The sequence below is a fragment of the Falco cherrug genome, chromosome 11 (assembly GCF_023634085.1).
Source record: "Falco cherrug isolate bFalChe1 chromosome 11, bFalChe1.pri, whole genome shotgun sequence".
Lineage (NCBI taxonomy): Eukaryota > Metazoa > Chordata > Aves > Falconiformes > Falconidae > Falco > Falco cherrug.
In genome coordinates this window covers 21,843,752-21,913,031 of record NC_073707.1, presented here as the reverse complement: position 1 = coordinate 21,913,031, position 69,280 = coordinate 21,843,752, and the positions used below count along the sequence as shown (strand labels likewise).

The 69,280-nt window shown below is 50.7% G+C and overlaps 3 protein-coding genes and 1 pseudogene across 6 annotated transcripts; 1 reads left to right on the top strand and 3 right to left on the bottom strand.

The window, feature by feature from the left end:
• Positions 1–13,469: 13,469 nt before the first annotated feature.
• On the bottom strand, positions 13,470–17,007 carry LOC102059082 (cytoskeleton-associated protein 5-like; annotated as a pseudogene).
• A 4,817-nt stretch (positions 17,008–21,824) lies between these two features.
• Positions 21,825–23,566, bottom strand: SST (somatostatin). Its single transcript, XM_005443692.2, has 2 exons — positions 23,366–23,566; positions 21,825–22,342 (listed from the first exon to the last, which is right to left on the bottom strand). Exons 1-2 carry the CDS (start codon positions 23,501–23,503, stop codon positions 22,130–22,132), a joined length of 351 nt encoding a protein of 116 aa, XP_005443749.2. The 5' UTR covers positions 23,504–23,566; the 3' UTR covers positions 21,825–22,129.
• Positions 23,567–32,127: 8,561 nt separating this feature from the next.
• On the bottom strand, positions 32,128–51,232 carry BCL6 (BCL6 transcription repressor). 4 transcript variants are annotated; one of them, XM_055723729.1, is made up of 10 exons: positions 51,119–51,232; positions 42,248–42,286; positions 41,069–41,236; positions 39,754–39,975; positions 38,632–39,615; positions 37,826–38,007; positions 36,578–36,745; positions 34,947–35,077; positions 34,405–34,542; positions 32,128–33,454 (listed from the first exon to the last, which is right to left on the bottom strand). In XM_055723729.1, exons 3-10 carry the CDS (start codon positions 41,227–41,229, stop codon positions 33,311–33,313), a joined length of 2,130 nt encoding a protein of 709 aa, XP_055579704.1. In that variant the 5' UTR covers positions 41,230–41,236; positions 42,248–42,286; positions 51,119–51,232; the 3' UTR covers positions 32,128–33,310. The 4 variants fall into 4 exon arrangements, with proteins under 4 accessions (XP_055579704.1, XP_055579706.1, XP_027667635.1 ...); XM_055723731.1 differs by lacking the exon at positions 51,119–51,232 and adding an exon at positions 44,966–45,019; XM_027811834.2 differs by lacking the exon at positions 51,119–51,232 and adding an exon at positions 44,325–44,587.
• A 271-nt stretch (positions 51,233–51,503) lies between these two features.
• On the top strand, positions 51,504–55,803 carry LOC106631459 (uncharacterized). Its single transcript, XM_014283631.3, has 2 exons — positions 51,504–52,839; positions 53,354–55,803. The coding sequence occupies exons 1-2, from the start codon at positions 52,383–52,385 to the stop codon at positions 53,833–53,835; spliced, it is 939 nt and encodes a 312-aa protein (XP_014139106.2). The 5' UTR covers positions 51,504–52,382; the 3' UTR covers positions 53,836–55,803.
• Positions 55,804–69,280: the final 13,477 nt, after the last annotated feature.

Genomic DNA, 69,280 nt, shown 5'->3' with positions numbered 1-69,280 from the left:
AGGCTTTACATGGTTCTGAGTCTGGACGAGGACCACTGCCTGCTCCACAGGGCTCAGCTCCTGCATGGGCAGCTCAGGTCACACCAAACACGCGTGACAGCAGTGTATAATGAGTGTGTTCTGCATGTGTCCACCCCGTTTGCTTGCCTCTGCAAGTAAATATGTTTGCAAGCACACGTGTGAGCCTGTGTGTCCAGACTCCTAACCCCATTTCTCTGGGAAGGAGCCACTCAAGAGCTCTTTCCAAGTAACGTTTCCAATAAATAAACCTGCGTAAATGGTGCGTAAAGCTTTTATGAATCAAACCCTTAATCAGAACTTTGGGTTTCCGAGCACATCCTTCAGGCCTAGCAGCCCTTTAATGCATTCATCACATTAAGAGTTAATTTACAACACGCGGTTTGAGACAAGCTCTCGGCCCTTCGGTAAGGATCCGCCTGAAGTGTGAGCCATGCGTTAACAACCCAAATGTATTCCACTCTCAGGAAAAAAAAATTACCCCTGATATTTTTGCCCTTCAAGGGAGACTGTGGGCTGTGGAGCAACATAGCAATGGTGTGACGGGACCACTGCCGCGTTCATGAATTTTAGATGCCTGCGAGAAATTATCTATTTTGCCGGACCCTTGCTGGGCTCAATCAGTTCCTCTGTGGCTGGTGACAATTAAAAGCCAGTATGATGCAAAGAGGATATTTTAGACACTGCTTGACACCAAGACTCCCATCCCACTAGCTTTGGTTTCTTCTCTACCTTCCAGGAGATGTGCCTTCTCTCTCTTTCCCCAAAACGGTTCAGTATGTTTGATGTGCTCCCGGTTTCCAGGAACTGGGCTTTCATGTCCAAGGGTTTTGTGTTTCTATACAGAAGTTATAATTGTATTGGAAGGAGAGGAGTTCATTGCCTAAAGCCATCTGCCCATGCAGGACATTGGGAAGTCTTGAGACGGGACTGTGGAGCACTGTGGTCCATACAGAGTGGGTATCAGAAGGGCAGATCTTCCTCAGCTTCTCACTTTTCTTCCTCTCTCTGTTTTCTAAGCAGATGACAATTTTCAGACCATTTTTCTCTTTTGAGACAGTACTATTCTGGAGCCAAGCCACAAATCTGCTAGTGAAATAAAAAGGCCATGCAAAGCACTTTGTTAAGCAGCATCTTTCCTGGGGAGATCTTGCAGAGCTTTGCAAAGCTTTGCAGATCCAGAAGGTTACAATAGTAACACGTAATGTATTGTTCTCCCCATGTCCTCTTTTGTCTTCTCATAGTAACAGATCAAAAACTGAGGTGCAGGGGACATGAAGGGAGATTACAAAGCCACACTGCCAGCTCTGCAATACTCTTCCCTCCTCCCCGACCCCACTGTCCCCCTTCGCTGCACCTGTAGCGCTGCATGGCACAGCTCCTCGTCTCAGCTGGTCACAGCCCAGCTGCAGGCGTGGGCTGCACTTTGTATTGGATAGAGTCATACCAGGAGAAGGGAGATGATAATCACCTGTAACCCTAAAAGAGGTGGCCAGAAAAGCTTTACAGTTTTTTATGAAAAAAAGAGGCTATTTTAATTTAAATGAAAATCTTTTTCAAAACACAACAATTTCAGCATAATATTGTCTAGGAAAAAAAGGCTCAAATTATCCTGTATTCATATGCTGGCATTGGATGACTTCCGTTTTTCATCTGTTTTAATTCAAAAACAAACCCAGAGTTTGTAAGAGAGAGAGATATATCTATCTCATATAGCATTAAAGGTCAAAGCAAAACAAAGCTTGAATTCACTGAAACTGAACATTTCAATTAAAACAGTTTTTACAAGTTAATAACATTGTACAAGTTTAAAACTTTGGTGTTTTCTACTAGAGAACTGGAGAAAAAGAGAAGGATTTGTCAAATTTTAATGAAAAAACCAAGGGGTTCCCACCCCACTCTGCTACTGAGAAACTGACATGAGGAATGCAGGAAACTTGGGTTCACATCCCTCATCTGCTTGATTTGGACTAGAGACTTGGATGTGACTTTTCTACAAAAAAAGCCTTACTTATCTCTCATGGGCTTCTGTCATTGCCTGCCGCTCAAATTGTTCCACTTTTCCACAAGGTAAATAGAATAGACCTGTTAGGCTTTGCCTGGATTAGGGCAGCATCTCTCCATCAGTTTGTTTGCCTTGGCCTGACTCACTTTAAATACTCTGTGATGAAGATAGCATTGCTTTTTCTAGGTGAAGTTTGCTTGATCTTCCTGAAAAACAAACCCATTCCTTGATAAGTGGTTTCCTTCTCAGCCTCTGATCATTCCTCCTGTTGTGCCTGCCTTGGTGCCCCTTGCTTAGCAGAAAGTCTCTGCTTCCCAGCATTGCAAAGCCTGGCTCACAACTGCAGGCATCTGCTCTTTTCTCTTTTGTACCAAGATCTCAGTTACCTTAATGCCAGCTACTGAGGTTTTCCTGTGTTTATAGAAGATGGTGAAAGCTGTATGGTGTTGTTGAGAAAGCTTCAATTTCTCAGCCCAGGCAAATGCCCCCTTGACTTTTGCAATGGAGCAGAGACAAGTTCTCTGCTGCACAATAAGCAGACAAATAATTCCCATGCAGTTTATTGCAGATCTCTTGATCCAGTCTTTGAGTTTGGGAGCCCTGTATCATGTAAATACATATGAAAGCCTATTAGCTCCTTTGATCATATTAACTTGCTGCTGTGCACAATTAGTTTGAAATCTTTGAAAAGCTCTGTATCAGTGTAAGAAGAGGTGCAGGGGAGGGATTCAGCATGTCAGAAGAAAACTATTGTTGAGAAGATGAAAATTGTGTACAGTTAGGTGATTCAAACATAGTTCTTTCTAGTCTAACATGAAAACCAAGTCCAGATTTATCATGAAGAGCTCTAGGATGCACTGATCCCTCTGCTAGGCTTGTGTTGGGGCAGACACCATCCCTGGCTGTAGGCGGACACAGCATATGAAATAGTGGGGTGACAAATGGTGACAGCACAGAAGAAAAGATGATATCAGAGCCTTGATATTAAAGAATTTATGATCTAAATAGACACAGTGTTTTGGGGAAACAAGCATAATGTTGTTCCTATTTCAAAGATCTTATCTGTGGCTGGTATATATATATATATGTAAAAAAAAAAAAATCCAGATTAAATGCTGAGTTTCCAGTCCAATATATTCTCTTACCCGTGGGGTGATCAGTCCCTCTCTGGAGGGACCCAGTTTTCTGTTCTTTGAAAATGTGTTGATCAGCTCATGAGACAGAAGATTTTGCATCCTGCAGTTTCACCTTGACTGTTGACCGTATCAGTTTCATTCTCTTGAATACTCTTGTCCAGAAGGGATGTCCATCCTGTTTTCTCCAAAAATTGCCTGACATCATCATCCATTGAGTAAGCTGTTCAGGAAACTCGCTATCCTTGTGAGATCAGTCTGGCCTCTGCTGGAACCCATCCATCTCCTCTCTCCTACATGGGCTGTTCACCTGACAATTTGTCATTTTTAGCCTCTCCAATTAGCTGAAAGGATGAAGACAATGACAGCTTTGTTTCTCCTATACAAGGCATGGGAATTACTGCTTCTATTCATAGATTTCTGCCCCTGCCTTGGTCTTACAGCTCAAGGTGGCTGGACCTGCAGCCTCCCAAATGAGATACAACCTCCCTAAAAGCCACTTCTCCACCTGTGCGATAGCAGCAGTGTCTCTTATCTGCAAAGATCACATAAGCAGTAAAACACTCCATCCGAGCCAGGCACAGCCAGGTTTCCAGTGTAATTAAATATAAGGATCAGTTATAGGGGGAAGGGAAGAAATCTAACCCTGTTCAATGAAGGTATTCCAGAGGGAGCTGGTTAAAGTAATCCATGAGGCTAATTAGCCACATTATTTTCTTGTTATTTCTGGGTCCCCTGCATGGTGTCAGATGCTTGATAGTGGCTATTCTCCAATCACCAGCAAAGGGAAACAAAGAGCATCCTCTAAACACTATGCTGGAAGAAAGTTCGCTATATCACGTCTTCATCTGTGCAAGACCCAGTGAGATCAGCATCTCTACCCAGCTCCTTGGTCTGTCAGTGCTACCAAAACACAGCGGTTCTCCTTGTTGCATGTGTCTGGCAGTGCTGGTATGCTCTGGTCTTCCTGGAAAAAGCCCACCCCACACTGCTTGAAAAATCTGCTAAGCTCCTTGCTTTGCAACTCACACTGCTGACATACTCTTTGCTGGAGTCACTCTACACAATTAGAGTTAAGTGCTTTGTTTTTCAAAAGGGAGACGGAGGCAGAGACGAAAGAGCTACACATGCCACATGTTTTATATTTGCACACATGCTGATTTAGCCTCTTGCAAAGGTTTAAGTGGAGCAGCAAAGAGGCTCTTCTGGCCACTGAAGGACCTTGTTGGTGAAGGGACCTGGGTCCTCCCGTTGCCTCACTGTGCCCTCTACGCATTTTGTGCGGCAGGAGTGCACCAAGTTGGTTAGAGGAGAATGTGAGTCCTCTTGCAAACCTAACTAGATTTTGGGAAATGTTCACCTGAATATGGCATCCTGGTTTGTGTCAGACAGCAAACTGTTGGCTTAAAATACCCCAGCCAAATGTTTTGGTGCGCAGAGCTAAACCTTCAGAAGAGGGAGGAACTGGGCATACAAAAGATGGTCATCAGTTACTTGGCACCTGCTCTTTCAGAGGATGTGAGACCTCACCTTAGTCAGAAAACATGCATATTACAGAATAAGCTCAATTTCAGACCTGTTATTGCCCTCCTAGACACAAATACAGTGTCACACCAGGCAGCGAGCAGCAGCGGGGAGACGGGGATTGCTCCTGTTCATAAAGGTACAGGAGGTGCTTCCCCAGTCGCACCCCCTTTCAACAAAATCATTGCAACTTTGGGTAGGCTGTAGGATAGCTGTATTCCTTGGGCAGTTTGAAGTGGGATGATACCAGGAATAATGATAACATCTAAGCATTGTCATGCTTGTCTTCTGATTGAGCTGGGTGACCCATATGCTTTTTGGCACTGTGGGGGAGTGTTTGCTAAATGAGATGACAGCTAGGCATTTCCAGGCTTGTGATAATTTGGGGAATTGTAAAGAAATAAATTGTTTACCAGTTGGATAGAGAAAAGAGAGGAAAATAGCAGGGAATGCAAATACTTGAGATATCTTTTCTCTGCTCCCCTCTTAGTAATGGTTCTCTGAGCAGTGATAATTCAGGAGCAGCCTTTTACCTCCACAGCCAGCTGAGATGATTTTCCAATTAGCCAAACTTTTAGGTTACCTCCCGTGAGCTCTGTGGAGAACTTGCTGATGCATTATGCAGCCCTGCTTGCCATTTCTACTCTTTCAGCTCACCTACCTACCTACCTAACTGTTCCTCCTTGCAAAAACCATGAAAGCCAGGCACAGGTTCGTACCTGTACATGTCCTTGTATCCAGGAAAATGCCAGAGAGCAGCTTTGCAACAGTTGTGGCAATGAAGAACAAACAAAGGGAGCTCTGCTTTTCTCCTCATCCCTCAGTGGGTTTTGGTTCAAGCCCTGCAGGTCACTTTGATGAAGAGACAGTGCTGCTCTGCAGACCCCAGAGAGTAAGTGGTTTCTCCAATGGACTATTTGCTGTGGTGGCATTTAGCCACATTTCTCACACTGGCAGAACGTTCAGCCTGACCTGATCAGGAACCTGTTTTGAAGAGTATCACTGCATACATACTGTAAATCACATTGTCCCCAGCAATGGGACTTGCATGGACAAGGATGGGTGTATGCTGTGGGAAGGCAGAGTTTGGGAGAAGCATTGGAAAGCCAGGCTGCAGGTACGCTGTAAGTCCCATTACTAAAGACTTTGCCTGAGTTTCTCGGCTGTAATGGCATGCTTCCCAGTCATGATGACTTCTTTCCATGGGTTCCCAGAGCTGTGAGCCATGCCAGGTACCTCAAATGCTCTCAGATCTGCATATTGAAGTTTCTCAGAGACGAATTACCATGTGTAATTGCCATGATGGATAACGCGACAAGGTATTGAACGGGGCCCTGGAGTTATTCGGGACCTACATTTGCCCATTTTGTTCAGATGGAAAATTAAATGATTCTTAAAATAATAAATGTGCACCCTGGAGAGAAGTACTCAGCTGCTCCCTCAAGAGGTGCTGTGCTGTTCTTGTGTTGAGCAAGGAATAATGAAGGTAATTGAAAAGTTATTACTTTGGGGGCAAATTTATCTTGGCTTGTATAGCCTTGCAAATACACTTGGCTGGTGAAGCAATGAATGCCCTGCAACAGGGAGAACAGCCGTGTTTCAGGAAACCAGGCCATCAGTTCTGGGGTCAGATTCTGCGCTGCCTTGTTCTTTGTGTGCTCACAAAGGTCTTGAACGAATCCCATGCTAACCGGCTGCATGGTGCTGCCTGATGTGACCCAGGTGGGAGTGTGCAAGTTAATGTGTGTCACCCGGGCTGGGCAGGCTGAGACCTCCACCAGCCAGGCTGTGGTGCAGAACTCCCTAAGCTGCAGGATGCTGGGCAGGGAAACTCTGTGCTTGGATATAAACGGCAGCGTAAGTGCTGTATGGGAGAGGTTGGCCCTAGCCCGCCCATCGGCATTACTGAGTCACATCACAGCAGACCGCCAGGATTTGGCCACGATTCCTCTTGCTGGTATCAGCCATTTGGTCTCTTCCATATAATCTTATCTTCTCCATAGCCACATGACGGAGGGGGGAAGTGGGATGGGAGAACCAGTGGGTGCAGGGAGGATTGGCTGGACCATCCAGCTTGAAGGACAGTTGGCTGGAGAAAGCCTGTGAGAAGCCACTGGGGTGGCGGGAGTGGATGTATGAGGTGAGGGGGAAGGGTTGGGTTTGTTTGAGCCTGAAGATGAGAAAGACAAGGAGGATCTCACTGCTGGCTTCATCTACTGGTGGGGGAACTGAGAGGCTGGAGCCAGACTGTCCTTAGAGATGCACAGCAAAAGGACAAGAGGCCACGGGCACAGGCTGCAGCAGGGGCAATGCCAACAAGGTGTAATAAGAATCACCTTTGTAACAAATGGTATGGTCCCAAGTCAGGGCAGTGGTGTGGGAATCTCTGTCCTTGGAGATACTAAAAAACCTCAGCAAGACAAGGCCTGGAACAACATGACCTAACTTTGAAGTTGCCCCCTTTGTGCTGGGGGAAGGACCAGAGACCTCCAGAGGTCCCATCCTGCCTCAGTTGTGCTGCTGCTTTGGTGCTGCTTTGAAAAAGAAGAGGAATTAAACCCTGTTAGTTCTGCAAAGGCAAGGGAGCTGTGGGAGCTGCACTGCCTCACCAGAGAGCTGCAGGTCAGATGAAGGAACAGCTGAGGGGGTTTTTGTATGTTTTAGACCAGGCAATGACAGTGTCCCCTGCAGCTCAGGGACGGGTGGCACGCTGCTACGAGGCAGTGCATTAATTCCTTGAGGTGTTTCCAGAGATGGTGTAGAGGAATGAAGGCAGGTTAACGAACATCGATAATATACAGCTGTGGGCTGGCTTCAGGGGCGGTGGGTTGGCTGATGTGGATAAGGTGCAGCTGTGGCTGGTTCCTGTTAAGTAGTTAAATAGCTCTAAGGGGAAGGGAAGAGAGGTACTGGATGAGGGAGGGCATAGGCTGAGGCAAGACCCAGAAGAAGCAGAGGGAGGAGAGAGAGAGTGCCCTGCATGTAAGAGAGGCCCTGGGGGAAGCAGGGGTCCTGGATGAAGAGGGGCTGGCTGGAGAAGGAAGAATCCAGACACAGTAGATGCAAGAAGCAGGGTGGACTGCTCTGAAGAGGATGAGGAACCATCATGGACAGTAGAATCTGACCAATGGTAAAAGCCTTGTTGCAGCCGTGCTAGTTTTGCTAGTGCTGTGACAGTGCAGGAGCATCCAGTGTGTGAGTGGTCCCCCCTGCCCCACACACGCTGAAGAGAGAAAAGCAAGAGGAAAACAAAAGGGAGAATTTGCTCCTCACTGCTTGCCTGGGACCTGGCCTGCCTGCCATAAATTTCAAAGCAACACTTCAAAAAAGGGGTTCTGTTTCTTTTTTCTTCTGTTTGTTTTTATAAAACAAACTTAAATGAAATGAAAGTTTTCACATGTTTTTTTTTTCTTTTTAAAAGCTCTCAAATAATTAGAGTACTCAAAGTAAACAGGCTTTTCATGCTTTATTACCTGATGTGTATTATGGCTCCATTAATGCACTGTGGCACTTCTGCCATTTTCCATATTTCAAAATGTTTTAAAGACGGGGCTCAAATCATCAACATTAATTGCCAGCAAAACAGAAATGAACCTTCTAAAAGGGAAATAATTTTACAGCTCTAATTTGATTAAGTAGTAAAGCTCATTGTTTCCATCTTAGGTGGACAGTAAAAACACAAGTAAAGTTAATATTTATTAATCTTAATGTGCAGGCCAGGTAATTACGTTGCCCATTGCGGCAGTGCGGACTGTGTGACTCTCACTTGCTCTCTCACTGTATGTTTGCACACCCTTCTGGTAAACAGAAAAGAAAGGAGGGTTTGGTGCTAATTAGATTAAATTCCCTTTCCGAAGGGCTCCTGATTTTAGTCATGTGCTCTGGACTATGGATGTAGGTAGATAACTGCGTGTGGTGACAGTGGCCAAAACCCATTTTTTTTGGGTGGTGAGCAGCTCCGTAAAGAGCCGTGACTTACGCACGCAGAAGTACGTGTGCAGGCACGCACACACACAGTCACACATATGCTCTTGCTGCATGGTGTTAATTTCCTACACAGAAATCTTTCTACTTCCAAAACTACTTTTCTTGCAGATTTTTTTTTCATCTTCTCTCTTTTCTTGCAGCCTAGAAGCAAATCCAGCTGAGATGTGGAGCATCCCAACGCTGTGAGCAGGACCCACACTGCTCTGTCACCAGTCTGAGCTGCAGAACTTGTGTCAGGGGCACCGCTGGAAGCAGAGTCTTGAGTTTAGAAACTTTTGGGGCAGTTTCTACCCAGCTGTGACTCTCCCTGTGTGGACTGTGACAAAGGGGCAGAGCAAAGGCAGGGGCAGGGCAGAGCTGAGCATGCTGGCTGGCAGGGAGGAGAGGGCTTCTGCAGCCAGTGAGGAATTGCCTCTCCTTGGCTGCTGGTTCAAACGCACCTCAGGAGAGCCATGTCTAGAAGGTTTTGCCTTCAACAGTTTTGCTTGCCATGTGTCTGTAAATCTGCTCGCTTCCGTCATTGCACTGAACACTTGTCAGCGTCTTGGCTGGTAGACGCTGGGCTCTTGTGTAGGAAAGATGCTTTTACAGGGCAGGTGTAGATACATATGTGGAAGAAAGATGACAGTTGCCCAGAGCGGATCAGACCCATCGCTTTGCTAAGTCAGACCCATGCCAGGTGCAGAGAGCTTTTGTGTCTCTGATTTGCCTGTGCCTGCGTCAAGCCCCCTCTAACCACGGGGGCTTCACATGGCAAGCTGAGCGCTGCCTTCAGCTACACCATGCCTGTTGGAGTGCCAAGCCTGGCTGGGACCTGCCCAGCCGAGGCAACATTGGCCCCACGGCTCTGCAGACGGCACTAGCTGGTGGTACTAAACCTGTAATATCTGGATCAGCACTGACCTGAATTAACATGAGCTACTTCTAAGGCCATTTGTGCTGGGCAGGAGCAGATGTAGAAATTTTCTAGCCTCGTCTCAATCAACCCAGTGAAGAAGAAAAGAGCCCCAGTGTATCACAAGTCTACCATTTGATTTCCCCACCAAGACTGCTCAGCATCTTGCAGGATTGGCCCTCCTGCATCCTGCCTTTTAATTGCTGACTGATTGTAATATAGGATTTTATTTTCCCTATAATGACTCTTGGGGCCCCCAGATGTTCTCCTCAAGTGTGGTTGCGTCAGCACTAGAGAGTGAATGACTGATACCAGCAATTTTTACAGCTTGAAAGAGGAGAAATATGTGAAGGGGATTTAATTTAGCTCCAATATTGTGTCTTCATCTTCAAGACTCTACAAGAAAATGACACCAAAAGGTTATTTTACAATGAGAGGAGGGAGAATTAGCCTGAGAGAGGAAGAGATCACCAAGCTGGCTTTCTAATATCAGTTCATTACAGATAACACGTTTGCACAGCCACTTTGCTGCTGCTGTTAATTTAAACCTGGATGATTAAAAGCTGTAATTGCACCATTTTAAATAAATGTCCGCTATCTAGATTATTATATTTTTAATTAGTGTGGCTCTGTCAAATGTTTTTATCCCTCTGATTGATCTGTTTATACTGTATTTATTTATAATTCATTGATCTCCCTGACCCTGCTATCTCCTGAGCATGCAGTTTGGTCATGATTCCGGCAAATGGAAGAGGACTGAACCAGAAAAGAGCAAAAGGTACCACCAGGTCAGCTCTCCCTTATGAGCTCTTCGCTGCTCGCCGCCTTCGCCTCGTGACCCAAGTGCTCTTTTGGTCTTTGCTTTTTCCCTCCTGTGAGGGAGAAAGAACAGCTTGGAGGACTGGCTGTCTGGGAGGCAGGATGGGGGAAAACTGAATTGCCATCCAGCAAACCTCAGGATGTGTTGCTGGTAGGAGCATCCCTGGACCCCAAAGTCTTATCATGTGTGTTAGGACCCATTTCTTAACCCTTGCTTCACAGGCAGGAACCTGCTCCTCTGTCTCTGGGGGACTCTCTAAAATTACAAAATGTCCCTGACGGAAGGCATGATTTCCTGGCAGGCTGGGTTACATGTGCTGGAAATGGGTCTTCCAGGACGCAGGCCTCCACCATCCAGATCTGAGTACAAAGCATATTTCTAAGCCTTGCTCTCTTTCTTAATACTACCCAAATGTAGCTGGTATTGGGAAAAATCCAGAACAAGCACCTAGATCCTTACTGGAGTATGATGCCCCATTGCATGCTGTTCTCTGCCAGGAGCAAGGAGATGCAAGCAAGAATAACTTGCAAATCATGATCTTCCTGTTCAGGGCACTCCTTATTGCTGCTCAGGGGCTGTGCTGAGTGGCACCTGTGAGAACACACTGAGAATATTCAAGAGGCCACTTGCTCCTGTAGGACTCCAGGACATCTCTGCTGATGCACTTACCTCCTATCACATGTAATATCTACAGGACAGGGACGATCACTTGCTCTGACTTTGTGCTGCACCCATTACAGGAGGTTTCTGCCTGCTGGCAAGGGCCCTGAGGCACTCTAAAAATGTGATGCATCATGATGAATAGTCTGCCTGCCTGGCAAATACCACAAGGCTTCCAAACACATAACTTTCCCCCATTTTCTATAGTCTCTGGAATCCTTAAGGAATGTATTAGGCCTTCAGCATTATAGGAGAGGCGTCTGCCTGTGTCCTCTGACTACAACATAATGTGTGGCCTCACCATATCAGTGCTGTCTGATGGTCGGTGGCTTTTCCTCTAGCAGTGTGTCAGATGCAGCACTGCAGCTGCTGCATGGGTCAGGAGAACAGACTGGTGATAGCACCTTGCCAGAGAGGCTTTTGCAAGGGGAACACTATTATTGGGCAAGTTTGAGTGTGAACTGAGTGACAGGGCAATAAATGGACAGCCCTCCTAGGTAGCTGTGCTGGAATGATGTTTGTGCATCTGTACAGAACATTTCCAGGACTCGGTGGAGAGGAAGCTATAAAAGCAGCTGCTCATGGGGCACTGGCTACCAGAAAAAAGGGAGCACAGCCCTGAAGGAAACCTCCTGGAACAGCGTGTCCGGTCACCTGATCTCAGAGCTCAACATGGATATGAATTTACTTTTGGAAGACCACACAAATGACACCCAATTGCATTGCATGTAAGCTACACAGCTCCACTCCAGCCTCAAAGCTTGTGTCTAGCAAAAAAAAAGGGAGGGTGTCCCAAGGACAGAGCAGGAAGGAGTTGAAGAAAAGAAACTGCAGAGGTGTCAGCCATGTTCTCATTGTGAATCCTCCAGCTACCCGGTCAGAAAAAAGGGCAGAAACTAGATATGGATGTACCAGAGCATAATTTCATGGGTACTGGGGCAGCCTCTGGGCAGGTGCAACACTGGAAGAAAGGGGTAGGTGAGGGGGTAGCTGTGGCTTTGTAAGCAGCATTAGAGAGAATTATAGTGTGCAGCAAACTAATAATTTTGGCCACTCAGAAAGGGTAATTACACTTTGAGATCTCTGGGGTGTATTTTTCTTGTTGTCCAGTAATCAGACTGTGTATTCCTTTTTTCTTATTTTAATTAAAAATACTGCTTTTCCATGTTCACCAGGCAGCTAGTCACCCTGCCTGAGTATGAATGCTTAATAGCATTTTGTAATTGGCTGAATTGTCTATTATCAAGTAAGCCTTGCAATTTTGTGATCATCCTTGAAGTGCTTACTGTCGTACCTGACACAAAGCTGAGGACTCCTACCTTCAGGAACTTGCAGACAAGAGGAGTGTTAAAGACAAATCAAGGTGGTTTTACATGAGAATAACAGCACGCTCCTATTTAAAACATGGGAGGGATGGGCTGGGATGAGGCACTGGCATTCTGCAGTTGTCCATAGCAACTCTGCTTTCCTGAACTCTTCCAGTTTGACAAGTGGAAATGGATTTGAAAGCCTATGTCTTACTGGTTTTACCTAACAGAAAACAGAAACTTCAGCCTTTGCCCTTGGTAGGCTCATTGGGCAGCTGATGGTCATTGTGCGGACAGGCAGAGATGCTGTTTGGAAGCCCAGATCTCTTCAGGCAGCTCCCAGCTGGGAACCTGGGCACTGGTGGTCTGATACCTTACTGACCATGAATGTTTTGACTGCTAGAAAATCCCACGTCAGAAGGACCCCTGTGGAGGTTGTCCAGGCAGGGTCAGCACCCTGGCTGGTTCTCTGCCCTGTGCACTGCCTGGATTTGTGTGCTCTGGGTTCAGTTTTCTCTTAAGGCATTGGTCTCACCCACTTACATTTTTTTAAAGACTAAAAAGGTGTACTGTGACATGGAAGCACGAAGACTGTGAGCTCTGGAAAAAAGCAAACCCTATAGCTGTTCCCTGAAATGCAGAGGGAACCTGGAAGACCCTCTTCCCTTTGCCTGGATTGCCCATCTCCTGGTCTTAAGACTTGTCTCCTCTTTGGAAAGAGCAACAATTTGCTCTTTTATTTACCTGCACCCCTGGGGAAGGGATCAGCCTCTGCAAGTGCACTCAAGGAGCCAGCCTGAGCTGGAGTGACATCTCCCTAGGTAAGCACATGCTTTTAACACGCTCCCCAGCTGAGTACCTGTGCCCCAGCACTACCTGCCCCACTCTCTTCTGAACAACAGCAACAGAGACATCAACCAGAAACCAGGACTGGCGCCGGGGGGCTGCAGCCCTGGGGTGCCAGCCCACAGATAACTCACCTGGTATTCATGCTGGAGATTTTTCTTTATTGATCCGTGGTTCGTGCCATCTGCCCATTGATGTGTGTGTGGAGGAGGGCTGGCTGGTTCTGAGGTCCCAGTGCTATTTCTGCTGGTGGTTCTTCATGTCCCTTGGGACATCACTGTTGTGCAGCCATGGAAAGAAGGGAGAAGCATGACATTGGCATCTTTCGAGGGGAGCTGGCTGGCGGGGAGCCTGCTGTGCGTTGCTTTTCTTTCAAGGCTGTGTTGCTGCTGCAGGTGAATGGCAGGTTTTCCAGCTGGCAGGATGGCATCACCTTCTTTCCCTTTATGGTCCCTCTTGGGATTCCTGTTGATCTAAGGGGAGATGCTTCCATTTCAGGGTACATCCCCAAGGGAGGAGGAAAACGCTCTCTGGTGTCCTGTTCTGCCTGGATGATGGCCAGGCTTTGCTTCACACAGCTCTGAAAGTAGAGTGAGAGGTTTTCTAGGAAAGATTCCAACTTCCCCTTGGGCTGTTTTTTCTTGCATTCATATAACTCCTCTAAACCCTCCCTCAAACTCTCCTTGGAGCAAATTTTCTAGAAGATGCTCTCTAAAACCTGCTTTGTCCTTTGCAACCCTGCAAGTTGCCTAGGGGACCTCCTCCCCTGCTCCTACTTCGGTTTTGTTTGCCACGTGCTTGGCAGTAGGACTAACTGTCTTTTGGAGGTAAGCTTCCACCTCAGAGCCAGCTGTGTCCTCAATCAGGGTGAAGCGGTCCAGGATCCTCACTCCTTTCAGCCTGCAAAACTTTTACAGCAGAGTTTTCAGGGTCCACAGTGGAGTTTGTTTGTGTGCTGCCTCAGTTTTTCCTTTGCGAGAGCCTTCATGAGTACGCGGGCATCCAGAGGATTTCATCCAGGCTGATGGTGCTGATGGTGCCTGGGAGAAGCCTGGTGGTCCTCCTCTACAGGCAGTTGGCCAACAGGTCAGAAAATTTATCTGGGCTGCCCTCAGCAGTCAGGCTGCCTTGGAGCAGCTTCAGCAAGGCACAAAAAAAATCTGTGTCTGGTCAGATTTTTCCATCACCCTCTTCACCAAGACATTAATGGTCTGCATTCAGGATATCTGGCTTTAAGGTAAAGAGATTGTTCGTTACATCCTTAAGCACTTCCACTGAGGCCTGCTGACCCAGTTCCTTCTCCTGGAAGACATAGTTACATCACAGAACAATTTGTTCCTTCCCCTATTTCTTATCTGCTTCCTGTTGCTGGTTGATAAATTTGAGTCATTGAAAGCTGGCTATAAGGAACTCATTAATGTGACCAGACATGGCTTCTACTTTGTTCTTCTGTCTCAGGATGTCCTCAGTTTCTGTCATTGCCTGGATGCTGGTGTCAGTATCACCACAGCTAATGTGACAAGTAAGGGAATTAATGGTGGAGGTGGTGTTATGACATGTGTCATCAGTGTCGGAGATAGGCAGGGTTTAGAATTCAGGGATCTTTTCTAACTGAATTATATCCCTCAGTCCAAAGTGATAGTATTTTCCGGAGACCAGGCTGTTCATTTTCTCACCTGCACGTGGGGGCAGCCTCTGGGGAGCCACATCCACCATGCTGAAGTTTCCTCCCGGAGAGCAGGTGGGCCCTAGCTTTGAGGGAGCATCTCCTGCACGCTGACAGGTGACTTCAGATCTTGTGTTTGAATCATGCTGAGGTTTCTTACTGAAACGCTTTCCTAAAGAAACTCTTGACCTGCCAGATTCCTGTTTTGTGATTTGTTTTGGGAGCAGTGAAGTTCCACTGCAGAACTTTGCTGCCTTTCTCATCCGTCATTCTCTGCTCTTTCCCCTTGGGGACAATGATGAAGATAGGTCCCAGTTTGCTGGCCCCATCCTCCAGAATGGAATTCATTTGTGCTTTTCCCTTGGCTGCACCTATGTCTTTCAGGACTGCTTCTCCTGACTTGAGTTCTCTGGGACGCTGCTTCTCATCTTCACTGGTTTTGGGTGCTGGCTCTTTAGCTGATGCTTGTGAAGACAAGGCTGTTGCTGCAAGTGGTGTGGTTAGAACAGAGGGGAAAGCAGCCATGGTGGTGACTCTAGGGTGTCTGGAAAGAGGTTTAGCAGCAGCAGTGGACTGGGCGGACAGATTGTCGTTGGCATTCTTTAGTATTGCAAGTACATGGTCCTTTGCAGCTGCCTTCAGCTCACTGGTGGCTTCTGTCATCCTCTCAAAGCCAAGGTGCATTATGAAGAAAGGCAGGGCTGCCTGCGAGGCTGGCTGCACGTCCCTGTTGCTGTCCTGTAGGGAAGAGCAGAGGCGAGGCACACACTGAAGCAGGTCTGAGGGAGCTGACTTGAGGGCTGGCAGCTGTTCAGCCAGCCACTGCATCAGTTCTTGCTTCTGTAATGGTATTTCTTCACCTAGATCTTCTGAAATGTCCTGCCTAGCCAGCTACTCCAATATGCTGATCTGTGCAGCCCAGGCGTTCACGGCAGCCGGGGCTGCAGCTCTCGTGCTACTCTTGCTTTCCCTAAACAGAGCAATGAGGGGAAAGCCCAAGTCCTTCATGTGTTGTTTGGTGTTTGAACCCATGGCTGTGGACAGCTGCTGGAGGATCCTCAGGGTCATCTCTAACAGGGTGGGGTTTGGGTTGTGGAGACAAACCCTCAGGGCTCTTGGGAGCTCTCCTATGTTTGGCTGGATGAATCTGGCTTCCTGAAGGATGCCTGCAACCTCTTTCAGGTCCTCCTTCTGGATGGTCCAGTTCTTCTCCTGCAGCTTTGGTACCAGCTCTGGTGTGATCCTGTCACCAGTGTCTATGGCTTCAGTCCTTCTGTGATCCCCTGGGTCCTCCTGGCACCTGTCATCTAGGCATGGCTTGGGGTTGGCGTGACTGGGAATTGGTGGGACCTGTCCATGCAGCTTCTCCAGTTCAGCATCTATCTGGGGAAGAAGGGGCAGCTCTTCACTCTCAATCAGTGCTCTCAGTCAGCCATGGAAGTTGCAGTCTCCTGCAGCCTGGAGCTCTCACTTCTGGGAAACAATGACTGCCACACATTGTGACAAAGTGCTGCCACCACGGGCCATCTGATCCCCTGTCTTTAACTGGACATAGCCCTTCCTCCCTCTGCCCCTGCCATTGCTGCTTAGACTGTGAAGTTTCAGAAGAGCTGAGCGAATAAGGAATTGTTTGGATGCTGAAAAACAACAAAGAATGCCAGGGGAAAGAAGATGTGCATGGAAGCAGTTTCTTACAGGTTTGCCATTAGAACAAACGTCACTGCATTTAACCTTAGACCAGTTCACTTAGTTTCACATTATTTAACTTTCTTCTAATCCATTAAAAATTGGCATCTCTGACATGAAAAATGCCCTTTAGAAATGGAAAGCAGGCACTTAGGTTGGGGGGCGGGGAATCTTGGTCAGTGCAGCAGCACTGCCTGCAGCCTCTCACACACAACCCTGGCTCCCCAAGAGTGCCGCTCCATGGGGAGCCCCCCTCTCTGCAGGACTCCTGTCTCCAGCCCATCTGCTTGTGGTGAGGTCGTAGCCAGAGCCCAGGCAGCCCCCTTGCACAGGGGACACCCACCCTAAGCACCTGCTCACAGATCCAGCCATCAAGAGGGCAATCTGCGCTCTTTGGCTCTCTCTGCTGGCTGCAGCGCACCCCGTCCCTGGGCTCGTGCTCAGCGATGTCCCCCCACATTGCACCCTTTGGGGAACAGGCTGGGGCACAGGGAAAGAAATACTGTATTTGAGCCTCTGGGAAGAATCACAAACCCTGACAGGCACAAGAAGTGAAACAGGGAAGAGAAGAGGTGGCAGCGAAGATTTACATAAAAGCCTTGCAAATGTGACAGCCAATTTCCAGGGGGTTCCTTTTTCTTCCTTAAACCTCAGTCCCGAGCAAGAGGAGAGATTTTCCTTGCAGGCAGAACACAGATCTGTGTAAGGGAGCAAACGCTCTGCCTCGGGGCATAGCAGCACCAGGCTTGTTGCCAGCCGGTGGGATTCAGTGCCTTCTGCTCTGTGCCCAGGGTGATCTAACAAGGGGTGAGGGACGAGCAAGGGAGGGCTCGGAGCGTCTCTCAGGTCCCCTCCTGGGAATGCTTTGCCAGGGCTGGAGGCCAGGAGCGCTTCCTTCCTCCGCACCACGGAGCACAGCAGGCTGCTGGCTGCAAGAGCCAGCTGCATGGGAGGGGGAGGCAAGCAGCAGAGAGCATCGGGAGGGATGCTCTGGCGTTGTGTGGAGGACCAAATCCCTCTCTCTCTGGTCCAACAGCCAACCCAGGTGATGAACACTGTCTGGGTTTGAGTGCATCATTTTATGCTTTCTCAGGGAACCTCTCCGTAGGAAATACTGGGGACCTTCATTAAACTGATGTTGTTAATTGAATGACCAGGTGGGTTTCGATGTCAGATGATGTTGGAAATACTAGTTCATGGCACAAACTGACATTTGTACTATACGTATGAGAAAAAAACTGAACGTGGTGATTTTTTGTGACCTTGTTAATTTTATATTTTTTTGTGTGTGTTCTACAAGTCGTTTATGGGGTAAATCTCCAAAGGCTGGGATCCAAAACAGTCTTCTGAGGTACTCACAGCATCTGGCCAAACAGCTATTCTCCGAAGTGCAATTAGGTGTTGACAAAAACTAACAAATAATTGCCTAATAGAACAAAGACAAAGGAGAAGAAAATGCTCAGTGTAAGTGAGTTTTATTGCATTATTCTGGTAAGAGGCTGTCAAAGAGTCAGGAGGTATTCAGAGAGCAGAGTACAGTCTGTTCCTTTATCATAATAACTTTTATTACCTAGGTATAGCTTTTCTCACCCTGGTCAATAAACAAGCTGCTGCTTTGCTTTCAGAGAATTAGGACTCAGTTGCAGTAGCAAGTGCTTCTTTCCAGACGCCTGGTGCAGACCCATATGGGGGCTGGGGTTGCTCTGATGCTCCCCAGAGATGCTTGGAGCTGTCAGCGTGAAAGGGATGAAGTTCCTGTGGTGAGAGCAGAGGTCTGAGAATCTGAGATGCTCCCGGTGGCTGTGGATCAGTGTGATGGTGTAATGCTTTTTAAGAGCCACAGAGGCAGAGTAAAGGCAAAGGCAGCACAGAGCATCTTACAGGCTGTTCTGGGTGAAGAGTAGTTGTGCCCATGGGTCCAGGCTCTTGATCTTTTCTGCAGAGCCGAAAGGAGTTCGCGGGTGCAAGAATAGACTCAGGCTATGAAATCTGGATCCCGCAGGTATTTCCTCTGCACCACAGGTAGGATTGCTTCAAGCTATCTGTCACCAACAAGCCTGCTGGCCCAAGGAAGACTTGCCTTTTTTTACCAATTTGGGCTGCACGTAAAAAAAATCCCGTCCTGCTTGCTAGAGTGAATGAGTCCCCCTGGAATCGTTAGTTGGAGAGTTTGCTGCTGGGGATGGCTGAAAAGCTTGCCACTGACTTCCCATCAGGAGATGTGTGTTTCCAGGCCTATACAACCTTTTCTAGTTTTCATTAAAAGCAACTCTTCAGACAGCAGTTTCAATCCCTTTTATGTGGTTCCTCACAGACATTTCTCTGGACTGCCTCAGATGAATCACCAGGTTGAAGGCACCTGCTAGAATAGGGATTGCTCTGGGTCTGCCCGTGACACTGAGTTTAAAAGGGGAGATGAATCAGCTGCGTGTGGATCATCACAGCCCCTAACCTCCCTCAGGCCCATGCCGAGGCTGCTCCTCCATGGAGACTCGGCTCTGAGCTGCAGAGAACATCACTTGCAAACCTCTCACAATAACTGCTCTCCCCTTTTGGCAGCTCTGGCCCATGGGAGCTGACCTGCGTGCACATCCCAAATTCAGCCTTGCCCAGGAAGAGTCTTCCCAGCCTGGAACACTGTTTTGTAGCTGCGTGGCCAAGGATTAAATATAGTCATTTAATCTCTTTACCCCACAATGTTCACCTGTCAAAGAGAAACAATAAATATTTCTTTGTGTTTCTAGTCTTTTTAGCTCAGCAGGGCAAGATCGCCTCTTGCATTGTGTTTGTGTGGCTCCTAGCACCTGGGATTGCTGGCGCCGCTGCAGTGCAATTACATGTGGTGATGCTGTATTTAATGCCCTGGGACCCATCTTCCCAAACTCCAGGCGCTGCTGAGTTGATGGAAGGAGCAGGTTTGTCTTTCTGCCTCTGAACCGAGGATGTTCGCACATGCCTCCACCAGTATATCTTCATTAAGCTTTGCAGAAGCTGCCGTGCCGTGTCGCCAGCTGTATTGCTGAAACAGCCTGGTGTAGCAAGTGAATCACTCTGTCTTTAATTCCTGCTTGTGCTTGAGGATCATCTACATCCTTATTTGTGATGGCTTTCACTCCTGCAATTGGCAGGATTAAATGCCTTTCAGAAGCACTGGCTGAGCATAGTGACCAAGAGGAAAAACCTCAGGTGAGTAGTGATCTATTTATATCCCATGAAAGACAGACTCTGTGCATAAGAATATTCAAGCCCCTGGCACCTCCACCCCCTTTCTGTTCTTAGTTGCTGCCTTGAGACTGTCTCTGCACTGAAGAATTAGCTGCTTTTGGAAAGCTAAGTGGAAGCTCAGTCAAGACAGGAACGAGGAGCCAGGGGTAGGGAGGTCTTTGCTTTACTGAATTGCCTAAAACCTGGCTCCCTTGATGATGCATGGCACCAAAGGAATCAGATGTGAGCTAGGACTGTTGCTCTCTCTTCAGGGAGTTTGTCTCCACACTTTCAAATGGGGTCCCATTCTCACTCTGCTTTTAGGGCTGAGAAATGATCTACCTTACCTGTGTTTCTCAAAGGTCTTTTTGTTGGAGGCTCCCCCCCCCCCCAGCAGTGCCAGGCCTGCTCCTCTCCCAGGGGTGAGTTAGTCCTGCACCTTCCACAGCTGCACCAGTCACAGAAAACCAGGGAATGAAAAAGGGTGCCCTGTGTGCCAGGGCCCCCCCGTCCCCCGAAGCACCAGGAGGATCACCGTTCCCTGCCCAGTCTGCAATGCAGCCAGCTCGGGTAAGGAGGACAGAGCCCCTAACCCCACCGCACCACGTGGGGGACAGTAGGGGCCAGGGACCCCACATTTCCCCGGGTCACACCACGAAACCTATCCCTCTTACAAGGGAGAAGGAGGAGAGGCTCCCAGGGGCTGGGGACATGCAGCATCATGCCACTGCAAGGCTTCTGCAGTGGGTGCAGGATTCAGCTCCCTCGGCAGCAGCAGGCAGGGATCAGGCAGCACCCAGTCCTGCCTCTGGGATCGGAGGGGGTGATGCCAGCATCTCCCCTCCCCGTGCATGTCCCCGCTGCCCTTGCCTGTTGCCAGTTAGCTGTGGAGCAGCCCAGCCAAGCTCAGTGGTGAGGAGCGTGGCAGGGCTTGGATTTCACATGGGCACTGTCATAGCTCCCAGTGACAAGGAATTCACGTGCCCCCCATCGGAATCTAACAAACCCCTGCCCACAGGGAAAGCAGGGCAGGCACAGACCAAGAATAAAGGCAACGGCTCATGAGCCATCAAGGGTGATGTCTCACAGAGAGCTACACTCAGCGCAGACCAGAGGCAACTTAACATGCCCTCAGTTAGGGAATCCTCCTCCACTGGGGTCGTGCTCAGTCCTCCACCTATGAACATCTCTAAGATCCCCCATTTTTCACCTTTCCTCCACTTATGATGGCTACAAAATGTTGGTTAACCTTTAACCCTGAATAATGAATTTCGCATCAGTGATACCCACCCCCTATGCAGGATCCATACTCTTCGGCTCCAGCTCACCCACAACCGCATGTCACAAATCAGCACAGCCAGAAAAGGAAGAGACTCTGCAAAAGCATGAAGAATTTCCCTGCCATTGGGAGAAGCATGCCTTTTCCCCAATGCTGTCTCCTGCCCTACTGAACCTTTTAACATTGCCTTTAATGGTGATGTAGTGGGTAGAAAACCTGCTGTAACCAGTTTATTGGGTGGAGAGGGGCTGATGGCACGGGGTTAACGTCTCAGCTCTACAGGGATACAAACCTCCCCCTGCACAGCAAAACAAAGGAAAACTTCCAGAAGGAATCCCTGAAGCAGTGTTTGCCGGGGATGTTGCAAGAAGTAAAGTAAGACAGGTAAGAAAACCTTTTAGTGTTTGTGGCTGAGGAGAGAATGAGGTATGTGTAGGGTAAATTTGTACTGCGAGCCACTTTTATTATCCCCATCGCTTGGAATACACAGCTGTGATTTATAGTGATGCCTCTGGTGATGGGTGTAAATCCCCTAGACTGACTGAAGTGCCAGTGCTGTCAATTTGACTCAGCCACAATTACAGGGATTTGATATCTAAAATACCACTGCGTTTCTTGGTCCCTTAGAAAGCCCACAGCAAAAAAAAAACCACACTTGAAGAGATGGTGTGTGTGTGTGCATATGTGTGCATGCGCATGCTGTTTGCTGCTGCTGCCCTGAGATGAGTTGCATTTCAAAAAGAAGCAGCCAGAGAGGTGACTTAGGTTTTTCCATTGACCACCAAGTCTTAGCATCACTGTTTGAAACAAACTTTATTGCAACAAAGAATTAAAAATAGTACATCTGAAAGAGTCGCAGAGTGCATGTCATTAAAGAACTAGTCAGAAATCACAACTCAAGCAAATTGTGTACAATTGGAACAGAAAGTTTTATTAAAACAATTGGAAATCAAACTCAATTTTTCCTTGTTTGTTTAATTTTACCATAATCGCGGATTGTGTATTTACAGTCTTCGCCTCTTGTGGTGAAGGTTCTGCTCAGGGCGGGGGGCTAGGAAGAAGGCAGGGATGGGCAGGGAGGAGAGATGGGTTTCAAAAGCTAACAAGATGTGAAAGTTTTCCAGAAGAAGTTCTTGCAGCCCGCTTTGCGTTCCCGGGGCGCCAGAGCGGGGTTTGAGTTAGCCGAGCGCTCCAGCTCCAGTCTCACTTCATCCTGCTCAGCCCCTCGGGACAAGTCCTCAGACTCCAGGGCTTCATTTTCTGTCTGGCTTGGCTCTGAGAGCAGTTCTGCCAAAAAGTACTTGGCCAGTTCCTTGGGGGACAAGGGAGAAAAAGAGAGAGAGAGAGACCACAATTACTCCTTGGCTTTTGGGGCTCACCACTCTGTTCCTCTAAGATACCTTTGTGCCCAGATTAGCGACATGCCAGGACTCTGGAGGAGAAGGGGAGCCCTGGCTTTCCAAAGAGCCCAGCCCAAGAGCTGCTGCGCAGCAGCTGTGCCTACGGCATAAAGCGGAGCAGAAGGGCACTGACATCTACCTGGTGTGGGGAAGAGATTGCTGTTGGCCGTGGCACGGAGCGAATTCACCCTAGCCCCGCACCGCCTTCCCTTCCCACTGCTCCAGCACACCGTGCCAGGCTCAGCAAGGCTGCTGCGAGGCTGCTGCTAAAGTGACACGGGAAAGGTCTTTGGGTGAGCTCACAGGGGAGGCTGAGGTGGGTCACCCTCTCACTGGGGGTCACTTTTTCTCTTGTCCCTCCAAGACCTGGCTGTCTCCTTGCATGGATGAGGACATCCTCCTGCTGCACCTGGGCAGCTGCCTTGGTTCAGTGCCCTGGATAAGCCCCAGAGAGCTTTGGTGGGGGCTCTGCCCTCTGCAGTGGCTGCTCCTCATCCCCTGCCAGCAAGCACCCAGCTGGGCTGGGCTGAGGGGTGTCTCCCCTTGCCACCCACAGCTGCCCAGCCTGTCACTGGTTCAGCCCTGGCAGGGAACTGGGGAATCCGTCAGGGAATCGGGGTCTGAAGCAAGCAACTGAGGGTCTGAAACAGGGACGCTGGGAAGGTCCAGTGAGAAACTGGTGCTCTATACTGAGGGTACTGGGGTGTCCAGCGGGGAACTGGAGTGATCTGCAGCAGGAAAGCTGGATGTATGCAGTAGGGGAGCCAGGGGCTCTTCTTGGCGAAATGGAGGGTCTGCAAGAGGAATTCAGGGGGATCTCTGGAGGAGGAAGGGGGGGTCTGCAGCAGAGAAGTGTGGGTCTGCAGCAGGATGGCCGGGGTACCCAGTGGGCTGCCCGAGGGGTGGCCGGGGCCGCCCCGTCGCGGGGCTCTCACCTGCTTCCCGGCGGCGGCAGCCAGAGACTTCTGCAGGAACTGCCGGAGCCGCGGGTCCGAGGGGGCGGCCGAGACGGTGCCGAGGGCCAGGGCGATGGAGAGCAGGGCCAGGGCGCACTGCAGGCGGCACGACAGCATCTCGCCGGCGGGTCGGGCACGGAGAAGCGGCGGCGGGGAGGCGCTGACGGCTCCGCTGCGGCTCGGCTCCGGCGTTGGGGATCTCCTCGCCGCCCTCCGCCTTTATAAACCCTTCTCCTGACGTCAAGGCGGGGGCGCCCCCCTCGCCCAGAGCCGCCGGGGGAGGGTCCCTGCCCGGGACCGGCGTGGGGGCCGGGACCGGGGATGCTCCGCTCTGCGCGGGGCCGGCCAAGCGTCTGCGGTGCCCCCCGAGTCCCCCCCTCCGGCCGCCCCCGGCCCCCGGCGCGTTTTGCCCCCAAATCCCCGCCCCTCCGGAGCTGCCCACCCTGCTCGTCGCTCTCTTCTCCGCAGCCGCAAGCCCCTCGGCGCGGCGATGGGGGGTCCCGGCTGTGCGCCGCCCGCCCCACGGGTCTGACCCACGCCGCAGGGCTAAGCCCCCCAGCAGTCCCGGTGCCTAAGCCCCTCGCCCTAGCGCGGCTTCCCGCCCCGTCGGGTAAGAGACGGCTGCAGAGTCCGGGGAGCTGGAAAGGGCCCTGTTAAGGGCGGATTCACCCCCGGCTCCTGCAGGGAGTGGGGAGCGGGGGATGCTGAATTGCCCCCGGGGGTCCTTTCTGCGTCCCCGGCCCCTGCGGGGCTCTCCGGCACTGGTCCTTGCCCAGACCCTCCCCACGGCCCCGGTCAGCTCCACCGGCCGTCGGGCCAGCTCCACCGGCAGCCGGGAGCCTCCGGGGAGAGCGGCCCCACTCTGTGATAGCTTGGCAGCTCGGGGACAAGGTGACAAATCGGTGGCTCGGTCAGGGCTCACAGGTCCCTGGCTGAGCCTGCAGGGACCCGTCTCCGTCCCAGGGTCACTGGACCTGCTGGTCCCACGGGGGATGCCCCTGTCCCACAGGCATGGTCAGTCTCTCCCACTCCTCCAGCCTGTCGCCATGAGCTGGCTGATGCCCACGCCAGGCGAAGCTGCTGCAAGCCTCTGGCCCCTTCAGCCATCTCCCCGCTGGCAGGAGCAGGGCAGGGTGTGCAAGGGCTCTGCCGCTGCCCAGAAAAGGGGTATCAGAGTCTCTCCCCCATCTTAATTTCCAGCTGAGGAAAGTCAAAGACTTGTGGGAACAAGGACCCAAGTACTGCTCAAAGGTCTCCAGAAATCTTAAAAAGGATGTTTTATGTCAAATTAATGTGCCTTCACCCTTTTTAACCCTGATGCTTATGGCTGGGTTCTCTGAGGCTGGGCTGGGACCATGGACCAAGGTGTGGCTGCTCTGCTTTACAGTCCAGCAAGAGGAATCTTGCTGGTCACTCATTCCAGTCCAGGCAGACCTCTGGTTGAACTGGGACTGCCCTCCCTTCGTGGTGCCTCCCTTCCTTTGTGCAGACATTCACAGCCACACATAGCCTTCAACCTCTGTGTCCTCCCCAAATTATGGTGCAAAATTAATTACATCCATGAGAGAAGAAATCTTCATTTGTAGCCCAGGAGACCCTGTGGGTTGGGTTGACTTGTGCTGCTTTCACAGCCAGCTTTTCCTCAGCTGCCTGACCTGAACGAGGCCCAGCCCTGCACTCCTGGGACTCTATCTGCCTTCTAGCACTGGTGTTGCTATGGGGGAACTGGTAGAGAGGAGTCAGCCCCTGCTCTGGTTTAGACACATTCCCTTGTTTCAGGCACAGAACACAGCCTCCTGCCAAGGCCAACAGGAGTCATTTAGACCCAAAAAGAGCAGATTGGCTCCTTGACCACGACCCCTAGAGCTTCTCTCTCCACCATCTCTCTGTGCTATCGTCTGAACCAGCATCCCTCCTTCAATCAAAGAAACAAAGCTAGTCCTGGGCATGGCAAATGGCCAAGGCAGCAGATGCCAGGACATCAGACCTATCCTGGCCCTCTTGCCTGCCTTTAAGCGAGATTTCCCAGGGAGGGTTTCTCCCAGCAACAGTGATTTCCCCACTTCTCTGAGCTATGCCAGTAGCAGCGAGCTGGGCTCCCCCAGTTTACTTGCATTGGGAATAGACAGCTTTTGTAGCCCCCAGGCTCTCATCCCTGGCACAGCACAACCCAAAAGCAAGCAGCCGTCCAGCCCAGCACCCTTCTGTCACTGAGCTTGTCATCCCAAAGGGAAGGGGATGCTGGGAGCCCCCATCGCTCCTGAGCAGGGAGGAATGGCTACCAGCTCCCTGAGCTGCCACAGCTATGGATCTGTACTGATGTGCCACAGCAATCAGTTCAGCATCTATATTTCCCAGCATATAGCAATGGGCTGGAGTGCAGCCTTGGACTGCTGCATGGGATGGAAAACTGCTACATTTCGGCACTGTTAGGACCCATCTGTACACCAACACAGAGATGGGAACTGTAGGACCTGGCACAGTGCAGGAACAACCTCCTTGTTGTTGTTCCCCATCTTTCTTGTTTCCTGCCAACTTTATGTGGGGTCAGCAGGACCAAGACACATTTGATGGGATTTTGCAGAGGTGCAGAGCCTGGTCTGAGGTGGATGAGTTCTGGTTGGGCCAGTGGGGCTGTTTTTAGGAAGCCGATATGGTCATGCTGGCATAAAATGGAGGAAGATATTAGATTTGAGTCCTGAAGCGGTTTTGAGAGGCCATTCTTGATGCCTTGCTCAAATCCACACTGTTCAGCACCCCACTCTTTCCCAGCTACCTGCAGCACCTCTGTGTGCATGAGCCTAGCCCTACTAAAGACTTTCAGCCCAGAGCCGTTCCTTGCTAGCCCCTGTCTTCACCCATCCTTCATTTTTCATTTTAAGATCTATCCACCTCAGCTCTGCCCTGTCAACCCTCCCTGGCCACCTAGCCGTGCAGGACATCCTGCTGCAGAGCAAAAATCCCCAGCTGGGCTTCAGTCTAGGAGCAACATTGCTGCAGTTGAAGACAGGCTCCCTACAGTCTAGTTCCAGGCAAGCACAGACCCCCAGTCACATTGGGAATCCCTGGTTTTGATGGTCACTTTGGCTACTGTTGCCCTTTCAGCCACATGGGGACAAGGTTTGGAAGACCAGGCTGGCTCTGACTCCATCTCTCTGTGCAGCACTGGAGCCGAGTGGCTGTCACCCTCTTCCCCTCTCTACCTGGTGGAGGCTGGAGGGAGTACACTGATGTCCTTTAGCAACAGAAAAAATCTTACTGCAGGGAAATGTCTTGGATCTGTTTCACTGAATTTCAGAAGCTTACCCGATGAAAGCAAGGGTGTGCTCATCTGCTCTCTGGTCTTGTGGCTCATCAGAACATGACTTGGCTCCTGAGGCAGAGTAGCCTCAGGAAGGCTCTGACGTCCACCTTGGCTGTTTTCCTCTCTTGGGATTTGGCTGAAATTGTGAGGCTAGTGGAGGCAGAACCAGAGCCAGGGCTTTGGTGAGAACATTCCCCTAAAACCATCTCAACCTGTTTAAAGGAAAGAAACTGAGTTCCCATCAGATCTGAGCTTTGTTGATAGATGGAGTGTTGAATAGACTGAAGTTCTTTGTAATCTCAGGTAGTATTTTGCAGAATCATTCTGGTGTTCTTAATCTGAAAAGTTTCGATATTTCATTTCAAGGAAAATCTAAAGGAAAAATACCATTTAAATGAAGATAAAAACATGTTCTTTGGCTCAGAAAACCATCTTGTGCTGACCTGAAGGAACCAGCAATAAGGGAGTCCATCTACTCTGTACATCTTCGAACTGTCTCCTACTGGGGGATCCTGGGGAAGGGATAATGGCAGACCTCCAGATGTCCTTATGACTCTGGCACAGGCGTGGAAAGGCAAATAACTTGCAGATTGATTTACCAGTTCCCTCTCCCCCAGCTCCTCTATGGGATCAGTGTGCTCTGAATTTTTTTACGCTCATTCCCCAGCCAGAGAAATCCATCATCCGCTTGGCTGCGGTGAAGGCAATTCTGTTCCTTTCTTTCTGCCGCAGCGCTGCGGGGCATGTGGCTTTGCAGACGATTGAATTGCATTGAATTCCTGTGACTGCTTCCTTACCCCCACGTTTCCAGCTTGCTCCACAGATCCAGAGCAGTCCAGCAATGCCTGGGACTGTGCACAGGCTTCATGCTCAGCGCTGTACCAGCAAAGCGTGCCCTCTGCTGTCACCACGGCCGCAAGCCCGGCTCTCACTGCACCTTGCTTCCCTGGCCATCACCTACAAAATTCTCTCCATACTCTCTCTTTCATGAGCGGGACAGGTTTGCTATGTATGACTGCCTTGCCAGCAGAGAAAACCCCTTTTTCTTATATTCTAGCACTCAACCCGGTAGGTCCAAGCTGTGATCTGGGAGCCAGGGCCATGAAATCCCTCATCCTGGCTCTGGATATGCAGCTGGTGTTGCAGGGCAGTGAGGAAGCCGCCACAGCCGAGCAGCTCTTGCAGGTTGCTGAAAAGCTAATAGAGCAGGACCCTGCTTGCGGAGGGGTGGTGCTGCCCCAGGAGATACAGATGAGCGGAGGAACAGCAGTTGCTTATGCTTGAGTGATAATGAAAAACAAGAGCTCAACAAGGGAGAGAAACTCCTGCCGAAGGGTACCATGCATCCCTGGGACAGGCCATGAAGAGAGCGGTGGTGTCAGGATTGCACGTGGACTTGCCACAGACCTGAAAGGTTTCTGAATTAAACGCTGTTTCTATAGCAAAACTTGGGCACAAATCCAAAAGAATTGGACTCTCCATTAATTACAGGCCTCTGGGATTTCTGCTTCAGGTAACAAAGTCAGAGGGGAGCCAGGCTGTGGAGGTTCACAGAGGAGGGATTCTGCTACCTAATTTTTGTAATGTCTTTGTCTAAAAGCCCAAGCTATGTTCAGGAATTCTGGTGCTGCTACCTGAGATTCTTTCCTAGTTTCAGCCTCCTAGGGTGCTGCCATATCATCTGTAGGGCTGAAAGGAGATGCCTTGGAGTCAAACAGGGGACAGATCAGCACAAACCTGTGCAGGAGCAAGGGGGAACAGGATGAGCTAAGAGAGTACTGGGGTATTTGCCTCTACTGCTACAATGACTACTAGGAACCACGGATGGGGCAGTGTTAGGGACTGCACAAGCAGATGCTGGCCTGTGCTGTAAGGAGTTACTAGCATAAGGCAAAAGGTGATGGATACAGATGGGTGAGCACATGGAATTATGAAATAATGCAGGGCTCTGCTTTCCACTCTGTGTAACTCCCCTCTATAAACACCAGCTCCACAGCAAGAGCTTGGGCCTCCCTTCCTTCCAGCTGTGACACTGGCCCCCTCTCAGAGAGGCCAGGCCAGGAGGCTCCAGGTGGCCACAGGCAGTTGGGTCCCACCCCATGAACAGGCACGGTGCATCCCAGTGGCACAGGATCCCGCCCGTGGGATCACAGTGGCTCTCAGGCTGCTCCTGGCCAGCTGGGGCTGCAGCTGGTCCTTCCCCACAGCAGATCCACACCGGTGGGGACGGGCTGGGCCTGGGGACAAGCTTCAGCCAAGCACCTGCCTCTGCCTGCAAATCTTATGGAATCACGGAATCGTTTATGTTGGAAAAGACCTTTGAGATCATCGAGTCCAGCCGCTAACCCAGGACTACCCAGTTGACCTAAACCGTGTCCCTCAGCATTTCATCGACGTGTTTTTTAAACACCTCCAGGGACGGTGATTTCCACCACCTCCCTGGGCAGCCTGTTCCAATGGGACCATCCTTTCAGTGCAGAATTTTTTCCTAATATCCCACCTAACCTGGATTAGCCGGCACAACTTGGGGCCGTTTCCTCTTGTCCTGCCGCTTGTTACCTGGGAGAGGAGACAGGCACCCACCCGGCTACAGCCTCCTTTCGCCCAGATGTTCTGAGCGACAGATGTTACGCGTCGGGCTGCAGCAGCTGGGTTCGGCGCGGAGCGATGTTGCTCGCGGACTCCTCGCCCAAACCCCGTCTTCGCTCGCCCCCTGCTGGAGGCCCGGCAGAAGGCAGCGGCGCCCTGAGCGCTCCGCGGCCCGCGGCGGGGGGGGGCTCGGCCCGGGGGCTGCTGCCGCCGAACCCTGCCTGGGCTGCCAGGACAAGCAAGAGCCGACCGTGCGGCTGAGCCCAGCCACGCACCCATCAAACCTCCACAACTTCGGGAAGTCACAGCCTCGGTGCCTGCATTTAAGCCTTCCACATTCCAGCGTCGTTTTCACTCCGCACAGGTTTGTCCGTACCAAAACCAGGCGCAAGGAGGATCGGAGGGTGCAGCAGAAGCTGGGTCCCGGTGGGTCACAGCATCACTGTGGGTATCCCCCATCTGCCCTCGTCCCGAGCCCTGCTCAGCCCCAGGAAACCTGAATCCCAGGCCGAGAAGTAAAATGGGGAAGGAGTGGGCACTGGGGCGAGGGTTGTTTTTTAGATTGCAGAAGAAATTTGAAGGACAGGAAAACTCGACAATATCCCCCATCATTGGGCAGGGTTTATGTGGGAGAAGGGGGAGATGGGTACCAAAAGAGCTGCTCAAACAAATTCGGGAAGCTTCCTGGGAACCAGCCAGTTTATCGGTTTGGTGGTGACCTTTCTTCTGAGTCTTGGCAAGAGTCAGACCCTGTACCTGGAGCCAGGTTTTCAAAGGGCAGATATCCCGGCGGTGCTGACACAGGCAGGCCTGGCCAGGTCAGGGTTTGTGGGCTCTGCAGCCATAAAACTCGGTAGGGCAGCTCTGTGTGTGCCTGCTCCCTTGCCTCTGCAAAGCACCATCCGTGCTGAGCAAAGCTCACTGGCAAGGGCTGGCTGTGCCAGATGCACGCAGACCTCTGCCCTGCCAACAGTAAGAGAGCGACTGCTAGTGCTTCAGCTGGATTGCCTGGAAAAGTTGTGACATCATTGTTTAAAAAAAAGTATCTGTCAGGAGGAGGAAACACAGCCATGATCCAGGAAAATACACTATTTATTTTGCAAATGCAGCTGAGCAAGTCAATGGGAAATAGAGGTCGTGGCTACGCAACCTGCTTGTCTGGGGCAAGCGGGGCTGTCAGCCCAGTCCACCCACTTCCAACAGTGACAACTGCAGTAATCAGAAAAGTAGCGAGCTCAAAGACAGGCAGCTCTGGTCAGAGAGGGGAGAGACCTATGTATGTGTGTCAAATGAGGACAGTATATATGTCAAAACACCATCATGAGTACAACCAGCTTTACTAAACATTAAAAACCCACCGGGGAGAGGTGGAGAGGGGAAGCAAGTGAGGCAGCAAAGTGGAAAAGCATGTTTTTGCTATTCCCAGTGCTCAGGCAATGCCCCAGTTGTTGTCATTTTTACCCTACCCTGTGCCCAACACGAGTAAGCTGGTGAGGGCTGGTGCTGGGTTCAGCCGGGCTGAGCAGTCAGTGGGATGCACCAGCTCTGCGGGGTAAGAAATCGGCTCCTGCCCCGGGAGGATGCAGGTGAGAGGACCTCACCCCACAGCCAGCCTGCCGGCTGCCAGGCAGCCCCCCCGGCTGCCTGAATCAAAGAGGAGGAGGAAGGGGAGACTAGCTCCAGCTCAGTGCTCAGCTCCTGCTTTTTGGGGGCTGCTTCATGTGCCAGGCGATCTGGTCCGCTGGGAGACAGGCCAGAGGAGCTGGGGGCCTGCAAAGCAGTACTGCAAATTGGCTCCCCCCTTCTTGGCGTTTCCCTCCCACGCAGGGCTGCTTTGGTTGTCCCGTGTCCACCTTTGTCCCGTGGTGCATTGAAAAGTCCATCCTCCTCTTCACCTTCAGCTCCTCCTTCCTGCAGCCTCTCCTGACCCTGCAAACAGCTAGGCTCTCCCCTTGCAGCTGGTGTTTCCTAGTCCCCTCACTGTGAATCACTCCCCAAGCTCTGCACCAAAATTATCCATGAGGTAATTTAACTAAAAATGAAACATACCCTGTACAGCTCAGACCCTACCTCCGGCCATGCTGAGCAGTGCCCGAGCTCCACACTGGTGCTGGTTGTAGCCAGTCCTGCCTGGGTAATTCAGAGCAGCTTTTTGAATGAGGCTCTTAGTTTTTTTGCAACCAGTGAGCCCTCACCAGCAATGAGCTGCTGGGTTGCTTGCACAGTTCACGAGGCCTGATCACCCTATGGCTTCACCCCCCAGCTCTGCACAGCCACCCAAATGGACCAAAGCATCTCCTCTCACTGCCGCAGGAGAGCAGGGGGACTCCTCAGCTTTAGCCTGCAGCAAGCGTGCAATGGCTGGGAGGCCAGAGATGATGTTGGTCAGCGAGTTCCTGGAGGGGGTTACAGACCCTGCTCCACCAAACCATTGCACAAAGTGGTGGAACTGGCAGCTTCTTGCAGCCCGAGGCTCTGGAAAGTGAGAGGAACAGCAGGCAGCCTTCTTCCCTGAGTGATCCTGGCAATTGCATTGAGTTTCCAGGAAATATAAATAATCACCCGGCCATCTGGAACCGGCCCTGGGCTGGTCAGCAAAAGGTCCCTCCCAGGCTCTGCCCTATTTCCGCAGTGCGAGTGCATGAAGTATCAAGGAGGTGGCACGTGGGAGAGTCCCCACTGGGCTGCAGAGCAGGGAGCTTGAGGCTTGCTCCCACCTCAGACCAGGGACCATCTTCACTTGACCCTGGAAGAAGCCCCTGCCCGGGTGCTCAGCCCCTTCCTAGGGCACCAACTGGCCTTCAAGGTGCTGAAGGACAGGCAAGAACAGACCCCTCTCACTCCATCATACTTCACTTTTCTTCATTTTATTCTTTTATTTGTACAGCTATATTTTACAGAACGCATTAATGCAGTTTAGACACAGCCCAAACCCTGTCTCCCGAGATTGTTTATAACACAAGCATGTAAAATAAGACAAAAAAAACCCCCAAAACCAAAAAAATAAAAAGAAACATTCCCCGATAGAGAATTCCACCAAAACTTCTTTCGCAACATCAGGCTGTACCTTGAAGAAACTGAGCTCAATATAGTCCATACATTGAAAACTTCCATTGAAAAGAAAGGCACCGTGCGAAACCACATGTTACATATATACAGACTGAGAACTAGAACAAAAAAAATTACACTTTATTATTATTTTAAATTCCTTCTGCAGCTTTGTTGGTTTAATACACACTTTTTTGTAAATTGTAAACCTTCACTTGCAAAAAAATACAAATACACTGATGCATTTAGACAAAATATTTTCTTACTTGTACAGATGCAATACTTTAAAATATCTCCTTAAGTGCTCTATCATAATAAAGATTCTCAGAGTGGCTTCTGCCTGCAGAGTCCAACTGAGCCTTTAATGCATTTTATATATTTTTAATATAGCTTTTTTAAAGGTCTATATATATTTATTTTATATATATATTTATATATTTATATCTATATATATTTACAACTCTGCCATAGATTCCTTCACCTTTGGTTAAAAAAGTTAAAGCCCTCTCTTTAATAGCATACTTTCTTTTTAAAAGAACACACATTTTGCATACAAAAGAAAAAATCTGTTCCCATAAATCAACATTACATTCCTCATCTTCAAACGGCAAAGGCTGTGAAGGTTAGACTCCAGAGTTTATCAACACTCCACTGCACAGACATTTAAAATGACTATTTTTATTTTTTTATGTTTTATATACAGTAAGATCTGAATAATTTTATTTTTCTTTTTGTTTCACATAACTGGGAAAAATAAAACCCGTGTATTTGTAATTTTTTTTTTTAGGTTTCTAATGTTTTTCCACCTATCTGTACTATGGGTTTAGAGGCACTCCATCATGTGATGAATTTTTCTTTTTTTTTTTTTCTTTTTTCTCTTTTTTCCCCCCCTCCTTTTTCTTTTAAAGTGTTGCAAGTATCCTTTGGACAGCTTCTCCCCTCTCCCGCCCCAAGGTGACCTCCTCCTGGGAAATCCTCTGCCTTCAGCAGGCCTTGGGGAGCTCCGGAGGCACCTCGCTCGCGGAGATACGGTACTGCACCTTGGTGTTGGTGATGGCCCCGTGCTTCTGCCGGAGGTGAAGCCGCAGCTGGCTTTTGTGGCGGAAATGCAGGTTGCACTTCTCACACTGTGGGGCGAGAGGCAAAGGCAGAGGGGGTGAAACACCATGGCAGGGGGCACATCCTTCCCTTCAGGGTGGGGGTCCTGCAGCAAATACCTGTCCTCTGCCCACTACCCCAGGATGCTGCGCCCATTGTATCAGTAGATGAGGGAAAAGTGGGAACGTGGTGGGAGAAGCAGCACCTGGGGGCACCCCATCCCAGGCTTTCAGCAGCACATTCCAGTTTATGGGATGCACAAAGGCTGAGGTCCCTTAGGAGAGGACCCTGGCTCCAATGGACATAGCACCAAGCTCCTTATCTAGATGCTCAAACCAGCTAAAGGGCTATTTTGGGAGCGGCTTTTGACCCCTGCCAAGCTGGATGGCTCCAGGGGGATGTTTGGATGAGAAGCTGTGCTCCAATTCCCTCTCTAGCAGACAGGGAAAGCCAGAAAACCCTCAGCAAGGAGCTGGGAGCCCCCAGGGCTGCAAGCAAGGCAGGGTAGGCTTCTTGCTGGGCACAGGTACCACTGACATGGAGAACCTCAGGCCAGGCTTTCTGCTCCTTTCTCCCATCCCTGCACACAGCGGGTGGCTGTAATTTAAGCCACAGCTATTTGGAGAAGTGTGACCTTCTTCCACATAGGGTGGAAGAAAAGAAGAGCAGCTAAGACGCACCCAGCCTGGGTTGCACGTCAGTGTTTCCAACGCAGCCGCTCATGACAAAATACATCAGCATCGGCTGATGCATGAGAGGGGGACCGGACACAAGGAGCAGGGATGTGACCTTGGTGTGGGGCATCACGAGGCTGGTGACAGGCACTGGGGTGCTGCAACCAGCCCATGAAAATGCCCCAGCGCCCTCCCAGCCGCCAGGTTTGGCAGCCTCTTCTTCCAGCCCTGGCTGAGAGCTCCCACCAAAAAAACCCCAAAAACCAACCAAACAAAAAAACCCCAAAAATCCCAGGGTCACTCACATGATACGGTTTCTCTCCTGTGTGGATTCGAAGGTGACTTTTGAGGGTCTGCAGGTGCCGGAAGCGTGTGCCACAGATCTCGCAGGGGTACGGCTTCTCACCAGTGTGAATGAGCACATGAGCACGGAGGTGGGCCACCTAGAGAGAGCAGCTCTGGGTGAGGACAGCCCCAGGGATGAGGGCATCCCACCGGGACCAAGGACATCCCAGCAGGAGTGGGGTTCTGTCCAGATGTCTTTTTTTGTCTACTGGGTTATAGCTGGGAGTCAGGCCCACATGTGTCTGAGGTCTGATACCTCCAACCCTTCACAGCAAATTGAGGAGAGGAGCTTAAACCAGCCATCAGGCTTTCTACTAAGCCAAACTGGCCCACACAGACCTTAAGGCCCCTATTTACCCACACCACCACAGCAACAGCTGCCCAAGGCAGCGAGCGTGGCCCATCAGCCTCCTCCCTGCCATGAGGCATCACCAGTCTTGAGCAGGAGGTCCGGCCATGTCCCACCTCCCCAGGCACTGCAGGTCCCAGAGGCCACATGCACCTGGACAAATCTGGCCCCGCAGGTCTCGCACTTGTAGGGTTTCTCTCCGGAGTGGATGCGCGTGTGGGTTTTCAGGTTGGCCGGCCGGTTGAACTGTGCCCCACAGATGTTGCAGCGGTACGGCTTTTCTCCTGCAGAGCCCAAAAGAAAGGGAGAAGGGTTAGGTACAGGTGTGCTCAGCCCCCATGATCCGTTACATATACATATACATATATACATATATATATATGGCACTCCCCAAAGCTAAGTCTTCAGGTGCCACACCCCATGGCATGGAGCACTAGCCCTGACTCCTGTCCCTTTTGGAGGTGGCTGCGGACATTGGTCAGGGCAGCTCAGGGTGTCCCCAAGAGCAGGGTGAGCTCAGGAGGGCCCTGGGCACTGTGGGTACCTTTGTCTTTCTTGGGTTGGGAGAGGCAGCCTTCAGGGCAAGAGAGAAATCTGGACATCTCTGCCAGTGAGGATTAACAGCAGCAGTCCTCCTGGTCCCAGGACAGCAGCTGGCACCTGCATCTCCCTAGAGCCGTCAGTGGGCCGTGCAGGGCCACACAGGTGCCTTCAGGCTCCTCACGGTCCCCAGCATGTCCTGCCTCAGCCATTTGTCACCTCTTTAGAGGAGTAAAAAGAGCTGATAGAGCGGAAAGCTCTTTTTGGAAGACACTCAGTTTTTGGAGGTCTCCTGGAAAACACCCAATAACCCAGCTCCCAGGTCAGCTACAATCACTGCTGCTGCTGGCTCCCGGTGATGTGGGGAGCTGCATAAAGGTTTCAACTAGTTTCTTCAGGCTTGTTGAAGATGGGCTCAATGGGGAGTGAGAAGCAGCCATACACCTTTCCCTTCTTGCCTTTTTCTTTTGTTTCCAGGCTTTGACCACATGCACCCTTGAACCCTGCCCTGGCACTTGTGTCATCTCGTTCACCTGTGCAGCCTTCCTGGAGCTCAGCTGAGAATGCAGGGAATTCATGTCTAATTCAGTGCAGCAGCACTGAGCTGTCAGCCCAGACTTCCCTTCCCCAGCTAGCGAACTGGCTGTTAACATGTTAAGCATCAATAAAAGCACGAAAAAAAAATCCCTAGGTTTGTCAGCAAATGGCTAAACCCTTAATATCCCCTTCCTTTCTCAGCTTTCATTGTGCTGATTCAGAGTCCATCCATTCACAGATTTTCCCATCAGCAGAGTTTCTGCCAGGCTAGATATGATCTGGATTTCTAGGATGCAGGGGAAAAAATATCCCAGACTTCTCCCTAAATGTTCTGGTTATTTTTTTAAGTTTTCTTTTTTTTTTTTTTTAAATCTATGACAAGGTAACCCGGAGGCCATGCACCTGCTCCCAGCTGTGCATTTTTCAAGATGTCTTTAGAAACAGTGATGCCCAGCACCTGACAGCAAAGGAGCTTGAGCTCCATCCCTGCTGTGAGGCCAGGCAGCATCTCTTGCCATTCCCAGGTTTGGTGCTCTGCCCAAGGGCTCCCTGGCAGTGCCAAGAAAAGCACCTTGCTCTTCCCACCAGGGACAGCTTGTGTCACAGAACAGGGGATGCTACACCTGCAACAAAGCCAGCCACAAATGCTCACATGCCCAGCAACCCACAGCCTCCCCAGTAAGCTGTCCCGGTGGCCAACACTGTACCTGTGTGGACGGTTTTGTGGCTAGCAAGGTTGCCCTTGTAGCGGAAGGAGGCCTGGCAGCGGTCACACTTGTAGGGCTTGTCACTGTGGACTTGCAGAGAGTGTCTTTTGAGAGAGGCTTCCTCAGAGAACCGGCAGTCACACTCATTGCAGAAGAAGGCTCCATTCTCTGGCAGGGCAGAGAAGAGAGCAATGAGATGGGCAGTGCATGGGCCAGCTCCCCGATAGGCCATGGGATGGGTCTGGGATGGTGGAGAGGGGCAGCCAGAGCAAGTGGTGGAACAACAAGCTGAGTGCAGGTATTCATGGTCAGAGCTCCTGACCTTCACCTTCTTGTGCACACAGCAACAACATGCATGATTTGAGAGTGCAGTCACCATGAGCCATCCCTCCTTCAGTGCAACACAAGCTGCTTCCAACAAGCCAGCATCTCGTCCGGACATCTTTCAGAGAGGTCCATAAAAGCACCCAAGTTATCAGGCATCCTCCGAAAAATGGATGCTCTGCTCTGGAGCACCTCCAGAACCTTTAGAGGTCTCAAACCTTTACATGTACAGATGTCTTCCCTGACCATGGGAAGACCATCATCATCTGAAGCGCAAGGTAGGTCCCCCCAGTAGGAGGGTGTGTAACTCTTAAACACTGTATGCAGCTTTGAGCATCACCAGTGGGGTTCCCTCTGTGGATCTCTGCCCATACCACAGGTGACAATTCTGCATTCCCTCTCCCTGAGCTACAGGCAGATGGGTGCACAGATACTTGTCTCTGGGCTTGTAGAGTTTTGCAACAAGATTGCAAGCCTCATTATCTGCATTTCTCCAGATGTGTGCACTGGGCTCCCTGATAATGAAGATGATATGACGGATGCATGAGACACACCATCTTGCCTAATCCCCATTAGGGTCATTACATCTGCCAAGCTTGTTCTCCTGTGGTTCTGGTGGGGTGGGGTGCACTTTGTTTCCTGTCTTCAGCTGCCAAGTTTGCAGCCGGTGACTACCTCCCTGCACAAGGTGTCTGGATGGTGCTGAGGAAGGGGAGGAAGGAAGCAATTCCCATGTGCGTGTGTCCCTCACATGCATGCACACAGCTGGTTAGCCAGTTAAGAGGGGACTGTAAAGCACCCTGGGATCCACCAGCATCAGGGACAAGTCTGAATTCCCGCTTGGACACTGGGTGGATGGGTGCCCAGACTGCAAAGCCCTCTTGCCTGCTATTTGAAAAAGGTGACCAGGGATGCAAGACTCACCGCAGCTGGAGTCAGAGTATTCAGACTGGGTTTCCCCCATCTCCTCTCCAAAGTTTGAGCCAGGGGTATGAAGGCACATCTCAGCATGTTGTGGGGACTGGCAGCCACAGGAGCTGCACTTCGACGAATGCATGTACAGCGGGGACTGCCCTTCGCTGCTCCGGGGGGACCCATCCCGGGACCTGTGGAAGGACAGCAACGCACACAGCCGTGAGAAGGCTCTTGCTGTGCTTGAGCTACTGAGCCCTTGGTTGCACCCTTCCAGACACGAGGGACAGCCATGTTTTATGGGGACACTTTTGTGGTGAGATGCACAGCATAGCCCTGATCAACAATAGGTCCCTGAGCCTCAATCCTTCAGGTGCCCATTCACCAAACAACCTCAAAGTTCTCTAGAAACATCCAGGTCCAGAGGCCAGCGTACTGTTCTCCGGTAGTTTGGCTGTTCCAGCGCTTACAGCCAAACAAAAGCCTGAAGCACAGGGAATCTGGTGAAAACCAGGGAGGGCAAATCCAGGCTCCAGAAACCTTCCAGAGCTGCCAAAGTGAGCCAGGGATTCCTGACTCAATGTTCCCAATTCCATTGCCAGTCCAGGCTGGAACCGCTACGGTGGGGACATCTGGCACCCAGTTGATGTCACTGGCAGTGCTCCACCAAATGCACAGGCTTCCATCTGCTCACGGCTGGAATCCCCAGCCCAACGCTACAGGTATTTCACACACTTCCAAACCCTCAGCAACAATGCAGGGAGTCCCGTCTCTCGGCGGGATGGGGGCGGGGGGTAGGGGGGTGCAGATCTTCTTACCTGTTAACGATATTGTTGAGCCTGCTGGCTTGCGGGATAGTAGAGTCTTCTCCATTCACGCTTATCTTGGTGGGGGATTGCACGTTGAGATGCTCCGGCTCCATGGACTGCTGGCAAGTGGACATGGGCACGTAGGTGCGAGGAGAGAGGGTTCCCATCTCATTCTGGTCAGCACTGTCTTGCTTGGTGTTCTGATTGAGAGAGTTGAGGACGATGAACTTGTACTTCTTCCAGTTGCAGGCTTTGGGGTCTGTGGGGCTCTTGGTGAAGAGGGAGCTGGAGTTCTGACTGATGCGGGCATTCTTGCTGCTGCTGGACTCGGTTGGTGAGTTGGGCTGACAGTCTGACTTCTGGGGGCTCTGGGGGCTGATGAGTCCCTTGCGGTCCAGGGGGGTGTTGGTAGGCTCAAAGTGCTGGCTGATCTCATCCTCTGAAGAGGTCCGCTCCTCCTCTTTGGCCACTTTGTCACAAGAGAAATAGGGATTGTTCCGGATCGAAGGGACAACAGGTTTGGGGCCAGAGGCTACGCTGTAGTGCATGTCGCTCCTGGCTTCTTCAGCAGCACCTTCTTTCGGAGCGTAGATGGTAGCATGGCACATGTTGGCCGAGATGTCGGTAATGGTTCTCATGTACTCGGTGGGGATTGTCCTGGAGCTGTCGCATGGCAGGATCCGCTCCTTGGGGAAGGAACCTGCCCTTGAGAGTTCAGAGAGAGGCATCCTCATCTCCCGCAACTCATCATCCACAAGGAAGCTATTTAGAGGGAGAGGGCTGTATCCATGGTAAGAAATGGGGGATCCAGACAAACTATTGATCAAACCGGGTGCAAAGGCCCTCCCATTGCAGAGGGACCCATTTTGGAGAGGCATGCCATTCTCCGAGACATCTCTGCTCCGATAAGCCATCACCTCTGGGTGGCTCAGCATCCGTCCAGCCAAAAACTCTTCCCTTGGGGTCTTCACAGCAGACACCATCTCCGCTTCACTGGAACCAGGCAAAAAGGAGGGAGATGCAGTCATTTTCAGCCCATAAGGATACATTTGCAGATACTTCGTCAGTTCTGCCCTCTCACCCCCCAAACACACCATCCCAGGCTCTCCAAAGTTCACTCACGGTGCTTACCTAGACTTGACAAACCTTCGGCAGGTATCAACCACATGCTCCATCTGCAGGTACAGTGCTGTGGCCATCACGGCCATGATATTGTTCTCCCTCAAGTTCAGGCGGGATGTATACATGAAATCCAGGAGGATGCAAAACCCCTCAGGGTTAATTTCAGGGTCCAGGTTGATGACATTCAAGTTGCACTTGAGCTGGTCAGTGAAGATGCTGTAGAAGAGGCCACTGAAGAGAGGAGACAGGAGAGAAGACAAGTGTTATGACAATTCAGAGGGAAAAAAGGAGAATTTGTCCAAAATCCCTTAGCGCAGAGGGGTTTGTGAACGGGAAGGGAGGAGGAGGCAATTAGAAAATTCCCGGAGCTTCCCCCTTATTATCAAGCTTGGTTTTGCAGCTTAGTAAGCGTCTTCTGCACTGCACTTTTCCCAACTGGAACAGCCTGCTTTTAGATGTCACCTGCTCAACAACTCCCCATTGCCTCCATTTAGAAATTCCCCTTCTTTTTTTTGTTGTTCTTACCACCACCCACCACCCCCTTCCCACTCTGATTCATGTCTTTCAGAAGCCTCTTGGTGCGTCCACGCTTACTCTGTAACTGGGGCCGGGGGGGAGGGGGGGGGCGGCAGGGAGAAAAAATGGAAATGTTGGCAAAACATTTTTCATATAGTCAAACCTCGGCTTTTTCAAATTTGTATATCTTGTCAGCAGGAGACTCTGGAAAGCATCTGCTGTAATTCAACTGGGCAATGGTGGGATGCTAATTAGTGTTCTCTAGGAAGCAATTCCAGCAATCCTAGGAGCTGGAAAGGGATTTTAGACCCCACCGTGTTTCGGAAAAAGAGCAACAAAGGTGGGTGCAGCCAGCAGCCTGGGAGCCAGGGAGGAATAGCTCTAAAAATAGCAGTGGCCAGGGACGCCGTGGTCACAGAGGGCTCACTCACCCTGGTGAGCACCCAGCCCTCCCTCCCCTGCCCTGTCCTGCCCCTGTGCAGCATTTGTGCTCTGCCTTCAGGGTGTGCCTCATGACTGCTGTGCTCCTGTTTGTCTCTGTGGGCCGTGCGTGGGCAACGTGGGCATGCAAGGAGGAGAAAGGCATGGGCATGCAAGGAGAGAGGTGTGGGCACCGCACTGAAGGCAAAAGTTCTCAGCTCTAATCCTATTACAGTTGCAAATTTCTTGGCAGCCCCTTTCAGTTCTGCTTCTCTTTCTGTCTCCCTGTCTGTAAACCTCAGGAGCCTCCCTGGGGCTGCAGCAGCATTCTGGTGGCCAAAGGCAGAGGGAGCAGGGAAGGGAGGCAGGGACAGGACCCTGCTCTCACCTGCAGGCCATCAGGACTGTTTTGTGGGCTCTGAACTGCTCCCGGTTCACAATGATGACAACATCGGTCAGGATATCCCGGCTCCTAAGGCGGTTGAGATTGAGGAGGACATCGCTCGCATGGCGGGTGAACTGGATGCAGCTATCTGCTGGCGAGGCCATCTTGAGTCTGCTCAAAACAGAAGGAGGAGGAGAATGGGAATGGGAGCTGCTGCCCTGGGACGTGCTCAGATGGCCAGCTGCCACTGGTAGAGACAGCACCAACTCCTTGGTGCCCAGGCAAACCGCCCTGCACCACACCAAGCGCCTGCCAGGCTGCTCAGTGAGGCGTCTTGGCTGACGGTGAGACCTGGCGTGTCTCAGTCCCACGTAACAAGCTGGCGGGCAAAGGCAACCAGACCCTCCTGAAGATTAGCTAACAGGCTCCTCTTTCTCCCTGCCTCACCCACGGTGGCTCCGCCCCAGCCCACTCCTCCCACCACCGCTTGGGTTCATCTCCATGAAGCTCCACACACAGCTTCCTAAGCCTTCTGATCTTCTTCAGGAGCCATCCCCTCACCCGCCGGCTGGCTGGCTGTAAATCCAGCCACGGGAATCAGAACAAGCCTTAAGGTCCCAACTGAGGCTGAAGGATTTCAACACCTGGAAAATCCAGCCCTCAGTGGAGCACCAACCTTCACCCACCAGCAAAATACCTTCCTGCTCCCGAGCGGTGGCCACTCTGGAGAAGACCTGTCCACAGTTTCCCAATAAATCGGTGGTGGCAATGAGGAGCAGAACTCATCTAACCTGCTGGGCTGCTACCCACACCACAGCCCAGTCTCTCCCCATGCGCAAGGCTTGGGTTAGTCGAAGAACATGAAGCCTTCCCCCAACACAACACCCGCTGACCCATCTCAGAGGTGTCCTCCCAACTAGCACCCAGGAGAGCCCACATCTCCCTGTGTCTGAAGTTTAGGCTGGAATGTGCATCCTCACTGTGAAATTCCTCCACAATCCACCCCCTCCCACAACCCTGACTCCTCCTTTTTCCCCAGCAGCATATGAACGTACGGTATTTTCTACAGAGCAGCTGCTCTCCTGAAAACAAATTCCAGCTGGGTCTAATGAAATATTTCATTCAATGTGGTAAAGGGAAGGGAGGGCTAGGAGGAAAAGCACAAAATTTAAATTTACATACCCAATGCCTCAATTCACAGTCCAAAAGTTTCTTTCAAACCTACAAATAAAGCACAAGAAAACAATCGCCACATTAGCTGGTAATTATGAATTGGCTGTGGCAGGACACAAGCCTGCTGTTTCACTCAAGTATCAGCTGGATAAAAGCTAAAGATAACAAACCTTCTACTCTCCAGTAAGGTTAACATTTGTTTCTTCCGGTACAGTACGTTCTTATCACAACCACAGGCTTTGAGAATCCAATCATAGCTTCTTCCACACCCTCTAGCCCAAACCATGGGCGGATGCCAAGGAGATTTTCATTTCCATGACTCAGGAACTTAAAGGCAGGTGGGGAAGGGAAGTCAAGCGAGAATTTTCTCACCACTTCTTTTGGAGGTAACTCTTCCCCTGCCAAGACTGAATTCCCGGCTGGTGCCACATTCAAGACCAATGCCATTATTCCCAGCACCTTGTTAACAGGTATGACTGACAGAAACATCTGCTGCTACTCTGCTCAGAAACCTGGAAAGAGCCTGAATCCAGTCCTCCAAAACAGTTACTGCCCTTCTATGAATATCTGTGCGCTCCAGACACCGGTGAAAACGCCCTGGGACGGGACCGCTGAACAGACTCGGGAGGATATGGGCGTCAAGCACCAAAGTGACTTGGCTAGGATTGCATAGGAAGCCAGTGCGGAGACGGATGAAGACCCAGAACAAATGCCTTCCTCTGCCTGCTGTAAAAGCCTTCCCCTAAACCACAAGCTTTGTCTCCGTCTGCTGGCTTCACAGGCAACACTGCTGGGGCAGCATGGCAAGGAAACCCAGGAGTTAACTGCCTTCCAGAACTCACACCATTACTCCCTAATTTACCTAAAACCAACAAAGACAACTGGCCCAGAACCAACGCAGGAAGAAGGTTCCCAGGCAGCCGCCCCAGCAGGGAGAAGTACAATAAATAAGTGAACCCACAAACCCCAAGACCATCATCACATTATTATGAGGATGTCCCCTAAAAACTGGATGGAGTCAGTAAGACTGCCAGAGCTTGTAAAGCCCATTCAGCCCCCTTGAGGACAAGTGTCCCCTTCCCTCTCGGATGCTCGGATCTGGAGCCCAAGTTCCCCTCACACTCCCAGAGACACTGGGATGGGATGAAGAGTGACGTTTAAGGCAAGGTATCACACACAAAACTCAGAAGGATGTCTTACAGCCCCTCCAGCCATCAAATGCAAATCTTCAGAGCCACTCTGAGCCTGGCTAGCTTAAAACTTTACGCACATACAAAAAGTGACTCATTTCCCAAATACTGCAGACTCTGACCTTTCTGTACGCACTTTCTGCCAGCTATCATCAATCGCCCAGCACACATCCGTGCGTCCAGATGAGCAAATATATGCATTTGGGGCAGCTGGGTGGCATCCCCACCTCGGCTGTGCCAGCAGACGCGCTGCACCGGGCTCCCGGGGCCTCACCCCGGTGTCACAGACACGGGGAGGTGACCCATCCATAAACCAACAAAGTTACAAACTGTGAGATGAACTCTGCGCCCATGAGCATCACGTGAGAAGCTGCTGCTGTCGCCAAATTCCCTTACTCACAGTGAGGCTGCAGCGCTGCCTGGGGAGACATCCAGCTCCTCTCCCACAGCTGGACCCCAGCACAGCACCCACCCCACCCCCCCCCCATCCCACTCCAAAATCACCCCTCCCCAGGCTGTGCTGCTGCAAAGCCCACAGCCCCAGAGCCCAGCAGGTGTATCCCCAACAGCTCCCAGCTGCAGGATGTGGGCATGCAAAAGGGAAAGGGACCTTCCTTCCCCTCACTCTGCAGAGCCAGGTTAACCCTGCCCTTCCCAGCCTCTGCACAGCACCAGCTCTGCACCCCAACATGGGAGGATGCTCTGACCAGAGAAGCAGACAACAAGGAGCAGAAACCAGCGATGGGGAGCAGAAAAGACCACCACAGCCGAGCATGGTCTTCACCATGCACACCCCCCTCCAAAGCCCATGAGGCTCCCCCAGGCTCAGCTGGGGCCAGAGCATCACCCCAAGCCCCTGTTCCCACCCACTGCGCCCCAGTTTTCCTGCCCAGTACCTCACTGGTGTGAGCTCTCCAGCAGCACTCAGGGCTGCGCACCAGGGCTTGCTGTGCCCAGAGATGAAGGTCTGGGTCAGACGCAGGGCACATTTCGGGGGTGGCCATACGGGACCGCCACTGCTGCTGCCTTCCAGGAAGGCAATGGGTCTGCCCCAGCGGTTCAGGGAATGGCCCTTCCCCGCCGGCACCTCCCCGAGAAAACCCATTCCTGGAAGGGAGCCCAGGGCTGGCTCTGCCCTCCCTGCAGCCGGCTCAGCAAGCACGGGGAGAGCGCACCTGCATGTGGGGACCCCCTCGCAGCTCCACCCCATGCAAAGGGAGGACCCCCACGGCTCCCCCACCGAAGGGCAGAGGGGAGAACCAGGGACTTGCCCACCCCCACCCTCCCAAATACATCTCTGCCACGCACAGGGAAACCCTGCCATCCATCCACTCCCCCATTTATAGGGAATCCCTTCTCATCCATCCTCCTCCCACTCTATGCACAGGGAGAACTCCTTGCTTCCCTGCCCCTCCATGCATGGGGGATACCCTGTGGTCTCTGCCCCCACCCATCCACAAATGCATAGTTTTGGGGAAGGCATCGATGACTCCCCCTCCCTGGGATCACTCCCCCTCCCTGTGCCCCCCTCTCCTACCCCTCCAGAGCCCGCAGCGCCGACTCCCTCACATCACCCTGGAGGGTTGGCTGGGTACAGTCTCCCTTCCCCACAGCCTCATCCCACACAGTGCTCTGAAACTGCCCGCCCAGGGGAAGCTCCATCCTCCCCTCCCTTTCCTCCCCACTCCCAGCACCCTGCAGGGTCCCAGCCCCACAGGAACATCCCATCTGCTGCCATGGCACACTGCCAGCTGCCTCCACCTTGCCAAGGGATGCCTGGTTTCTCCTGAACAGCGACCAGAGGGGACAACCAAGAAAATGGGGTGGTGTTGGGGTGGTGTTGGGGTGTCCCCCCCCCCCCAGCACAGTCATTGGTGCTACAAGCCATGGTGAAGAGGATGCTTTTGACTGGGGGTGTGCAAGCACCCAGCTCAGCTTTCCCGATGTCATGCAATCAGGGGGCACTAAGCGTCCTTTAGCTGTCACAGCAGAGTTTTATTAATTTAGTAGCTTCTGGTTGGTGTCTAGGCCAAAACGTGGCTGGGTTAATAATAACCCCAGAAGAGACCAAGACAAGTCCTAGCGCACAGTGTCAGCACAGATCAAAAGCAGCATCGCTAGTGCAAGCCCTGTCGTATTTTCTGTCGTACCCTTCCGTGAGCGGACTGCACTCGTTCTATCGAGCGGTCTCTGCTAACTTTCAGTCTGATCCAATTTCCTGCCAGCAAACAAATGTTTCTAGGAAATGCAATACATTATCTGGACGGGTTTATTATCAGCATTTGGAACCAGGAAAACTGCATATTTTCTCAAGCGCTGCAGGGAACTTTATAGTTTGTACTTCAAAAGAGGGTTTAAAAGGATTGCCCTTGAAAGCTGGCCCGGCTCAAGTCTCCACATTATTTTGGTCTTTGCAGAAGAAAACGCAGAGGCGGGGGGGGAAGCACACTGAAACCGCCTCCAATGTTTTCCACTAAAGAGGACTCCCCTGACTGCGAGGCAGAGGCAGTGTGCGCCCTTGGGAAGAGAGGAGTCAAGCCTTCTTCAGCATTTCAAACGACCCCAAGCAATTTGGCACATTAATTTTTTAAGGGAAGGCAGGAACCGCATCCCAGCTGAAGTCAAGGGAGCTACTCCAGAGAACAAGGGACAGACACCGTACCCTGCCAACACCGAGCCCTGCACCGAGCTGCCAGCCCAACGGCAGGGGTACAGCTGGAGCTGGATGTCCCCAGCAGCTGAGCCAGGTCCCGAGTCCAGCCGGGCCAGGAGGAGGTGCCCAGTCATACCCACCCCACACCGGGGTGGCACATCACCAGCCGGCACCGACCCTCCCCTCCCTGTCTCTGTCCTCCTGGGGCTGAGGGTGGCACAGCTCCTTCTGGCAGTAAGGAACCACTTAGGCATCCCACCTGGATGGGACGAGACACACGGGCAGCTTGGGGTCCCTTGGCCAGGAGAAAGACAGCCCCTCAGCCCTACATTTAGCCAAACAGATTTAAGGAGACCCATTTCAGAGAGTACTACAGGACACGTTCTTCAGGACTCACTGTCCTGCAGTGTGCTTGTCCCAAGCTGTCCCCTCTGTAAACCGGGGTCCCACGTCCCTCGTGGGTACCTTCCATGTAGTCCCTAGGCAGCACACTGACCAGGAGAAAGAGCGGGAGTAAAACAATATAGACCAAAATTTTCTCCCCTCTCCCAATGCCCTTAGTTCTCCCTGTGTTTCAGCTGTGAAGCTCTACTGAGATTACTGGAGTTTTAAAAACAGTCCTGAAGAATACACACTTGCTCTAATTTAGGGGTGTGTGTCTTTTGGCTGCCAGCATCCTGCAGCAATGAGAGCACACAAGATCTAGCATGGATTAAAAAAAAATAATTAAAAAAAAAGGAAAAAAAAAAGCAGGGAGGACTACATTTGCAGTCTAAATTTGCAGTCTGAAGTAGTTTACTGGTCAGATGCTGACTTTTGGATACTCATCTAACCAAACTGCAAACTGTGAACTCCTGAGGTTTGCCAATGCCTGCTGTAAACATGGAAACCAAGTGTCACTTTTTGCCAAACAGAAGAATGGTTTAAAAATAGATCTAGAAAAGAATACAGGCACTCAGCATACAGGGCTCCCGTTTATAGACTCCCATGCTACTATAAAATGGAACAAGAGCTTATGAGCACGCAGGCAATTTTTAACCAAATTTAGATTTTACAAACTTCTCAGAAACCTGCAAACAACATTTCAGGCTCCAACTGAATCAGTAAAAGCTCTCTGTGCAGAGTTCGCAGCCCAAATATTACAGCACATGGACTAAAACAGGCATGAAATGGTTCTTCAACCTCAGTGCCATAAATATGTGAATACCATACGCAAGCTGCACGCTGAGAAATGCACCTACGGGTTAGAGCCTCATTTTACTCCCCTATAGACTTTGTAACAAGATTTGATTTTCTTTTTAATGGAGTATTAATATAAAATGAGAGGACACCCACCCCTGCTCCTACAACACAGGACTGTCTCACAAAGTGTTACCATCTGTATTTGTAATGTGTTTTTGAGGACAACATCACTGTTTATTAAAAAAAGAAAAACACCATTCCTACAAATTAGTATTAAGTTGTTGCCATCTGGGGCTGAAAGCTGTCCCCCCCCCCCCCCCCCCAAAAAAAAGAAAAAACAAAAGAAAAAAGCATAGCTTTACAATACATCCTAAATTAGGCAGAAATTCAAGGGCAGATTAACACCACAACTTGGAAAGATTTTCACATGTGATTTCATGACCAGACCCGGAGAGAACTCCATATGGAAATGTCAGTGACTTTAGTAAGTGCTCGGTTGTTTCCAATTAGACTCCTTAAGCAAGTTCAGTGGCATCCAGAGTTTCCTCTGCCACCTTCCTCCTAGCTGGCAAGCAGTTTTGGTGTTGGGTTTTGTTGTTTTTGTTTTTGTTTTTTTTTTTTTTTTTTCTTCCCCCCCCCCCCCCCCTCTTTTTTGTTTTAATGAGCAGTTAATAAATACGTCCCTACTCTCCCGAGGTTCTGGGCTCCGCCAGCCCCTGCCCTGGCCGGGCGGAGGGAGCAGACGTGACACTAGATGGCACCAGTCAGCTTTGCTGCAGGAGCAAATTTTCCCCTTGGAAAATAAAACACCCCAACCAAACCTGGAAAACATATAATTTTGTCGATGTAATTCTGTTTCTTTTAAAACGCGTCTGAGCAACATTACTTTTACGAGCTTTTCCAGCCTTGTTTTGAAAAACTTAATGTTTCTGCTAGGTTTATTTTTGTCTCATCAGACAGCAGGCTGAAGTCCTCCCAGCGCTGCAAACAAGGATGTCTAAAAAGTATTATAAAGACTTTTGACGGATTTTTTTTTTTTTTGGGGGGTGTGATTTGTAAGAATCACTTCTCGTTCCGACTTCTTCCTTTGCAATAATAACTAACCAGTTAACCTCCACTTCCTCTCCCAATATTGACTCAGACAGTCAGAACTGAGGGGGATTGGAAATTGGAATTGAAATGCATCCCCAGAGATCTTTGATCTGTTTTGCCAGTCAAAATTGAACGTTTGGAGATGAAGTCTTTTCTTACTGGAACAATGTAATAATCCATTCTTCTGGAAAATTGCTAGACATCCTTTGAATATTTTAATGGCTTGGTGACTTGTTTCATGGAGCAAAAAATGTCGTCTCTAAGTTTTAAACCTGGGATCCTCTCGTTAGGAGAAAAGAACAGAACATCAGGTTCTGCCTCTCCATGTCTATATAAAGAGAGGTTTCCCCTAAAATATTTTTAAAGCAATTTTTGAACTGTAACCCAAGGGCTGCAGGAGGAAGCCTGTATTTGCTCTTAAAGCACTTATCCTTTAAACCTTTGAAAGAATACAGCAAATAATAATTTGTAGCGCATTTAAAAGCTCAGGAGAGGAATCAATAAGCATCCTCAGATCGAACAAGGGCCTGAGCCCATACCAGGCCCTGCTGACACTTCTGCTGGCACAGGTAGGAATGTGGCCCCAGACAAACGTCAGACCAATGCAGCGCTTCTTTGCTGAGCCTCACCCGCCCGGCCCCAGCCTCCCTTCGCACTGATCCTGCGCCTACTGAAGTCAGTGGAAAAAACTAACCAGGGTCCGGGTTTGTTTTTATTGTTTTTGACTCATGATTTTAAGCCCGGATTTGCTTCTTCCCTGGAAATGCAACAGGGGGGTCAAAGGCAGCTTTTTAGGCACATCTGAGAGGCCGCTGCAGATTTTTCTAAACAAACGCCTTGCTTTCTCTTTCCCTCCTTCCCAAGAGGCGATTTCATAACATTTCATACAGTGACTTTGCAAACTAAAGGCGGGGGGGCAGGATGGCGAGGCGGAGGGCCGGGGGGGGGGGGGGGGGGGGAGGGGGCAGCCGGGAGAGGTCGCTGCCGCCCGACCACTAAAGTTTTCATAACAAAGTTGGGCTTTTTCAGTTTTGTTTTGCCTTTTTTTTTTTTTCAGGGGGGGTTTAAAACAAATAATATAGCTACACACACAAAACCACACACCTAAGTAAAAGGGGAAAAAAAAAAAAAAAAAAAAAGAAAAAAAGAAGCCTTGTCCCCTTTCCCTACCCGGTTTTACTTTCCCGGGGAGAGGGGTGGGCCGGGGGGCGCGGTGCGCGGGGGTTGCGCGGCCGGCCGCGCCGCTCGCTCCAGGAATAGCGTGTGGCCGGGGGCCAGCCCCGCGGCTGCCGGCGGCAGATTTACGAGCGCCTGTCGCCGCGCCAAGTCCGCCGCGGTAGTAAACACAGGGGAAGGGCTGCGCTGGGGGCCACCGGGCGGCTCCCCCGCGCCGCGCCCGGCACCCCGTCCCCTGCCCGGCTGCGCCCCGCTTCCCCCGCCGGCCGCCCTCCTCCCGGCGCAGGGTCCCTGCTCCTCCCGGCGCGGGTTGCGATTATTATTATTTTGAGCCCTGCGCGTAACACTCGGAGTTGCTCCGCACACTTTCTTCCCCCTTCGCGGGCTTCGCCTGGCGTTTTATTTTCCAGCCGGCGAAAGGCGGTCGCTGCCGCCCCGGCACACCCCGTCGAGGCGAGCGCGGCTCCCCCCTGCCCCGGGCTCCGCGGGGCTCGGGGGCCGGCAGCCGGCGCCGGCCGAGCCTCCCCGCGGGCTCCCCCCTTCCCCGGGCAGAGAAATGCCGCAAGTCTTCTCCATCACCGCCCGCTCTTAGCCCGGGGCTTGACAGACCGCGGCGCAGCCCCGCCACAGGTTGCAAAACGCACCACCAGCCGTTCCGCAGTTGCATCGGAGACGGAATAACGATAATGATTTTATATTAAAATAATAATGAAAATGCGGGGGGGGGGGGGGGGTAATGATGCGGAAAGGCCGGAGCGGCGGTGCCCGGTGCCGCCGAGCCCCCGCGCTGCCGCCAGTCCTGCTCCGCGGCGGCTTTGTGCGCTGGCGGCACGACAACAGCGACATAAGACGCACACAGAAAAAAAAATAAAATAAAAGGGAGGAAAGAGAAGGGGGGGAGAAAAAAAAAAAAAAAAAAGGAGGGGGGTTAATAACACACCCCGACCGAGGGATCCAGCCATTGGGAGCCGACCCCGAGTCACGCAAAACGCCACCAGCCCGGCGGCCGCGCTCGCCGCCGTCCTGCGCCCGCGGGGCGGCTGCAGGTGCAGAGCGGAGCCGCCGCCGTCCTCCCCGTCCCCACCCGGCCGTCACGCGTGCGGGAAAGCCAATAATCCCAGATAACCGATAATCCCCGGGAGAGGACGGCGAGGGGAGACACCTCCCCCCCTCGCCGCCGCCGCCTCCCCTTATACACGGTCCAGCGTTAAGACATGCAGGCACCCCTATTTTTCTCGCCTGACAGCGGGCAAGGAAAGAGGCGGTGTGCGTGTGTGTGTCTGTAGAATTAAATAAATGAAGCGGGGGAGGGGGGGAATAGGAGAGAATAAAAAAAAATATAATAAAGGGCTGCCGGGGCACCTGCAGCGGGAAAGGGGGGGAAGGAAAGAGGGGGGGAAAAAATGGGTAGAAATATATAGAGGCGGCTCCGCGCCAGGCGTCGGAGCGGGGCAGGGAGGGAAAGAGGAGGGAAAAAAAAAATGGAGAGGAAAAAAAAAAAAAAAAAAAAAAAAAAAAAAGAGAGAGAGAGCGAGCGAGAGAGAATTAAAGGGTAAAATCGGCCGCGGCAATAGAAGCAGCAATCACCTGGTCTCCGGGCTTTCCTAGAAACTCCTTGCATCACCACTTCTAAGAACCCCAGTTCTAAGAATCAACAGAGCCCAATTCTCGGAATTTGAGCTGCAGACTCTACCATTGCGCCGAGCATGGGGAGGGCCGCGGACCTCCCCCTGCCGCTCCGCCGCCGCCGCCGCCGCCCTCCCGGGCCGCGGGCCCCCCCCCCGCGCCGCCCCCTGTGGGGGCGGCGCGGGGGGGGGCGCGCTGCCCGGGAGGGCGACGGCGGCGGCGGGGGTCCCATCGAGTCGCCCTCCCTCCTTCACTCCCCCCCTCTCCCCGTTCCCAGTGGTCTCGCCCGGGCGGCGGGTCACGTGGCGGCGGGTGCTGTGTGTGACGTGGGGGCGCGGCGGGGGTGGCGGCGCGCGGCCGCGGAGCAGCGCGCGCGGCGCGGAGCTGCAAGCGGCGGCGGCGGCGGCGGCGGCGACGAACGGGGGGGTCCCGGGTGCAACTCCGGGCGGTGCAAACACACATCCCACCCCCCCACCCCCCACGCCCCGTGCCTCTCCGAAAGAGAGGGAAAAGGAAGAGATCTGAAAAAAAAATTATTACGCCTTTTATTTTTTTTTTTATTTTTAATTATTTTTATATTTAATTTGGGGCGGGGGGTCACTTTCGCGTCTAAAAGCAACCCTCCCCCTGAAAAAAAAACAAAAAACAAACCAACCCAGCGAGCAAAGCCAGGATCCTGCTGCATTGCACTGGATTTTTACTTTCTTTTTTTTTTTTTTTTTTTTTTTGTAATTATTTTTCCCTCAATCAGCTTTTTTATAATTTTTGCAAACAGCCACGTTCAGCTCACGGCCTCCGACGGGATTTACTCTCGGGGAAAGAAGCTTTTTCCTTAAAGACACCCACCCCCCACCCCCACCCATGTACTCCCTTCCCTTCTTCCTTTTTGTTTTGAATTTTTCTTTTTTTTTTTTTAATGATTTTTGTATTTCTTTGCCAGGATTCTCCAGACAAAAAAAAAGATGATTTTTTTTTTTTTTGATCCGTTTTCTCTTTTCCTTTCCAGGACTCTGGAGTGGTGGGTTAATTCTTTGTAGCTGTTGTTACTATTGTTGCAATATAACCTGTAAGTCTGTAAATACTCTGCTTGTATGGAAATGTCGGACTGTGCTGGGGATGCAAAACCGCGCTGGCTTTGCTGGAAGGGGTTTGATTTCGGCACTTTTTGCCTCTGGCTGGGCAGAGGCCTCTTTGCCGGTGGGCTGGGGCGGCGGGAGGGGCAATAATGCAAAACCTTTGCAAGCCCTGGCTCGGCTGGGCTTTGCAAGGGGGTGCAGAGGGAGGGGGGCCCATCACCCCGGCCTTCCCCCGGACCTCTATGGAAATGTATGACCCTGTATGTAAATCCGTCGAGATTTCTACCTCTCTGTCCCCCAGCCTTGAGTATTTATTCCGAGCGGGCCTGCTGCGCGGTTGCTCTCCGGAGGGGTGGCTCAGCACATCCAAGGCTCATTTGTCTTCCCCCGTCGGGTTTGGGGGCTGTGGGGTGCGGTGGCGGGGAGCAGGGGGAAGGCACGCTCCGCGATGCCATTCCCGGGCCGTTGCAATTAATAGAAATTTGTTTACGAGAATAACCACCGCAGGTCACGGTGCCCTCGGTCCACTAATGCAATTGCTCAGAGCTACTGATTCAGCTACCGCCGAGCCCCGCGGAGCGGCCACCTTGAACGCAAAGTCCCCAGGTGCTGCTTTTATTTTGATTTCTTAGCTGAGCTCTTGAACCGAAATGCTTTGAAGCAAGGAAGGGTGGTAGTAGTGGGGGGGATGAAAAATTAGGAAGAAAGCCCATCTGCTAATCCGACTCATCATTAAAAATAGCCCGGTGGCAAGACAGGGATGGTGCTCCAGAGACACTTAAGATGGAACAGATATGCTGGAGACGGCTTTCCTGTAGTTAAAAAGCAATATTTAATTCCCAGCGAGCGAGCCCAGCCTGAGCTGTGCGACTCCGGTGTCGTCCCCGGGCAGGGAGAGGACCCCGGCCGTCCGCGAGCGGCCGGAGGAACAACGGGCACAATAATATAAATTCAGCTCCGGGATTTTTTTGAAGTTTGGGGTTTTTTGGGGGTTTGTTTTGGGTTTGTTTTTTTTTTTTCTTTTTTCTTTTTTTTTACAGCAATGAAATTAAAAGGAAGGAGGTTGCTGGTGGTGATGGTGGCGGGGGGAAGACCTTTTCTGTTTGTCATTTCTCTGCAGCTTGTGACGCTGTCGCTGCAGCCGGAGCGGGTGCCCAGCGGAGCCCGGTGCCCGCGGGACGGCCGGTAGCAGCGAGGGGGCTGCTGCTCGGGGTTGTGATTTGGCAGAGACCCGAGGTCGAGCACGGCTTCTGTTCAAGTAGCACTTTTATGGGGGAGATGTCTCGCTCTGCCCGGCCACCGCCAAGCCGGGCTTGCATCAGAGTTTCCATCCTCTCCCCCCTCCTTACAGGGACGCAGAGAGCAGCCACCAGCAGCCCCTCTGGGCTGGGAACTGGGCGGCCTGGGTGCCTCTGTGGCGTTTTTGGCCTTTCTGCTCTGGTTCTGTACCTTCTCTTCCCTGCTCTCCATCACCCAGGGCCCGGCCACAGCTCTCTGGTGGCTCCTGCCACCCACTCCCACCTCCCACTGCTTCCTGCTGTCCCCCAAAGCAGCCCAGGTCCCCGCAGTGCCTCACAGGGGGCTTCGGGGTGCCGGGGATAGGGTTGTCTCCCTGGGACCCCTCTCCCCCCATTGGCCAGCAGGGTCAGGGCCAAGCGAGGCCTTGTCACCCTCTCCCCTCGCCTGTCCCATCTGGGTCGCAGCTCTGGGGACCAGCGTGGCAGGCGGTGGTGGTGGCTGCCAGGCGGGTAGGGTGGCGATGCCCCACGGGATGGCCTCCCTCGCCTCTGCTGGCCCGCAGCAAGCGGCTTGGCTGTGCAGGGGGAAGGTGGCCCCATGGTGGGGAGGGTGGGAAGCCACCAGCAGCCCCCGTGTTGGCTGCGGGACGCTCCCCACCGGCCTTGGGGCAGCTCCCGTGCACCCACGAGGTGCCTGTGCGGCACCAGGAGGGGCAGCAGCTCGGCCCCACCAGTGGGGAGCTGCAGTCACCCCGCTGTGGGGGGCCAGCCTCATGCATCCCCCTCTCGAAAACACCCTTCTCCCTGCAGAGACCCCCTCACCCAGGCAGGGGTTTGAACCCTGATGCGCTGCCTGGCGGTGCTGGGACAAGGACGATGCTGCTGGAGAACTCCCCTTGGAGTTGGCAGGGGTATTTCTGGACACACTCCGAGGAGTGGGAGCGGAGTCAGGAGCAGCACTGGGCATCGCTACAGGTGCCTCAAACCGCTCTGTGGGCATCCTGCTCCAGCCTCTCCATTGTCCCCCTGGCAAAGCTCCTCGGATGGAAAGCAGCCCCTCTGCCTGCATGTTGGCGTGTGGGGCACAAAACGGTGTGAAATTATTTAGCCCTCCCTGAGAGCTGCAGTTTGCTGGTGGAGGCCCTTGGAGCTGGAGGGGCACCTCTGCCGTGATGGGAGCCCCCGGGGCTGGGGTCGTCCCCCCCCAGGGGACACAGAGCGGGTTTTTAAGCAGCGTTGAGGCCAGTGCGTATTTTTCCCAGGTGAACTGCACTTCTGGAAAGAAGCGCTGCTGCTTCTACAAAATACTGCTTAAATAAACAGTGCCCCACTATAATTTTTCTTTCGAAATTAACTCCTTCAGGCCATGAGGCTTACCCATCACTGTACAAAATAGCTGCCAGGACTTTAAAAGAAAACAAAAATCGTGTCTGGGAGAGAAAAGTTTAGCCTGACAGAAGAGAGCCGGTAAATCTCTCCCCTTCCCCGTGGCAGTTGAGGATGGGTTGCGGGAGCAGCCTGACCATTTTGGAGCCGGGTGCCGCCGCACAAACGTTACTTAAAAGGAGTTTTGTGCATATTAATGTGCGTGCACTGAGGCCAGGCTGCACGCTGCGCAGGGACAGCCTATTCCCTGGCTGTATTGAACTATCTTGTTTTCTAATCTAACCTACTTTTTTTCTTTTTCTTTTTTTCTTTTTTTCTTTTTTTTTGTCAGAGGTTGGTGCTTTGCAGGAACCTGTTCTTAGTGCAATCTCAGAGCTTTTTGTGGGTGTCTGATTTCTGTAACACGTTTTGGTTTCCAGTATGAATGTAACGTACAGAGAATATCATGACACTGCTCTAGGTGTATGTGATCTTATCTACCTGACATTTAGGGGTTTTTTAACCGTCCAATTCTCCTGATTTGCATAAAAATCACATGATTTTTCTTTTTTCCTTCTTTTTTTCATGCATCATCATAACAAACTACTCAGGTTTACCAGGCTGTTTTCTGCCTGTCAGCATGAATGCAGGGCCCGTCTCTCTCCCCCTCCTTCCTCCCCAGTGAAGGCTGGGGATGTGGAAGGTGGCACTTGGAGGGGACCTGTGATCCCTGCCAGCCACTGAGATCCTTAATAAGTGAACGTGTACCGTTTAACTTCCAGGAAAACAAAGCAGCTCAGCACACATTCCATCCGGTTCTTGTTAATTTAAACAGATGAGACTCCTTTTTATTGATAAGGAAACTCCCCCGGAACAGCCCCCTGCATCCCAGAAGGCTCCCCCTGCCGTGGCCGTCCTCATTACAAAACAAGGCCGCAATTAAAATAAACTCCAAGAGCTAAACAAACTGCTGCCTCTCGCTGGTCATGTGTTAGCTTTAGCCTTTAATGCAGAACAAAATGTTTTCCTGGGTATCGGAAGAGGCATGGGCTCTGGCTGGGGAGAGAAGAGGGAGCAGCAGCCGGGCGTATGGAAATGTGGAAATGGCAGAGAGTGGAGTACTGTGATGCTCATCGGGGCTCCTTTTTCTTGCTTTCTCTTCCTTTTTTATTTTATTTTTTGTTTTGTTTTGTTTTAATTGGCGTGTTTGTGATCTGTCTCAGTCCTTACTGTGAGGGGAAGGACTGGAAGTGGAAAAACTTGAATGTCGTGGTAAAGCCTGGCTGTTCCAGCACGCCCTGGGTACACCTGACCGTCCCTCGCTGCCGCCCAGCCCAGCTCTGAGTCAGCCCACCGACCGCTTGCCCACCTGCAAGCCCCTGGCCCAGTTTGCTCCCATCACACCTCCTGCAGAGGCTTTAGACGGCCATAGGTACCACTTGGCATCTGCTGGCGTCTGGAGCCGGACTGGTATGTGGGGGGGTGGGGGTGGTGGTGCAGGCACGGGGCACCCCAGAGGACAGGACCAGAGGGATGGTGAGATGGGTGGAGGGAGCGATAGCCAAAGGCTGCGAAGGGGCATGCGGCTGGCCGGCCCGCAGTGCTTCCGTGACAAGACATGGCTCTCCCCACCACCTTGCTGCCTCTGTGCCATGTACAGACGCCCTGCTTGGGGTGACAAATTGTGCTCGGACCAGTACCCTGCAAGGAGAGCCGCTCTGATGATGGAGGGCTGTGTGCCCGTGCTGCGCTCAAATAAAACCCCAGGATAATATTCCTGCAAAATTGCCGAAATAACTGGCATATCTGCTTGGCTGTTGCTGCCAGGAGACAGTGCAGACTTGCCTGTCAAAAATTACTTTCCTCCCACATAAGCAAAGGAGTGAGATATCTGCCCGTCTGCCTGCCTAATCTCCCAAACACTGAGTATGAGTAAACATCAGTTACCAGGAGGTGTGTAAGGAGTGTCCCCGTCCCACTGAGCACCTACAGCCCCGTGCCATCTCTGCCCCATCTTCGATTTAAAAAGGAAACTTCATCCAGAGGTTTTCCAGCCACAGATAATTATCTCCCACCCCTCCCCGGTCCCAATCAATTTTTAACCAGTTACGGACCAAAGCCTGGCAATGCCTTGGTGGGTCTGTGCTCAGAGAGGACCCTCCGGGCAGGGCACGTGGTGGGCGAGCCTTTGCCCGGCCAGCATCCCCAGCAATGCCTTGCTTGTCCCCAAATCTTGTCACCCATGAAAATATGAAGTGTGTGACCTGTGGAAACTGAAAATGCCTGGCCCGTGGCTGAGTGGCACCGCTGACCTCTTTCCTTTTCAGCAGATCTGTCAGCTCTCAGCTGTCAAGATTAAGAAATCCTCACTAATCCCTACAGATACTTTCCTGATAAGGAGTTATGCTGAGGTGGTTCAAGCTGAATGCAAAAGTGGTTGCTTTGTTGGGGAAAAAAAAATAATGAAAAGAATAAAGGCAGTGCTTACTTTGGATGGTTAGTAGTATTATTTATTACTCTTATGCCTCGGACAATCTTGCAGATCCCTGATGTTAAAAAGCAGAAGACAGGCTAAGAAGAAGGATGATGCCTCCAAGTTTTGCAGGCACAAACACATTGAAATTAAAAAAGGGGTTTGCATTGATCCTGGACATTTTGAAACAGGCCTCTCAAGTTCAGGCTAAACCAGCCTGTTGTTTTTATTTTGTTTTTGTTTTTGTTTTTTAATAAATCCTCGGACATCTCGGCCAGTAGAGTGCTACATGAATTTCAATTTCTCTCTTCAAATAAAACATAGACGTAATTTTTTTATTCTTTGAAATTATCTGTACAATTTTGTTCACTGAAACCCTCTGATTTAGACTTAAAGGATTTAGTGACTGGATGGCAGGGTATCTGGAAGTAATGGTGAAAATGGTAATTATTTGTTTTACTGCCTCCTGAAATTCTTTTATTTCTCTGTGCTATCTGTAAAAGCATGCCTGGCAATAGCAAACTGTCTCTGAAAAGAATTCAATTAAATGTATTGCCAACAGAATATTTTAAAATTTTTTATACCAGTAGTTAGAGTGTTAAATAATATATTAGTAGATTTATAGACTACATTTAGGTACAACTATGAATAGCTACAGTAAAACCCCAGAATATTCATGTAAAAAGGGAGGGGGGAAAGTTTGGTTTCTGGGTTTTAAGATTTTTTTCTCCTCGTCCTTCTTATTTGAGTTTCAGTTTTAAGACTTAAAAAAAAATTAGATTTTCTCGTATTTTTCTGTTATTCTCAAATGACAAGAATAAGCCAGCTATTTTTTGAGACGAAATTCCCCGTGGGATTTCTCCTTGTTTTAAATAATTAAATATTAAAGGAATAAGAAAGAAGCAGGCAGATTCTACGATATGGACATGAATCGAATGGGATATTTATTTGCATAGGTACATGGCAAACAGGGAAGGATTGATCCCGAAGCTGTATGAAATTGCCAGTTACTCCATTACAGTGTTAGAAATAGATTATTACCCATAAGATCGTAACTCTTAATGTCCTAAAAATAATTTAACTCTAGGATTATTTTTATTTGATCTGGTAAATGACAAATATTTTTTTAATTCCTATAAAGCAGAAATAAAATGTCTCCCAGGAGCTGAAAACTAAATCCAGCTGCTCCCCCCTACCCCTCCTATTTTTTTATGGACATTTATTTCCTTTTTTTTTTCTCCCCCCTTCTTTTTCTTTTTGAAGTCTCCTCAGGTCTTCTGAATTTTGCAATTCATTTCTCTTTCCTTCTCCCCCAAGAAAAACACTTTTCATCAGAAAACATGATACATTTTTTCTTCTTAGCCTCCCTGCAAATTGCCTCGCTCTCTCCAGACAAGTTTCTAGGATCAACAAGTTAACCTTCAGAAAGATTACAAAGGTACAAGTGGGCTGCTTAAGAGGTGAATCATTAAACATAAGGTGAAGTATACGACTGCAGAAGGTTTCAATTAAAGTGACAGTTCAGGCAGCCTTTGCCTGCCCGGGAAAGGTATGCTTTTATTGTCGGTGCCGCGTTGGGAGCTGCATCCATCCCAGGCAGGGAGGGTTTGTTCTCCCCGGCCGTGTTCTGCACTGCCAGGGCTGCTGCTGCTGCTGCGGTCCTCGCTTCTGCAAACAGCTCCGCCGGTATCAGCGTGATAAATTCAGCTGTGACAGCATTAAATACGGGAAAGGGGCCAGATCTCCTTTCTGACCCACTCAGGCTGGAATGAAGGAGCCCATCTTGGACCTGCCTTCCCAGAGGCTTCACCCGATGCTCCTCATTTCCCCGGCCCAAGGGAGAGCAGGATCAGGCCCGCAGCCTACCCCATTACTTCCCTGAATCCTGCTTGCTTCTATATTCTATTATTTTTTAAAGTAGTTTTGTTTTAATATGACAGCATATTTAATAAGCAGCCCCGAGGTGGAGGGAGGAATGTGAGATCCCTGCCGAGTTGTGGAAATCTTGCACTTGTGCTGCCTCGTCCCCAAACCCCTGCAGCTGCACGGAGTGGGGCTGGCACACCAGCACCTCTGGTCTCCTTGCCAAATTTTCTGTGGGTGCCCAGGGACTGTCTGCCCCGGCACAGAGCCTGTATCTATGCGCAGAGGGCAATGCATGGATGGGCAGTCACAGGCAGCTGCAGCTGCTCTGCCTGCCCTGCATGGAGATCCCGCGTGCTTGGAAGGGGTACGTGCAGCCTTGGCTTTGGGGAGTGCAGGCAGCTCGGTGCTGAGGGAGGAGGTAGAGAGCGGTCAGGTCAGCTGTTCCCCCCACCTGGAGCAATGCTGTGACTTTTTCTGGCACTTCCCCAATTTAAATTTTAAGTATTTCTGGGTTTTGTATTTCACTCCAGCATGTTCCTGTACGGCAGCCCCAAGCGTGAATGATATCTTCTCCACAAGGATGCTCCAGCAATTGGGTTAATTCCCTCCTACTAATTCCTTACATAATCATGTGGGCTCAGATCCTCAAAAGTATTTGTGTGCCTGCCTCCCTTGGAAATCAGGGAGTTTAATTGTCTGCTAAAATCATTGTGTTTTGTTTTGAAAGCAGAACAGGAAATAACAAACTTGGGTTTTATGAGATTTGTTTGTCTCTCTGTGGTCACAGAGCATTTTATCCACCTTTGCAAATAAATTCATAGCTAAATAGTGTAGTGCCCCGATTACAGATGGATTTTTTGACCGTGACCTGTGGGAACTGGGTGCCGCCATATGTTAGGAGAGCTGGGTCTTGGCTGGTTGGTGCTTTTGGTCCCAGTTGGTAAAATGCGTATAGGACAATGGCACAATCTTGCAAAGATGCTGGAGGGAAGAATCCATTAAAGACTATGAGATGCTGAGATAGGAGGATAATAGAGATCACGTCAGTGAGAGATGCCATCTATTACAGATAACTATTGCACAGCTGACTGCATCTCCCACTCTGGAAATGGCTCCTTTCTTAGTTTCATTTTTGGCTATATGACCCGAAAGAATTCTTCGCAGTCCTTGGCGTTTGTCTCCTTCAGATATTGCACGCAATATGGAAGAAGGAGGAATCAAAATGCCATGACATTGAAGTTTATTGCTGATTCTGCTCACGTCGGTTGAAATCAGTCACTAAAACCTCAGCCTGCAGGACCCCGTGCTCTGTATTTTTCTTGTCTAGGTAATCGCAATGGCAGCAGGGGGAGGTAAGTAGAAGGGAAAAGGACTGATTTTATTAGGTGTTAGAAGAGCTTATTAGAAAACAGGGGGGGGAAAAGCAATAAAATTATAAAGACAGGAATTAAAACAAGTGATGAAATCCAGTCCCTGCTAACTGCAAGGGGACACTTCTCTCTTCACGCACCCTTTCTCAGTTTGGAAGATGCCCAGGCATTGATAAACATTTTACAAGAGCCCGACTCCACAGCAGCAAGCGGTGGTGAATACCAGGAGAAAAAAACACTCGGGTGCCAGGATCAGCCCGACAGCTTCAGAGGCAGCATTTAACCTGCTGTCTTGCAGCCTGTGGGTCCTGTTTGGGTCTGTTGTCAGCCAGCTATTTGGATCTGCAGTATACCTAGGCTATATTTAGGCCAATTAAATTAATTGCTGGAACAGACTACCCTTTTTAGACCCAAGGCACTTTTTGCCCCCCTTTTCGATCTGTAGGACTGATGTAGTGATTCTGGGGCTTTGGTTTGGCAGTCAGAGCATGTGTGTATTTTACGTAAGAAACAGCAGCAGGAATGGATGCTGCTAGACAAATATTTGGTTAATTTTTGTAATTATTAGTAATAACAATACTCTGCTCTCCCAAGCACCTTTCATCTCCGAGTGTTTTCGAAACATGAGTAAAGCCAAGCCACGCAGCTCTGCTCTAGGGGCTGTAATTAGCTTTAGTTCCACGTTGTAGATGTGGAAAGTGAGGCGGAGGGAGGCGAGCGGACTGGAGGTGCAGCAGAGCCGGGGAGCGGTGCCCCAAGCAGCAGCCAGCAAGGCCTGCCTGAAGCGAAGCTCTGGCCACTGCTGGGCTCTTGGTGGACCTGCCCTGTGAGGCAGGCTCGTCTCACCCTGTTGTGCTGCTGCTTGGGCCAGCGCATGAGCCAGGAGTCTGAACTTTCCCTCCTGGGACGGGGAGGTTCAAACGTACCCTGGCCAGAAGGGTATCCCTTGGCCACCAGCCCATGTCATCTCCCCTCAGTGTCAGAAGTGATGGGACAAGACAGTTTAATGTAGTTCCCTTTCCCAGCCCTCCCAGTGCCCAAGCTCCACGTGCCAGAATCACATGAGATGACGACAGTCCCTCAGTGACCAAGAACAGGAGGGACCTGGTGGCTTTAGAGCCCGGTCCCCACAGCTCTGGGACACCACATCCTCTTTGGCAGCTACAAACTCACCAGGTTGGCTTTTTGCCTCTGGCTGCCTGTTGCAGGACCATTTTCCCCGCGTGATCAGGGCACTTCTTCCAATTTCCACCCCATGTTTGTTCATAGACTGTAGGTCAATTCTATACCAGCTTTGCCTCCCTGCTCCTGTATACTCTAGGTCTCTTGGACATCTGTGACCAGGCTGTGTTTGCCTTGCTTCAAAATGGGTAGAAAACTCAAGAATTTGAGATTATGCCTTAGGAAATTCAGTATCTCATTCCAAAGTGATTTAATAGACCTCTGCCCATTTCTGACTGACTGATTCCTGCCCCTCTTTTTGGCCCTGGAGTGGAGATAGCAGAATGCACCGTGTGGCCTACAACCTGGCCACCAACCTGGCAGTCTGCCCTGTGCCCTTATCACCTCATCCTCCTGCAGTTAGTATGTGGGGCTTTGGTCCATGACTCTTGTTGGATTCAGCTGTGGTGGCTGAAGAGGTTGCCATTCCACACTGTGACTCACGGATGCATGTGGAGGACACAGATCTCTCAGGAGCGAACCCTCTGAGATTTCAGGACATGGATAAGGTGATTCGCATGGGCTTTTCCAGTCTGCACCTTCCTTTAGTAGGGTCACGCCATGTTAGTGAGGAGCTAGGTCTAAAATTAAGTTGGGTAAGTTTGTTTCAGATCTAATATTGAAAAAAAAAAAAAATACAACCCCCACCTTAATAATATATTATTTCTATTGTATTCTATTCTGTTCCATTCCATTCTGATGCATCACAAATGTGTGTTCCCAGCAAGTTTCCTGGTTTAAACCATAAGTACCAGCACAGAGATCCTGGCTCTAACGCTGAAATTAGTTGAACCCAGCAGATCATCAGAGCTTCGACCCAACACAAGGATTCAATCATCTAAGTGTACTTCAGATCCCAATTGACCCGGTACTTCTCTCTTTTATTATCCGTGCACAATCTCTCCTGCTGTGCCAAGATTTCTGTGTTCTTCATTTCTCTTCCGTCTCTGATGCCACAAAGTCAAGTGAATGTCTTCAAGGAAATCTCTGTAATAAAACTTATTTCCTCCTCCCTGCTGCAAAGAGAAAGCAGAGTAATAGTTTCTTTATCCATCAGGGACCAGTTAATGCCTTGCTCCTCATCATCACCAAATGCAACTAATAAAGGAGTAAAGGAGATTTGGCAGTTTAATGCAGCAGCTAATTTTGTGCCTGCTGCCCTGCCAGAAAGTATTTTCACTTTTGGGTGATGCCAGAATAGCAGAGCTGATTAATTAGTCTACTTTTGAGCAGGGAGAGCTCAGCTAAGATGCCTGCAGCCCCCAGATATCCCAGGTATTGGTCAACCTTGTTAGTAGCTGGCATTCTCCGTATCTCAGGGGTTCATTGGTTTGTCTGTCTGGGTGAGGCAAAAAGATGAAGGTGCAGAGCTTCCTCTTGGTAGGGAGCAAGTCTATTATACAGATTAGGTCTAGCTCTGTCATTGAGACAGCTGGCTAGAGAAAGCTCCTAACATGTAGATGCTGGCCAGGCACCACCGATGTGGTGGCTCTCAGTGGGTCACTACAGATCCCAGCTCTGCATTTAACAGTGGCAGTGCACAGACTTTCAAGTCCCTCTGCAGATCCAGCTTTGGAGGGGTCAGCACAGCAGCCGTCACATACAGGTGTGGGAGTCTATGCAAGATGGCTCTCAGGAGTAGTAAATACATTTATGCAATGAATAGAAATGCAAAACAAGGGAACTCCAGCTTTGAGAGTCTCTCAGCAGAGACGTTCAGACTCATTCATTGACTGCAAATAGTCAAATGCACAGGATACACCAGGCACACGCGATGACAGCCCCCCAGAGCAGCAGGTGCCCACGGGACCCTGACAAACAGAGCCCCCATGCTGGCTCAGTAGTCTCTCTATGGGCCGCTAACTTCTTGTGAGCTCTCCCTGCCCTGCCTTTGTCTTCTGCAAGGTGTTTCAGAACAGCTTAAGCCTGTGGACAGATTAATTAAACTCAGAGACAGGAACAGACAGTTTCTGTAGGGCCTGGTCATTTTCCTTTCCATGTAATTTTCTCAGAGGTTTTATGGTAATGCCTGTAAGAGTTTGCAAGACCAGGAACTTAGTGAGTATGTTCGTAGGCAGAGAAACTCCCTCCAAGCATGTGATGTGTAGGATGCAGCAAAACAAGTCCTTTGGTCTTGGTTGGGTCCTTCTAGATGCTGTGACAGTAATGGTAATACTGAGAATTTCAGTCTGGAGGCTTGAACAGCTTCTGCTGTCTGAGAGCTGGTGAGGAGACAAGTGGCTGTGAAGAGGGGGGAGCAGGCAGATTCCACGGTGGGCTTCTCCTCTGGACTTGCTGCTGGGCTGCAGTGTGAACCTGGGCTGGTACCCCAGCGTGAGCATCTTCACTGGGGCTGGCTAGCTGTGCTGCTTTTGTAATGGGTACTGAAAACCAGATGCTCTGAAGAGGTCCTTCATCCCATCCCGAAGGAGCAGTCCATGGTAGGCTGGTTGTGCCCTACAAGCACCTCTACAGACTGTCCAGATGGCTACCTCAGATGCAAGCACCAGCCTTTGCAGATGTTCAAACACAAGCCCCGTTTGTGGTTCCCTGCTGGTTCCCAGCAGCTGGGGCTGTGGGGCTGGTGCTCAGCCTGGCAGAGCACTGGCTGTGCCCTGGCTCAGGGACAGGCTGTGCCCATGCTGCTTCTGCATGGCCAGGGTTACAACAGAGGATGGAAACTCAGGAGAGGCTTTGGGAAATATGAATCTCCATCTCTCCTCTTTCCTGACCCTACAGCAGAAGGTGGATAACTGTTTTTTATGATCTAGGGAGGACAGATGAGTTAATTAAAGTCACAGGGCCCTCCAGATGGGAGGCCACTACAAGTGCACGGTGTTATTATAGTGAACGTTATTTTATGATCTTTACACCGTGTCATTACTCTATTTGAGATGTTGCTGTGGGGAGCAGCACCTGCACTGTACCGTCTATGGGCAGAGGAGAAGACCCCTTCGATCCCACCTCCCCAAATCCGCTCTCCTGGGAGCTATGCTCAGGCACAGCTGTGCTTCACCAGGCTCACCCCGACAGACCCAGTTTTCAGGTTTTTGTTGCTTGCAGCACACCCTGCTTACCTCAGGCAGGGTACAAGGGCCTGTTGTCCATCCCGCTCTGCCTTCGCCTCTTAGATGCCGCTGTGTCAGGCTGGGCATCCAAACTTGCCCATGTGCTCTTCTGGCTCTGAAGTGGAGGGATTTCTGCCCCAACAAGTGGATATCATCCCCATCCTGGAGGTAGCATGGGACCCCCAGGCTATTCCCACCTCCTTGGGCTTTCTGAGCATCACTTCAGCCAGTCCCATGTGTCAAGCTGAATTTCTCCACTTGGGCACTTATTCAGAGAGGCACAGGCTTAACTCCATCCTTATTCATCAGAGAGCTTGAATGCATCCTTAGTAGGAAGCAAGGGCTATACCCTGTTGCAGGTACGTGAGGTTCAAGCCAGTCTGTAAAGCAATCAGGTCAGAGGGAAACATGGTGCCTCTTGCGCAGAAGAGCTGGCGATAGCTGAAACTTGCCATTTCAACATGCCAGACTGCTAAACTGCAACAGAGAGGGGAGACCTTGATCCAGCAAAGGAGATAAGGTGTTTCAACTGGTAAAAAGTAGACAGTACAAAACTGGACTAAAACCAAGAGAAGGTTGCATCTATGGGGTGGTGCAGCCTGGTGATGGGGCGGTAGCCTTCAGGCCCAGTGCTCCACGATGTAATGCAGAGATAAGAGACAACAAGCACACGGTCAGAAAGTGTAAGAGGATCAGTTTTGCATTTTTCTGGACCAAAATATTTTTCCATGTAAAACGTATTGTGCAGGCATTTCCATCACACTGTATCCAGCTTCACGGTGTGGTGGAAAAAGTTGCTTTAGTTCCACCGATCAGTTTTTACATGGCTGCTCCAGTTGGTACAAGACCCTTGGGATTGCTTGTGGGATGCAATGGCAAAGCATTTAGGAAGGGTGGCCTTGGCCTTTTCCAGGCATGGTGGTGTGAGTGCATGATGAGAGCTAGATGAGGCTATGGCATCCCCCTGACCTTGCAAAGCAGTCCCCCTGTTCCTGGAGAGCGGTATGCCCAGGTCTGGTTGTGCGGGGGTAGGTGGGTTCCCCAGTGCACTGTGAAGGTGCAGACAGAGCTGTGGGGGCAATGCACTGGCTGCATGCTTTACGGTGTGTGGCAGAGACTGACAAATCAACTCACCTGGATTTGTCTTGCTTTCCCAGATGATATCTTGAAATGTCTCAATCCCATTGCTCCAGCCCGACTGGCCAGATAGGAGACAGCTTGTGCATGGCTGGGACAGGGTTTAGGCAGCGAGCGAGTCCAGCTGGCAGGAAGCGCGTCGCCTGGCTGCAAGGGGACAGATCTTTCTGCTGTGGCAGTCACGAGATCAAGAAATACTTTTTCTTCAGAAGAACTTGTTGATTTTAAAAATAAAGCAGCCACAGCCTATGCTCCCAGGAATGTCTGGGATCAGGAGCATGGAAAGACTTTTTTCCGTTCCTAGTGCAATTTGTGCTGTAAAACCTAAACAGTGTTTGTCCTTCTGGACCTCCTCAGCTCCACACTTCTGCAGCATTTATCAACACCACGTTTTGGTGAGTGACCTTCCTCCAAATCACTAACATGGCTGAAGTGATGCTGTGATAGTGCCAAATTCCTGGTATCTGACAGCTTCCCCCTTCCTACCCACAGAAGCCAAGTGGATCAGGGGAGTGCTCCACTCATGGAGCAAACAGCCTGATCCGAAGGTATCTTTAGATCAGACCAAGGCCCAAACCTGTAAAAACTTGTGCACCTGCTCAGCTCTGACAGCATGAGTAATCACAGAGACTGAACATATTATTTCTATCATTTATTCATATGCACTATTTCTATGGCTCTCTTCCCCTATTATCTCAGTGTCTCATAAACATTAACGAATGGTTCTCAGGTCCCAGCACACTGCTTCATTGTTTGGGTTGCAGGCCACAGGGAATGATTAAAGTGATGGGAATAAATGGGGGGTTGGATTTAAAAATGCCTGGTTTTATTAAAGTTTCTTTGCCTAGCTTCTGGAGCATAGGAAACGCAGGTTACACTAATTGTGTTTTTTTGAGCCATTTCAGAAAATAGAAACCATTGCCCCAGCTGCCCTGTTTCATCCTGCTCTGAAAGATTCATGAAAGCTGTTAGAGGTGTCTCCAAACCTTGCTGTCACTAAAGAGTTAATGCACGTGGCTATAAATCAGACTTCCAGGTCATTTTGGATGAAAAACCATTTCCTCTCACTTAACTTACTTCTGAGAAAAATGTTGCTCCTAACCTTGGCTGCCTGATTTTATTAGCTACTGTCATTTTCACCAGGACCTCAGAAAGATGGGGCTGGCTGAGGTCCATTTGGGCTGGGCTGGGTGACCCCTGCCCTCATCCCCTGGGAGGCTGCTTGTCCCCTCCAGCCCTGGGTGCTGGTGCAGGGAAGCGGCTCCCGTGTCTCCCATCAGGAAGACAAATTTCATCAGGGAGCAGAGCCCTGAAGGGTTGGTTTTTCTGCAGCCATGCAGCTGAGGCAACCTCATGTTGGGTGCTTGGGAGTGATATTTTTGTTTCTTGATCGATGACCGGGTTGCTGTAGGGTTGGGAAAGGTTGTGTTGGTGTGAGATCAGGATTTGGGATGGGTTCCCTGGCCTTCAGACTGGGGACTGGCCTCATGTTCTCTGCTGTCATGGGAAGGAGAGCGACCCACACAAACTCAGCCAGGAGCTGAAGGACCCCCATGTGCCATTTGATCCCTCTCTGTATGACACCACATTGGGAGGAAACCTTGCCAAAATGTTAAAAGGACAGAGCTGCCCAAATACAGTATGCAAAGCCTGGTCTGGAGATGTACCCTCAGCAGTGAGATGTTGGGTGCAAATGACCGGTTGAGTCAATTCACACAATGGCAAGGGCTGGAAGATACCCTCAGTTCCCAGGCTCAGAGCTGGAGATGGGTGAAATTCTTTCACCTGAAACTTCCCTTGTGTGAAAAATGCAAATTTGGTGACAAATACTTTTGAGCATTAGGGCTGGTTGTACTAAATTGTTTGTCCTGAGAAAAAAATTCCAAGAAAGTGCATTTGCAATGTTTATTTCAGTTTGAAATTCCCCTCCATTTTACTTGTAAATTGCTCCAAATCAAAGTGCAGCATTTTATCCTCACCTTTCACGTTTGCTGTAATTTAAATAAATAGTCCTAGTTGCAATCTGAACTAATTCCCTCCTTCCTGAATTTTCAGAACTACTCATGAAACAAAACAACTCCAAATTCATTTTTTCAGACAGCTCTCCTCAGAACTATTAGGCACATTAACATCCACCACATAAATGAAACCACAGGCTATCAATGTTTTGAGGCAGCTGTATTTCCCACCAGAAATTTGCATAGCATCACCTTTGTAGCACTCTGACTTACTCCACCGATATTTTTTTTGCAGGAAAATGCAAGTTACTGGTAACAGATCTAGAATTAGGAGACTAAAAGTCCCCAAGCAAAATCCCAGCCGTGCTCTTATCCACCAGTCCTAGGTCACTCCTCCTATGTGCTAGCACCGAGCCATCTTCATTCCTTACCCCATCTCTCCTTACTGTTTCTGTCCCTAAGAATGTGGCGTCATCCCATTTTCATAAACCACTGGCAAAGCCATCCTGCTAAAAAATCTGGTGCAAAGGTTTAAAATGCCTTTACAGCAGCAAAGCATGACCTCTCTGAGGGTTCCAGCAGCTCTCTCTGCAAAAATTTTCATTTTTGCCACCACTTAAGGTTTTCATCAAACTCCCATCTAACAAAGTGTAGTTCTCAGCAACTGGAAGCAGAAGCAATTCAGCCCTCTGGGCAGTGATATTTGTCTGCATCAAGAAAATTCTCCCGATTAGACAGAAAATGGGTATTTTTTTCCCTGTAGTATATACTTCTAGTGAAATCTCCCGGCTCAGTTCCCCTCCCCCCTCTGAAAAATATTAAGAGCAGAAAGAGAAAATAATGAAACCAAAAAACGGTTTTCCTGCAGAAAGCACCATTTCCTGGTGAGCTCTGCCACCAGCGTGCTCCTGCTGTGTCCTTTGGGAGGCACAAGCTGGGAAGGTGCAGGAAGGCAGCAGCTTGCCTTGGTACCTGTGTGCTGTTCCTGCCCATTTTCTGTCTCCCCCACTCCCAGGTGACCAGCCCCGTGGAAACACAAGGTTTTGCTCTCCCCGCAGTGGGGAACGTGGGAAGATGAGCCTTTTTGGAAGGGACCAGCTTTGCACAGCTGAGTGGAGATGAGGAGCATGTGAGCCGTGTCTTCTCATCAGGGATGCTGATGGAAGTGGCTCAGCTTGCTCCATGCAGTGTTCTGCTGGGATATGCAGTGGGGCCAGCAGCTGAGGATTGTGCCACTGGGTGGAGGGGCTCAGTGTGGACCCTGAGGGCCACAGGAGGCTGGCTCTGTGTGGCCCCCGGGCTGGCATGCAGCACTCAGCACTGTGTGCCCACCCCACTGCCTGCACCCGTG

Bases quoted from the DNA above. Each gene is read 5' to 3' on its own strand.
- SST (XM_005443692.2), bottom strand. From the start codon at position 23,503: ATGCTGTCGTGCCGCCTGCAGTGCGCCCTGGCCCTGCTCTCCATCGCC. The intron at 22,343-23,365 runs GTGAGAGCCCCG...TTGTCCCCCAAG, and splicing joins CTGCCGCCGCCGGGAAGCAG to GAACTGGCCAAGTACTTTTT.
- BCL6 (XM_055723729.1), bottom strand. From the start codon at position 41,229: ATGGCCTCGCCAGCAGATAGCTGCATCCAGTTCACCCGCCATGCGAGC. The intron at 39,616-39,753 runs GTAAGCACCGTG...GCCTGGTTCCAG, and splicing joins CGAAGGTTTGTCAAGTCTAG to TGAAGCGGAGATGGTGTCTG. The intron at 34,543-34,946 runs GTGCATGTGGCC...TGCTCTCTCTAG, and splicing joins GCGGGGCCAGATTTGTCCAG to GTGGCCCACCTCCGTGCTCA.
- LOC106631459 (XM_014283631.3), top strand. From the start codon at position 52,383: ATGCAAAACCTTTGCAAGCCCTGGCTCGGCTGGGCTTTGCAAGGGGGT. The intron at 52,840-53,353 runs GTGCTGCTTTTA...ATTTCTCTGCAG, and splicing joins CTTGAACGCAAAGTCCCCAG to CTTGTGACGCTGTCGCTGCA.